The following is a 72,089-nucleotide window of genomic DNA, read 5'->3' on the forward strand; positions in this document are numbered from 1 at the left end:
TCAAACATTTAGAAAGAACAAGAACCAACTATTTCAGCCAAAATGAGGGCTACAAAGGAAGGACTGCACCTGAGCCTCTACTCTAGGGGCAGATTTACAAGCCCCTTGCAGCTCTTTTGCTCCGTTCTTGCGTCACTTTTGTGACGCAGCGCCACAACAAGAGAGGCGCCATGATGTGGCGTATATTAACAACGTGACGCATATGGGAGATGCATCCCATTCTAAAGCCCTGCGCCATAAGGGAGCGTTCCAGCGCAAGGGAGGGCGTTCCTGCGCAGGAACGCATGCTAAAAGTGGCTATGGGGAATATATAAAATTTCAATCAGTCATTTAGGACAATGATGCGTCACTGAAACCCTGCGCCTGCATGAAGCAGACTTACGGCTTGACGCAGCATTGCTGGAGCTGCGCCATCGTTGCAACGCAACTCCATCAATAAGCCACCTTTACGGCACCGATGCGTAACGCTTCGGTGACGTTTTGGGACCATGGTGTGCCGCATTGTAAATACGGCGCACCATGGGTAGTGCTGGCGTGCCGCACACTTTGCAGGGATGCACAGGTAATTGCTAATCTGACACTTAGGGGCATACTTACGATTTCTGAGCTGGACACCTCCAGATGTGCACCAGAACAAATGCGTAACGCAAAACTAACCTTGCGTCACGGCAGATGCGCCGCAATTACAATGCGGCAAACCCTGGCGCAAGGTTAGGCAGATGCGTGACGCATCTCGTGACAAAAGAGAGGCGCATCTCTAGAGTCGCGTCGCAGGCGCGATGCAACTATAGCAATGCTCAGGGCTGCCCAATACTCAACATACCGCATCAGTCCTTACGCCTGCTTCAAGCACGCAGGCATAAAGAATTAACGTAGCAGCGTCGCGTAAGTGCCTGCGTTAAATCTTGTAGATTTCACGCAGGCACTTTTGCGAGGCGCACAGCTGCCTGACCCCCCCCTGCGTGGGAACGCACCCATTGTGGCGCAGGCCCAGACCTTAACGTGGCGCATCTCCTTAGATGCATCACGTTGTACATGACTCGCAGGGATGCGCCACGTTTACGTCGCTGTGCGTCAGGTAAGGCAGCGTAAACGTGGCACAAGGGGCTTGTAAATCTGCCCCTTTGTGTCTAGCATTACGCAGTTCTGTAAAATACACTCATACATTACTCAGCCCAATTAAATGAACACAAAATAGAAAACAAATAAGCAGTGGCACCGCCACAGAGAAGGAGAACAGTGCACCTGAAATGCACAGAAGATTTTGAAATATTAATTTACCTCTCTTATCAATGTAATCAGCAGCATTATTGCTCTTTGTAAAAAAGTTAAAGCAAACATTTGCAATATAACACAGTCACACAGAGCAGGAGAAAAAACAGAGTAGTGAGTGATGAAAAAATTGCTACTACTACTCACCAAGCCCGGGGACCTCCACTCCCAGCACGTCTAGCAGGTCGCGCTCTCGGTCCAGGATATCGGTCCAGCGGTGGGTCACTTGATTGTAGGTGCGCTGGACCCCCGTGATGTTAAAAAGGGCCCGGCACACCTGCCCCCACCGCTTCCGTCGCTCCTGGCTGTTGGTATAACCAGCAGCGATCCTGCCGCCTGCCGCGATGGTCCTGGGGAGACGGCGCTGCACATAAGAAACGAGTGCGCCCACCTCCTCAGGGCTGAAGATCTCCCGGGGCACCACCATTTCCGCCCTCAAGCGGCCACACGGGAGCCGGGCACGGGCTGCGGTGCCCGTCTTGGGCAGCTTGACAGCTGTCTTCACCATGTTCTGGGCAGGTGTTATTAGTAAGGAGACAAAATGAAAAAGAATATGAGTAGGGAAGAAGGAAATAAAAGTTTAAAAAAATAGTTGAAAAGTAAACAAAAGTAGCCTAAAACACAAAAATATAGACCTAGAAAAATAGAGGGATAGAAAAAAAGTTAAATAGATCAAAAAAATATTAAAACAAGCAAAGGATGGCAGAGATATACAGAGGATAGAAACACCATGCCCAGACACATAGGAATGAATGAAAAACAAGATGGCGGCCCGAACACGTGCGTGTAAGTAAGTTCGCACGCGATTTCTCTCGCGAACTCGTGCGAACTTGCATTCGCAAGGTGCTCATTGCGCGAGATTACACATAGCGGGCGGAAACGGAAATACGTCACGCAAACAAAATGGCGGCGCCCATACTCAACCTTGGGGTAACTCGCACGAGTTCGCGGCTTCCACGGTCGATTTCGCACGACGCCGCGCCTCGCGAATAGGGCGAAATTACCGAAAAACGAGTTTTGCAAAAGCAAAACCAACGAGCAGGTGCAAAAGTTCGAGCTCATCATTTGTAACCATTTACCTGTAGTGCTTCCTGAAGGGGCCCTCCAGAATCCGGTTGCCTACTTGCAACTATTGTGTGACCCTGCTCTGACAGTCACAGAATAGTTACAAGTATGCCATTGCATCCTGTTATTGCAAGAAAAAGGAAAGGGAGCAGACAAGCAGGTGCCAGCCTTCATTAATGTCAGTTGGGGCATGGCAGGTGTTGTTGTTTGCAAAACTTAGTGCAGGTGTGCTTGGCTTTGCCACAATAATGTACACTCACTAGTCAATCAGAGGGTGCTGTGATGACACCGAGGGTGGCATGGGTGTGCCAGCCAGAGGGTGGCATGGGTGAACCAGAGTGCCAGTGTTGACAGAGGATGGCAGTGCTTTGCTTTGCCCCAATAATGTACACTGGTGAACCAGAGGGTGCTGTGATGACACAGAGGGTGACATGGGTGAGCCAGAGGGTGGCATGGGTGACCAAAGAGAGTGCCAGTGGTGACAGAGGGTGGCAGTGATGAAGAAAGCCTTGCAAACAGGCTGGGCACGTAGAAACAACAAGTTCGCAAAACTGGCGACCCGACAAGTAAGTTCGCAATTTGCGAAATTGTACAAAACCCTCACGAACTTGCAGAAACCCGTGCGAACACACACCCCAAAAACAAAATACGCAAATCCGCGAGAATTCGCGGATTTTGCGGATTTTCGCAATCCGCAAATACGCAGATCCGCAAATTCGCGGATTGCGAATCCGCAAAATCCGCCCATGCTTAATGTACTCTAAGTGAGACCTTTAAGAAGACTGACACACTCCACATGTCTGAGTTCAAACAATGTTCTCAATTTAACGTGTCTCAGGCTACGTAGGGTGAAGCAGGACAAAAATACAAAAGAAAAGACAGCCACCTTTGTCATCGAAAGGGTTAGAATTAGGATGCAGACAATCAATGACAAACATTTCTCTGTTGCATTGAACCGAGATCTATTTGCCAAGGTGTTTTATTGTGTTTTTCGCTATTCTTTATGCAGTGAGGTAGGTTTGCATCAGCATTAGTGTCACATTTTTTCTGTTTGAGCATTAACCACTTTGCTCGTTATGGAACCCTGCCCTGACAGAGCCCTCCAACGAGGTTATTGTATTGTAGGTGATTGCATTCCATTTGCTCAGATGTCAGAATCAAAGGTACAGTAGTGACGGCAATTTAGAGAAATGTTCCCTGGCAGCTGAGAGAGGTAAGCAGGCGTGTTTGGCTCTGCATTGATTTAATTGTGGTGTGGTACATGACATCTATTGTCTGTGCTACTTGGAGCAGAATCGCTGTCACGGAAACATTGTCGAATTTAAATAATGATCGGGCAATTCTCATGCAAGGCTCAGTTGTTGAAAAAACGAATGTATGAAAACTCATTTCCACAAAGGTTCATGGCAAGTAATGCAATTCGTACAACACATGCTGAGAGGGTGTTTTGGGTGTCAATCCAGGACAGTAGCTTAAGCAGACAGCCACTGTCGGATGGAAATGTGATACCAGGTGAACCTGGGACAGAAAATCTGCCAAGGCAGAAACAGCTTTGTTGTGAGATGCTTTACAAACTAGTGACCTTACTAGCATGGTCTGCAGGCGCAGATGTGAGGCTAAGTAATTGACAAATGTTTTTGTAAATCACTCCCCACTCTGCCCACCAAAAAGCTAGAAAACAGAGAAGAGAATAAGATGGCGAAATTCAAGGTTTACTGGGTGAATGGAAGTCCCGGCAGAATAGCCATTTAAATGCATGTTCATTCTAAAGAGTTTTCAGATAAATCAGAAAAAAACTATTGTAGTCTGGCGCAATGCATGTTTTAGCCCTGAAATTTAATGCTGTAGTATACATTTTTATATCAAATTTGTGCTCATAGCGGTTGGGAAGGAAGTTTCTATTTTAATTTCTTTTACTAGGGTATTTGTGCATTGAAAATACTGCCCTAATGTTTCTTTTGAAGCTTCCAGTAAAAGGTTATGCTAGGGGCAATTTACTCCTCCTTGCGAAACTTTAAGGCACGAGTTGTTAAAAACTTATGGTGTCTGCGGGCCTTAGTTGGTGGTGAAAATGAATCTTCAGTCTGCTAAATCCTGAAGTGAAAGGTCGTGTGTGTGTGTGTGGGTGTGTGCGTGCGTGCGTGCGTGTGTGTGCGCGCGCGCGCACTTGTAGATGCTGGTGCACGTGCATGCCTGGGTCTGTCTAAACCGCACATACTTTGAAGAATGAAACAGTGCTCAGAGTTATCAGACCAAACCACACAGTCTTAATAACAAAATCACAAAGATTGTAGTAGCACTCACACGAAGCAGAAAGAACATTTGCACAGGGTTGTTTGCCTACAATAAGCCCTCAAAGCATTATGTTAGATCTAATCTTTGTATCTCATTTAATTTTCGATTTTCATTTAACAATAAAATACTGACTGAATTTCAATTAGTAAAATGTATTTTCCTCCAAACAGTTCAGTTTTCTCCGAGGCACTTTTGATTCTATTACTCCTCTTTAGAGGAGCTGAACCTTGTTAGGTGTTGTGAGTGCTGCAGAACAATTGAAATGGTAAAATATCCAAATTCCTCTTCCTGCAAGAGTAGTCCCCACAGCGCAGACCACTAAATGAAAGTAGATTATCTATTTGCAAATGAGAACATATAGCAGATGTGGCTGCATTTCCATCTCCGGTAGAATTTATCGCAAGATGTCTTCATCCCATGATATGGTATGGAGCATCTCTGTATATTGTGAACTGAGCTAGGTACAACTAAACCTGAACTGCGTAGGCCTGGAAAGAGAAAGGGACAACCTTGAATCGGGCATAGGAGAGTCACAAGGCAAAATACACGGTCACCAGTGGTGTAACAAGTAGTGCACAAAGTAGCTTTTTCGCTGTGCAATGATTTTACGTTGGAGAAATCATTTATACACACCATGAGAGTTATGCTGCTTTTGGCAGACCTAGGTTTAGCTTGACAGCAGAATAGTGTATCACAAGTATTTTGCTGCCAAACTTCACTGATTCAAAGGGGTAGGACACAGTGAAGCAATGCATCAACAGCAGTCCAGAGAAAAACCACAGTAGACATATATCTCAAAGTAAATTCTACATGTCTTATAATGCAGTCTGAAAAACGGAATATAAAGGTGTTTGATTTAGGTGGCAAAGGTATGCCTATCGATAGATATACATGATATGGTCTGGCTTCACATAGCTGAGCTATCTCTTAGTCTACCTCTGAAGCTCAAGCTCTTCCTCGTGGCCTCCACCTACGCGAACAGAACTTTTTGTGCCGGACTTGAGAAGGAAACTTTGCAGCAGAACTAATCTGGTCCCTGTATCCTACCCAAACTCCAGCACGGTGAGCTGAACTTGTGACTTTGACCCAGTCTAGCATGACCAGACGATCACGATGGGTACTTTGTGCTTTTAAGGCCTAGTTTCACTTAAAGATTTAAATTTGAATATCTCTGATTCTATTGATTGGATTTTGTCATTCTGGTATTTTTTTATTCATTACAATATTCACTGTTTTTCTAAATTGGTTTTGAAATTTTCTTGTGCTGAGCTTTCACCTTATTACTGTTTCTGTGCTGCATAAATATTTTATATATTGCCTCGAAGTTAAGCCTGATTGCTTTTGTGCCAAGCTATGGGAGAGTTAAACATAGATTAATTTAGTGAGTGTTATGTTTACCCGGACACAGATTATGGTTGTTGTCGGAGTGGGGCTTCCATCCCCTCAACTAATAAATCAATTTCTCATAGAGTGCATTCGAAATAGTGGAAGCAACAAAAAAGAGAGAATATGCCCATTAAGCCCACTGCCCCAGAACCTTTTCAAATCGGGAAGAGCCAAAATGAAGGAATCGCTTAAACTTGGAAGCAAACACATAAGCAACATATGGGTTTCATTATAGCTCTGTGGGCAAAGCAGAGTACATTATATTAGATTCTTTAAGCAACAGTCTGCAAGTGCATCTTACAGCAAGCCTCAAAGAACCAATCACATTTCTTAAAATTCATGACAAGTCACATGCCATATTCTGAACACCTTAAAACTACAAACATGGTATCCTGTAGGGATCAATCATGTAATCAACTTTAGTCACAGTGAAATATTCACTTTTACACTGGGTTATTATAATTATTCAAACCAAGCAGTTTATTCACTTATAACTGATAGTCCTTGTAGTGTTTCCACCTCAAATGCAAATCCTTGAGAGCACAGTTAAAAATACACAAATATTTTATCAAACCATTCACCACTAAACAAACACACAATAAATGGAAGCTAAACATGCTTTTCAAAATTGTCACCTTTGTTCTCATAATCAATCAAGCACGTGGTTGCACATTTTACTCATTGTGCTGTAGAAAGAAAAAACCTTTTTAGGGGTTCACTGATGCACCTGGTCCTTAAACCAACACAGAAGAGATTGGCAGGGAATATGGAATATCAAAATAACAATTTTATTAACCTTACATGAGGGAGACTGCGTCAATACAGTTCCCTCAGGCCACTGTATGAGACAGTCCAAAGAGCACAGAAACCAAGGGCCATTTATGGCCAGTTTATTGCTGAGCTAGCATGAAGACTCAAAAAGAGGCAGTACAAATGTGCACACAAATAGCTATTACACATATAAGGACTAACAAAAAATACTTAGTCAACAAAGTAGGAGGAGTAACAGAGTTGCTGACATCAGTTAAAATAGCCTGACAGTTATACACTAAGAGCAGGTGCATTCTACCAGCTAGGCCTTTCTCAGCATGTGCAGTGCTCTGACTCAGTACTGAAGGAGTTAACTGTAACTGACGACTTAGCAGAAATCAAGGGCAGGCAATAGTAAAGAGGGAGTAAGCACATGGCGAGCACATGGCTAACTAAAATGGCTGCCAAAAACCAAAATGAAAACAGCCATTGCAGCTAGTTTCCACAGTGCAATCTACTTGGAGGTAGTCTTTACAACAAACACATTTATAATGCCCTCTCTTTGTTTTAGAGCCTGTTTAATTCCTTAGTTGTTTAGATTTTTCAAATGTCTCCGCACATGGATGTTGTAAATGTGTTTTGGCCGGACTTAATTCACGGGCCTCTTCAGGCCTAGGATGATCAAAGTCTTGAGCACCTTGAATATATGCTATCTAGCTAGGTCAGCAAACGATGTGCACAGGGCCAGGGAATTCTCTGGTGAGCAAAAATCAAGCATAGAGTCTGCAGGAACCTCTCTCCCTGTATTATACAAGGCCCAGGAATCATACAGGTCCGAGAAATAACTCTCCTCTTCGGATGGTCTTGGCTGCTGAGTATGTGCAGTCCATATTACGCGGATGTCCTGGTACTTGTTTCAATCAGAGGCAGTGTCGCTTTGCACAGCACATTTCCCGGCAAAGCAGAGCAGTCTCAGATTGAAGCAAGTCAAATCCAAAAGTTCAGGCTGACCGCGAAGGAGGGTGGGTCGGATATAGGACCAACTTTGTCCCACTGAAAAAGAACCTTGCTGCGCCATCGATGGGGCCCATTGCGTGGGGTAGATGAGGCTTTGCATTATCGCCGATCCCTCTGGATGTAGGTGATACGCCGGTTTCGAGCTGCACAAATGCAGATGCTTTGTCATTGACTCCTTCAGTTGTCGGTGATGCGTCATCATCAAACCACACAGCCGGTGATGTGATGTTTTCATCCTCGTGGCAGTGCCGATGCTTCTGTTTCGAGGGAAGATGCATTGGTTCCGACCTGCGCAATGCCGGCAATGAGTGGATTTTGATGAATACTGCACAGAAAACCCACTTCCAAGGGCCCAAGACTGGATTGGCATCACTTGGCAAGGCCAGAATTACTGTTGGCAGAGTCCAGGTGCTGTAGCAGGGTTGTTGGAAGTATTTGATACCCCAGAGACTTCAGAAAAGGAGGCAAGCCAGCAAGCCCTTGGAGTCACTTTTGTTCTGGGTTGTAGAGATGCAGGTCCTGTCCTTCTCACTCCCAGGCAAGGAGGGCAACAGTCAGTAGGGCAGACACAGCAGAGCAGAGCAGGAGTCCATCAAGGTCCAGAAGAGTCCAACAGAGTGACAATCCTTTCAGCAGCACAGCAGTTTTTCTTCCTGGCACAGTATTCTCAGGTCCTGAAGGGTACTGAGTTGGTGGTGTCAGAGGTCCAGTACTTATAACAAGTTGCGTCTTTGAAGGGGGAGACTTTAAAGAGAATCTTTGAAGTACACAGTGACCCTGCCCTTCCTGCCCTGGTTCCAGACTTACTACAGGGGGAATGAAGCCCTTTGTGTGGGGACAGACACAGACGTTTAAGGAGAAAGTGTACGATACTCCCTCAATCCATCCCAAGTTGGTCCATCAGGTTGTGGATGGCCCATCAGTCACACTTAAGCTTTGTGTGATGCTGTCTGGAAGTAATGCACAAAGCCCAGCTGTCACCACCCCAGATGTGTATTCAGAGACAGGCAGAAGGAAGAGAATGGTTAAAGTAAGAAAACACCAACTTTCTAAAAGTGGAATTTTCCGACTTGCAACTTAAAATCCAGCTTTACCACAAGTTGTGTTTTTAAATTAAGCCCAGGACAGTCTATCTTTTCCCAATTGGAAATTACACTTATAAAGTTCATAACGTAATTCCGATGTTAACCTATGGGAGAGATACGTCTTGCAGTAGTGAAAAACTAATTTAAGGGTTTTTCACCACCAGGAAATGTAAAACTTAAAAGTACATGCCCAACTTTTTAAATACAGTGCACCCTGACCTTAGGGGGTGTCTGGAACCCGACTTATATGTATTAACAAGGAAGGTTTGGGCCTGACAAGAGGGCTAACATGCCAGGATGGCATGGCAGTTTAAAACTGCACATGCAGGCTCTGCAGTGGCAGGTCTGAGACATGTTTAAAGGGTTACTTAAGTGGGTGGCACAATCAGTGCTGTTGACACGCTATTAGTATTTAATTTACAGGCCCTAGGTAGGTATGTCTTGCAGAGAAGTAAGGGAGAGGGTCTTCTATTCTGTGAAGCCGTCACAGATGCAGACAGCGAAAGAGAAAACAAGCCTTCTTGCCAGGATGTCTGCCAACTGAGAGAAATGTAAATGTGTGAAATTGGTTATTCAACAAATCTGAAGTGTGTTTGTGAGCCCAGTATAAGCATTAATTTAAATAGATCCCGTTGCTGAGGTCATCCAAAATCCATTACAGGTAGAAAAGGCATTCAGTGAGATTCATGAAAGAAAATTCGGCTCGCAAAGGGCCAGATTCTACGAATCTGGCCCTTTGCGAGCGCAATTTTTGCATTTGGGATTCATCATCCCAAATGCAAAAATCGCTATTTGCGAAATCGCATATTTGCGAGGAATTGCATTTAAGGAATCTCTATTTGAGATTAATTAAATGCAATTCATTAACCATTTTTAAATTGCGAATTCGCAATTTTTGGTCGCTATTTACAACAAAGTCTGACTTCGTGGTAAATAGCGAAAACATAGAATAAAGCACTTTAGTGTATTTTTCTCAATTGCATGTTACACACACACATGTCCTTTGGACATTTGTGTGCGCAACACCTGTGTAAATTTGCATTTCAGGGGTGCTACAGGGTGTCCTTTGGACACCCCTGGCACCCTTGAATTCGCATCCTTATTTGCGATTAGCTAATTGCTAATCGCAAATAAGGAATAACTCCCCATTCATTCCTATGGGCCTTTAGGCCCATGGGAATGAATGGGGAGTTATTCCTTATTTGCGATTAGCAATTAGCTAATCGCAAATAAGGAAGCTGTACGAATCGCAATAAATATTGCGATTCCTACATGAATCCCGTTTTGCGAGTCTGTAATAGCGATTCCTTATGATTCGCTATTAAAGACTCGCAAAACGGGTCTTTGATGAATCTAGCTGATTGTTTCTATTTTTCATTGATTCTCGTGCATATTGGTGTGCCATACTTCCCTTGCCTGATTAGCCCACTTACAAAGTGACCATACAAGACATGGGCCCGATTGGGAACTGTGTGGAGTTGAATTCCAATGTGGAATTCCGTTCTGCACAGTTATAAGATGTCACATGTTCCTGCATCCGGATTTACTTGGTGCACAAACAACATACCCTATTTTACCGGATGGAAAATCCAGCAGGTAAAATCACTGTGGGTAAAGTCTGCATTTAGCCCCGACCTCTTCCATGACCTCTGCTCAAACCTTACACAGGCCTCAGTGGAGGCATTGCATTACATGCTCCCACCTGCAGCCAGCCAACTTCCTCACCGCCTTCCCCGACCACACCTTACTGCGGGTGAGTAAAATGTTCCTTTTTTTTATAGGTAATGTGCTGGTATCAGTTGAGTTCTGGGTATATTCTTCGAAGGTAATCTTATGAAAAGAGGTTTGCACTAGGTACACTACCTTTGCCTATTACGAAACTGCATATGTTTAGCACACATTTTTATCTTAAACACTTTTGACTAGATGTTTGAAGCACTGATTGCAAAATTCCTGGTAGAAATTTGTGACCAGTAGTTTTGTGCCCACCGGAGTATTTTGTTAACCAACCTATCTACTAATAGGCCGGATCGCAAAATGCTGATTCCTAGTGGGTCGCAAATTGACCCACCTCATGAATAGTACTAAGGTAGGTTGCAATTTGCCACCCACTAGTAATCTCAGCCATTACAAGAATGGTGGCCTGCTGGGTTCAGCAGACCACTATGTCAGTGATTAATTTTTAAATAAATCTATTTTTTCTCCCTGTTTTCGAATAAAAATGTAGTTAACATTTTTAAGAGTAAGCAGTGGTCTATTGGGCTACTGCATATTTTTCTAACATTTTTTTTTTATCATTCTCAAAGAAGAATGGGTCTCCTGTAGACTCCTTCCCGTTGGCAAATGGCTTACCACTACATGTTTGTATTTGGTAAAGTGTTAATATTTAGATATTGTTTGCAAAACATTAATACATACCTTTTAGATTCAATATTTACTCTAAAAATGCCCTTTTCAAATACAGAATCAGTAATTTGTCATTCAGTAACATTTTACTGAATTGCAATTTGCGGTTTGTACAAATGAAAAGGCATGTTTGCGACGGCAAACGGCCCGATTCCGCTAATGACCACATAAACTCTTTGTGGGCATAAGTCTCATTGCACATTTTTCAGCAGGTTTCTTATACTGTGCATAATACAATTTTAAAGTAAGGTCGTGTTTATTCACAGTGATTTTGGTCGCAGGCTGGGGCCTTGTAGCACTATGGATGCATGTCACTCTTCCCCGGTGCACCAACCAGAGTCCAGTTCTGTGTCTGTCTGGTTACACACACAGACATAGGCAGTGATCGCATTAGCCAGTTGAGCTTTTATAACATTAAACAATGCATTCACACTAATTCCATTAACTTGCAATTATCTTTAATGTAAGGTGTGTACCTAATAATGTATCTGCATTCATCTGAAGGGGTATCACTAATAAAATAATTGTCAAATAAATATACTTTTTCAACAACTTGACTAGCACCGTCCTCATTGCATGCTGGATCACAATTCCCATGCTTTTTTTATGCACTGAAAACTTTGGATGACCTGCCAATTATTTTGTATGAGGCTGTTTTTGAGGCCTCATCTATTGCCCAGCACACATCAGTTAAAGAAGAGCGGGCTAAACGTATGAAACATTTTTTGCGTTTGCAAACAACGCTAAAATGCCTTTTCTGATGTACAAAACCCATAGTGCGAATCAGTAACCCATTACCGAATCACAATTTGGGATTGTGATTCGGTGTTTGGAAGTGGTGTGTTTGGAGCAACTCTTCCAAATACTGACTTGCATTAGTATGTTCAAATGCTGTGCAACCAAAATGCAGTCGCAAATCATTTGCCCTTTACCGCCAACTCAGAGTTGGTGGTAACCCATACGCAAATGGGAAGGGGTCCCCAAAGGACCCCTTCCCCTTTGGGAATGGTTGAATATATATTTTTTAAGAGCAGACAGCGGTGCAAGGGGCCAATTCCTAATCTTAAAAAATGAAAATTACACGTTTATTTTTTTTGTTTTTAAACACATCTCGTTTTCCTTTAAGGAAAACTGGCTGTTTAAAAAAAAAGCAATCACAGCCATGTGCTAGCTGTGATAGCAGTGGATTGTAGAGGGTCACACATTGCGGCCCACCTTATTAATTTTCATGAGGTAGGCCTATTTTTGAGCCACTACGAATCGCTAATGAGAGTGTCATACATTAGGAATAACGATTTCCTAATTGCAATTGGCGAAAAAACATAATTAGGAAATCCCTATTCCTAACTTTGGTACCTCTCGCCCAGTGTGTGGCCTGCTTGCTGCAGCAGCCTGGGCTACAATGGATGACAGGTACGGCTTAGGGGCGTGGGGGTAAACCCCTATTAGCCCAATGGGTGTTTTGCACCTGTGACTGCTGTGACTGCCCTGTCTGCTTTTTTGCTGTTTTGCTGGTGAATGTCTTTCACAGATTTCTATTGCTCTGTGATTATCTCCTATATGGATTACTATTCCGACAATGTGTAATGTGTTTAACTTCCATTCACTTGCATGCATTAGTGCTCAGAATTGATATCATTTATTTTCCTGACTTGAGCACCTACAGGCTAATCGTCTGACTGACATGGTCATTTGGACCCAGGTGGATTTTCCAAACCTAGCTGGTGTGATAGAAACAATTTCCACCAACCGCTTGGCCAAGGACACTCCACCTTTTTGTGAAATCCTTGAGGTGTTGCCATGGATTGTCTTGGCAACTGTGCCTACACCGACATGGTGGTGGAACCTTTGTAAAGCTGAATACTGGCATTTTTTTCCAGTTTCACACCAAAGCAACCATTTGTTTCTGAAAAAGAAAAAAACAACACAATTTCCTCGATGCAACAAGAAGTTTCCTCCATGTAGGTAGTGGCATTGAGCATTTTTCAGACAGGGGTCCATGGTATCTCGCATAGATACCTCGGGCAGGAAAAGTGTATATTGCAGGGCCTACTCAAAATAGGGGTGGGCTTGAGAAATGCGGATCCGTTTATCCGGAAGTGAATGGCCTACCGAGCTGAAACTCTACTTTTAAAACGAAGAATGATGCGCAATCATGTCTTGTAGTTACAGGTAGTAGTAGATTTATTCTTGTGGTAATCTTATAGGTTCTCATTTACAGGAAGATGTTCAGATCCATGGTAATGCCCCACCAGGAGCAGGCTCCTCTCTCTGCTCAGCCCTTCACACCAACTGATTCTCTCCTACATACAAACCTACCCAACATTCCATGTGACCTTATCACAGGCTGAGCAGAAAGGCAGAGAACCACAGTGGGGAGACAGCATTGGTAATAAGCACATTACAACACATCTCCCCCTTAATAATCAAAACATTCAAAAGAATTGAAGAAGATAAAATACACAAATCCCCTTTGATAACGATCATAAACACAAAAATGCATAGAGATGGTAAACACACTTTTGACAGGAAGAAGAAGGGGACGCACTAGCGAATGCATTAATAACAATACATACAACACATCCTTCCCTTTGATAACGATCATAAACACAAAAATGTATAGAGATGGTAAACACACTTTTGACAGGAAGAAGAAGGGGACGCACTAGAGAATGCATTAATAACAATACATACAACACATCCTTCCCCTTTGATAACGATCATAAACACAAAAATGCACAGATGGTAAACACACTTTTGACAGGGAGAAGAAGAGGACGCACCACCAAAACATTGTAATACATCCTTAAATCCTTCTCCTTTAAAATGATCAAAGACAAAAAAATTGCAAGACAAGAAAATACCTTCTCATACTTACCAATCAAAAACCGCAGCAATTTCCTACCTTCTTAAACTTACAAATCCAAACCGCACAAAATTCCTAATGTGCCAAATAGTAAACCAAGAGAAAACTGCGGCAGAAAAGATCTACCCCAATACTAAACCAGCATAAAACTGGGGCAAGACAGGGATGTACAACCCTAAACTGCACAAATCCCAAAAACTAAGGGTATTAGCAAAACTGATAGGGGAAGTTACACTACACAAGAAATAACCCCCCACGTGTGTACCCGTCACACACAGTCTAAGTAATGTGTATATATAACACAAGGCAAACCTGAAAATCTAGGGTAACCCTTAACCCAAAGCAAAACTAAGGTATCCTTTAAACCCAGAAGCACACTCGAAAATAGTAAGAGTATCTTCAAACCCAAAGCAGATACAGGGTATACTTAAAGCCAAACAAACCCAAGGTATCCTTAGACCCAAAACACTTTTGAATCATACTATGAGTATCAATAGACTCCAGAAATCCCAAAAACTAAGGGTATAAACAAAACTGATAGGAGAAGTTACACTACACTAGAGGTAACCCGTCACGTGTGTACCCGTCACACACAGTCTATGTAATGTGTATAAATAGCACTTGGCGAACCTAAATAAATCTAGGGTATCCCTTAACCCAAAACCAATCCAGAGTAACCTTTAACCCATGACCCACTCGCTAAACTATGGGTATCCTTAAACCCATGACAGTCTCACAAAAACTATGAGCATCATTAACCCAACACTCGCGAACACTCCAAACCCAAAACTGAAACAACCACCACCCTCCAAAATTATACATATGTGGCAATAAAATATAGGAAGACATATCAATGGCTCCGGTGAGCGATCTCTCACCCGAGGTTCTCGACACACTGAGTGCTCTTTGCGGAGTTAACAGACGATGCTTCTTCCACCGGGCAAAAGTGAGCGTCATCCACGGGGTTGAAAGAGTCATTAATCATCTGTTTCACCGCTCACAAAACTCCGCGGGGTTGAAAGAGTCATTCACCGGCGGGGTTGAAAGAGTCCTTCACCGTCTGTATAGCACCCCCATAACATTCCGACAACCATCAAAAGATCTGTATCCATCCGCAGTCCATAGATGATGAAACAAAACTGGCACATCAGTCAAAATGGCAGCACACATTACGCGCTGCACCGGGTGGCTCACGGCACGCCAGTGCTGGCAAACGCGTATATGCAGCAATACAAGCTTTGGCCAAAATGTCACAGAAGGCTGTTCAGCTGAATATCGTGAGCCGGTGAGTAGCGCGTGTTCACTTTTTAAAATTTTTTTTAATAAAAATATCCAAACGCCCGTTTACCAATCCTCATCACAACTTTAAAATTATGTTTGCCAAACCTCATTCCACTTTACAGAAAATGTGAGCTCACCTCCAGCTCTTCCGATGTGAGAACAACGAAGTCAGGCTGTCCAGGTCTAATGTCTCTGCGTAGTGTTAAGCTGTTGCAGTGTCAAACCGCAACAGAAACCCAGAATTTCTTGGTCGCACTGTACACTACTCCCTCTCTCTGTGGTATTAAACAGTACAATACCAAAAATGAGACACTTACATTGTAAAACCGCTGCAGAGCCAACTACACACTATCAACAGGTCGCATTGTGTGCTGCTCTCACTCACTCTGTTGTGTAATATAGTATAGTAGATTGGTGTCAGCTGGTCTTGCCGGTAAATGTTGTTGCTGCCAAATCAATTCACTAGCGCAATCCTTACAAAAGCTATTCTATTACCTTAGCACGGGTGATATGGGGATGCCTTTCGATTTCCCAATGCAGGGATAAAGTAGCAAAAAACTGGCAGTCAACTGACAGGCACTATCCCAAGGCATCAAGCAGACAAACAGAAATAGGCACCTTTCAGTTAAGGGCGACCGTTAACAGGGTCACTGGTGGGGAAAATAGGGAGCCAAGTTTCATCAAATCCATGAGTTTCAATTCACTTACTTGAGTCCTTTAAGTCCTATAATTTTCCAATCAGTAGGAAATTTTGTAAATCGTTGCTTCTTCAAAATGAGCTTCTTCTACTTCAGTCCATCCAAGGTGTTGGACTTGGGCCTTGTGGCAGGTTCACCGCTGAACTTTTTGCCTTGAAATATAGTGATTTCTGGTCTTTGCGCACTTTGACACTGTGGCGCAGTGTAAAGTGCGTGCGCACTTGGAGTGCGTGTGTAAGGTAGGCCTGCCCTCCCATAGGAATGCATGGGGAATGTATGTGTCCCTGGTAGTTCCTGATGCGTGGGGAGTGCAGGCTCGAGTTTGGTATGTGTGAACTCGTGGGAATGAATGCTGCGCAACGGTATGTGAGGCTTGTATGTGTCTAGTGGGGAAGTGTCATTCCTAGACATGGCTGTACGTGTGCAGTGAGGGTGCTGGAGTGTGATTGGCTGGAGCTGGCTGGCATGCCAGGCTCCAGGAGGTCTGGATGGGTCTGCCCGGTGGTCAGTGTGAGATTAGCATGAGTGATGTGTGGGAGGAGTGTACCTGTGTCCTGGATGGGCTGGGTTTTCCCCACACAATGCTGGCTCCGCCCCCCTGTGGTGCGTCTAATGACCCAAGCCCTGCCAGTGAATAGAGAGGGTGGTTGAGGTAAACAGAGTACTCAAGAACCAGCTGCGACTGGTTCTGCCCCCACCCTGCCCTCAGACAAAGGAAAATGGTGTATAAAAATGGGGCTGTGTCCCCACAGAAGCTCTCTCTTCCAGGATCCTGATAGGAGGGGGCTGCTGCTGGTGGGGCCCAGGAGGGACCGCCATGGGGACTGTCTCCTGCCCTGTGCACTGGCCCCTGGGCCCTACATGCTGCTCCTGATGCCAAGGACCTTCTACTGTGCTTTTGTCCTTGCTCCAGGGCTGTGGCTGCCCTCTAGCGCTTGGGAGCGCTGTGATCCTCTGCCCTAGCGCTTGAGAGCGCTGTAATCAGCTGCGTTTTCCCTCTGAGGGAAGCGCTCCTGCCCTTTATCTGCCAGAGTGCTTCGTGTGCACTCTCATCTTAAATACGGGTGCCACCCCGGTTATTTAATTATTTAGCGAGTGCCCACTTCGCTTCTATGTTTTAAATGCTTCTCGAGGGTGCCACCCCTCTGAAATGCCCCCGAGATTCATCGCCGCGGCCCGAGCACCGCAAAACAGGAAGTCAGGCACTATGGTGCCTGACGCGGGGCGGGACTTCCGGTTTGCCGGAGGAAGTCCCGCCTGCCGCCGCGCCCCGATTGGCTGCTGCCTCTGCCACCGGGGAAAAAGCAAGGAGAGAGCCCCGCTGCCAGCCGCCAGACCGCCAGAGCCGGTGAGTGCGAGAGAGAGGAGTGGCGTCGGGCCACATTGCCGGTGCCCGCCCCTCCCCTCCAGAGTGAGGCTTGTTATGTGCAGAGGCCCGTGGGGCCTCCCCTAATGCCGAGTCCCCCAGAGGGACTCCGCCTGTGTTCTGGGCCCGAGAGGCTCTTGGGCCATATGTCGTTTCGTGAGCCCTGAGAGGCTCGAGGCCAGTTCCGTGTTGGTGAGCCCAGAGTGTCTCTTCAAGTGTTCCTAGGTCCCCCGGAGGGGACCCCACTGCCCAGTTGGCCATATCGAGTTCCCAGAGGGGGGACTCCAGCGAAGGCCCCCCACCCTATTTACGAGCCCTGAGAGGCTCCAACGTTCTTTTGAGAGCCCGAGAGGCTCAGGGGGCATTCTTGTTTTACGAGCCCAGAGAGGCTCAAGTGCCAGTTATTTCGGAAGCCAGATGGCTCAATGTGGCACAGTGTTCCTGAGGGGTCAGTGAGGGCCCCTGGCGCAGATTTGTCTTCCAGCTGCCCAGCAATTAGTGGGCAGCTGCACCGTGTAGGTATTTCTTTCCCTAGGGACATGTACTGTGGACTTTAGGAGTGAGGCGCACTCCTTCATCCCTGGCCTTTCCCCAGCTGCGCAGCACTTAGTGCCAGCTGCAGCGTTTAGGCCCCCTGTTCTGTCCCTCAGCTGCCCAGCACTTTGTGGGCAGCTGCTACGTTTAGGTCTTGGCGCAGTGGCGCAACCTGGACCCTGGACTTTGATGTAAGTTCATGTTACTGTGATTTCTGCAAAGTGCTCTTTGCTGCACCTCTGAATGTGTTGTTGATACATTATGTGCCCTGTTCCTTACAGCGCTGAACGTGTGTTGATGCGTCATGGGTTCCTTACACCGCTGAATGTAGGTTCTGCATCATGTGTTTTGTCCCCAGGTCTATGCCCCTAATTGTATTGTGATACTGAGGTGGTTGTTCTTGCTAGTGCAGGTGGTGCTAGTAAGGTCCTGGTTCCCTGCGTGACCTGTTCCTAGGGTGGTTAGGATTGCGTAGGGGGTACTTACCAGTTACCAGTGGGTACTGGTTGTGTGCTTTATGTCCTATTTTGTGTTACAGTGATCTTCTGTTATAAGTGATCCCAAGGGCTTGATACTAAGCTTGCCCCCTGACCAGAGTCCCAGTACCAGTGGACTCTATGGTGCCTTCCCTGCCAAATTGCTGGGACTTGTCTGATCTCCCTGGGCCCCTGGGGCCTCGCTGAAGTGTGCCTCGCTCGTTCCCCTCGGCAGCTCGTGCCGGCAGCCCGTCCAAGCCTCGAGCAGTGCCGCTCTCCCCTGAGCCGTGCCGCTTCGCTGGGTCGCCCCCATCCTGCCTTCCCCTCCTCTTCTGAGCCGCACACATTGGTCGCCCCAGAGAAACGCTTGTACCTTGCCGGCCGCCCGTCCAAGCCTCGAGCCGCGCCGCTCTCCCCTGAGCCGCGCCGCTTCGCTGGGCCGCCCGCTCAAGTTTACTAAGGCGGTCACTCGCATTATCCCACGCAACCAGGATGGGAGGTACTGTCCGATAGGCTCTATGTTCTAAGTTCTAGGCCTACAAGTATTGTATTCTACGTTCAGAAAGTGCTATTCCTGACAGTGGTCCAGGTGGCCCTGTCTCGTAAATAATCCCTTGTAAATTCTGCCCGTGCCTCTGGCACATTGTAAAGTGTGTGTTTTATCTAATGTGTTTTGGTGTAATACAAAGGCTATTTTTATATAACCTTGTGTGGAGTTTCCTTTGTGGTGGGCCTTTGGGTGTTGTTGCTGGGGTGCGTGCGCAAGTACTTAACTTACATCGCCTCCAAGTTTAGCCTTGCTGCTCGCGCCACGTTACCTAGAGGGTGAGCAGGGGTTATCTTGGCGTGTAACTCCCTTGCCCTGACTTGGGAGTGGTGGTCTCTGACTGACTTTGGCGAAAGCCCTGGCCAGCCAGGGATCCCATTTCCAACACAAGGTAGCTCAGGTAGGTCAAGTCCATCCAAGGTAGCTCAGGTAGGTTCTTTTTAAATCGACGCCAGTGTTAAAACGAAGAATGATGCGCAGTCATGTCTTGTAGTTACAGGTAGTAGTAGATTTATTCTTGTGGTAATCTTATAGGTTCTCATTTACAGGAAGATGTTCAGATCCATGGTAATGCCCCACCAGGAGCAGGCTCCTCTCTCTGCTCAGCCCTTCACACCAACTGATTCTCTCCTACATACAAACCAACCCAACATTCCATGTGACTTCATCACAGGCTGAGCAGAAAGGCAGAGAACCACAGTGGGGAGACCACATTGGTAATAAGCACATTACAACATCTACCAATGGAACCCTATCAATTCCCCTGTTTCTAAATGAGGCGGGGAACTGAGGGTTTGCCTGTCCACGAGGCACGCCGATTGATGGGGGATGCCATATCACCAAACTATAAATGAACCGCTTAGTTTCCAGTTTTGTTGGGAGTTATTGTATACTGTGTAATCATCTATTCCTAATACTTTGACCGCTCGAGCCTGCCCAGGTGAGGTCGCCCCACCTACGCCGCTCCTGCCTGCTGCTGCCAGTACACTGCCCTGCTGCCCTGCTGACGGCTGCGCTCTTCCTGTTACCTCCGTTTTCGCCGCTGCCTGCCATCCACTGCGTGCCTGGTTCCCCTGTCGCCTGTTGTTACCCCGTTTTTTCCTGTACCCCTGCTGTGTGCATGTTGCCTCCCCTGCCCGCCACCTGTTCACCCTTTCCTTCTGCAACCCTCTCCCCCGCTTCGGCTGCCCTCCCCCTCCGGGGTGCTCTTGCCGCCTTCTTCCCGCCACTGCCCTCTGGCGCCTCCGCCCCCCCTCCTGCCCATTGGCCGCCCCGCTCCCGCTACCCAGCTGACCCGCCCTCCCGGCTCCTCACTTAAGGGGTCCCAACACAGGAGCTTGGAGTGACCGCTCAAGCCTGCCCAGGCGAGGTCGCCCCACCTACGCCGCTCCTGCCTGCTGCTGCCAGCACGCTGCCCTGCTGCCCTGCTGACGGCTGCGCTCTTCCTGTTACCTCCGTTTTCGCCGCTGCCTGCCATCCACTGCGTGCCTGGTTCCCCTGTCGCCTGTTGTTACCCCGTTTTTTCCTGTACCCCTGCTGTGTGCCTGTTGCCTCCCCTGCCCGCCGCCTGTTCACCCTTTCCTTCTGCAACCCTCTCCCCCGCTTCGGCTGCCCTCCCCCTCCGGGGTGCTCTTGCCGCCTTCTTCCCGCCACTGCCCTCTGGCGCCTCCGCCCCCCCTCCTGCCCATTGGCCGCCACGCTCCCGCCACCCAGCTGACCCGCCCTCCCGGCTCCTCACTTAAGGGGTCCCAACACAGGAGCTTGGAGTGACCGCTCGAGCCTGCCCAGGCGAGGTCGCCCCACCTACGCCGCTCCTGCCTGCTGCTAGCAGCACGCTGCCCTGCTGCCCTGCTGACGGCTGCCCTGCTGACGGCTACGCTCTTCCTGTTACCTCCGTTTTCGCCGCTGCCTGCCATCCACTGCGTGCCTGGTTCCCCTGTCGCCTGTTGTTACCCCGTTTTTTCCTGTACCCCTGCTGTGTGCCTGTTGCCTCCCCTGCCTGCTGCCTGTTCACCCTTTCCTTCTGCAACCCTCTCCCCCGCTTTGGCTGCCCTCCCCCTCCGGGGTGCTCTTGCCGCCTTCTTCCCGCCACTGCCCTCTGGCGCCTCCGCCCCCCCTCCTGCCATTGGCCGCCCCGCTCCCGCCACCCAGCTGACCCGCCCTCCCGGCTCCTCACTTAAGGGGTCCCAACACAGGAGCTTGGAGTGACCGCTCAAGCCTGCCCAGGCGAGGTCGCCCCACCTACGCCGCTCCTGCCTGCTGCTGCCAGCACGCTGCCCTGCTGCCCTGCTGACGGCTGCGCTCTTCCTGTTACCTCCGTTTTCGCCGCTGCCTGCCATCCACTGCGTGCCTGGTTCCCCTGTCGCCTGTTGTTACCCCGTTTTTTCCTGTACCCCTGCTGTGTGCCTGTTGCCTCCCCTGCCCGCCGCCTGTTCACCCTTTCCTTCTGCAACCCTCTCCCCCGCTTCGGCTGCCCTCCACCTCCGGGGTGCTCTTGCCGCCTTCTTCCCGCCACTGCCCTCTGGCGCCTCCGCCCCCCCTCCTGCCCATTGGCCGCCCCGCTCCCGCCACCCAGCTGACCCGCCCTCCCGGCTCCTCACTTGTGACGCCCCCAGAGCGACCGCGCACAGCGGGAGCGCCGATTGAGCGCCAAAGGTGCGCCAAAGGTAAGCCTGTCTGTGCCCGTCCGCGCCGGGCCCGCGCCCAGCGCCAGGCCCCTGGCCCCCACCGACGGAAGCCGACCCGACGGACCTACAACGCCACCGAACTCAACGCACTCAACACCGGCCGAACCCCGGCCTGCTACCTAGCCACACCGAGACGCACCCACGGACCCTTCAGCTGCCACTCCTGCAAGTTCACCTGCAACCTGACCCACGCCACACCAGCACCCACCAAGCCGAACTCCGGCAGCACCCACCTGAAGTGCATCCTGCTCAACACCCGCTCCGTCCACAGACACTCCGTCGAGCTCTGGAACCTGCTCGACACCACAGCCCCCGACGTCGCCTTCCTCACGGAAACCTGGATGAACGCCTCCTCAGCGTCCGACATCGCCATCGCCATCGCCATCCCGGACGGCCACAAGATCATCAGGAGGGACCGCGTCAACCAGATAGGAGGAGGCATCGCCATCGTCCACAGGAACACCATCCGCATCACGACCGACACCAACGATACCCTCCCACCCGCCGAACACCTGCACTTCCAGATCCACGTCAACCCCAGGACCACCCTCAGAGGCACCCTCATCTACAGACCCCCGAGACCACGCACACAATTCAGCGAAGACATCGCCGACTTCATCAGCCCGCACGCCCTCCCCTCCGCCAACTACATCCTCCTCGGGGACCTCAACTTCCACCTGGAGAACAACAGCGACCGCAACACCACCACCCTGGTGGACAACCTCGCCAACCTCGGACTCAAGCAACTGGTGACCACCCCCACCCACTACGCCGGACACACACTCGACCCGGTCTTCTCTTCCAGCAAGGACATCGCCTTCAGCCACGCCACGGGACTCCACTGGACGGACCACAGCTGCGTCCACTTCAGCTTCAGAAGGACCACGCTCCACCATCACCAGCAACAGGTTCCCCGCAGAAGCTGGAACAAGATCACTGCAGACCAGCTCGCTACTTCCCTGAGCAAGTACCCTCCCACCAGCACAACGAACCCCAGCCAAGCGGCCACGAACCTCACGAAATGGATCAGCGACTGCCCAGACGACCTCGCCCCGCTGAAGACCCCGCCGAGCAGACCCGGCAGCAAGAAAGCACCATGGTTTAACAACGAACTCAAGAGCTCCAAGAAGAACTGCAGAGCACTCGAGAAAACCTGGCGCAGAGACCCAACACCGGACAACATCACTGCCCTCAAGCTCGCCACCCGAAAACACCACCAACTGATCCACGCCACCAAGAAAACCGCATTCAAGGAACGACTGGACAACAACGCACACAACAGCAAAGAACTCTTCAACATCGTGAAAGAGCTCTCCAACCCCAACGCCGGAAACAACGACATCACCCCTTCGCAAGACCTCTGCAACTCCCTCGCCTCCTACTTCCACAACAAGATCGCGCACACCACGACCGAACCACCGCCCCCCACAACCACCCTCCGCACCTGGACCCCGATCAGCACCGAAGACACCGTCAACACGATGAACTCCATCCACTCCGGCTCTCCGACAGACCCCTGCCCTCACCACGTCTTCAACAAGGCCGACGCTGTCATCGCACCCCACCTGCGGGACATCATCAACACCTCCTTCGACACCGCTACCTTCCCGGAGAGCTGGAAGCACGCCGAACTCAGCGCCTTACTTAAGAAGCCATCAGCCGACCCCACCGACCTCAAGAACTACCGCCCCATCTCGCTGCTCCCGTTTCCGCCAAAAGTCATCGAGAAGACCGTCAGCAAGCAACTGGCCGCCTTCCTCGAGACGAACGGCTCCCTCGACCTCTCGCAGTCTGGCTTCCGGGCCAACCACAGCACCGAGACCGCCCTGATCGCAGCTACCGATGACATCCGAGCCCTGCTCGACAACGGAGAAACGGCGGCCCTCATCCTCCTGGACCTCTCCGCGTCCTTCGACACTGTCTGCCACCGTACCCTAGTACAGCGCCTCAGCAACGTCGGAATCCAGGAGAAGGCACTGAAGTGGATCATCTCCTTCCTCGCCGGAAGGACACAGAGAGTCCGCCTCCCCCCGTTCAGATCGGAGGCCACCGAAGTCATCTGCGGCGTTCCTCAAGGCTCCTCGCTCAGCCCAACACTCTTCAACGTCTACATGAGCCCCCTCGCAGCCATCGCACGCCAGCACAACCTCAACATCATCTCCTACGCCGACGACACCCAGCTGATCCTCTCCCTCACCAACGACCCCGCCACCGCCAGAGCCAACCTACACGAAGGGATGACAGACGTTGCCAAGTGGATGATGAGCAGTCGCCTGAAACTGAACTCGGACAAGACGGAAGTCCTCATCCTGGGATCTTCACCCTCCGCCTGGGACGACTCCTGGTGGCCCCCCGCCCTGGGCAGCGCACCCAAACCCACAGACCACGCACGCAACCTGGGCTTCATCCTGGACTCCTCCCTCTCCATGACCAGACAAGTCAACGCCGTCTCCTCGTCGTGCTTCAACATCCTGCGTATGCTACGTAAGATCTTCCGATGGATCCCCACCAAGACCAGGAAGACGGTCACCCAGGCCCTCGTCACCAGCCGTCTGGATCACGGCAACTCCCTCTACGCCGGAACCACCGCCAAACTCCAGAAGAGACTCCAGCGGATCCAGAACACCTCAGCCCGACTCATCCTGGACATCCCCCGCCGCAGCCACATCTCCGGACACCTGAGAGACCTGCACTGGCTCCCGGTCAACAAGAGAATCACCTTCCCGCTCCTCACCCATGCACACAAAGCCCTACACAACCAAGGCCCAGGATACCTCAACAGCCGCCTCAACTTCTACGCTCCCAAACGCCAGCTTCGATCGACCAGCCACGCCCTCGCCGCCGTCCCCCGCATCCGAAGAGCCACCACAGGAGGAAGGTCCTTCTCCTACCTGGCCGCCAAGACTTGGAACTCCCTTCCGACCCACCTCCGCCTGACCCAAGACCACCTCGCCTTCAGGAAGCAGCTCAAGACCTGGCTGTTCGAGCAGTAGCGGACCCCCTCCCCCCAGCGCCTTGAGACCCTCCGGGTGAGTAGTGCGCTATATAAATGCTTTGATTGATTGATTGATTGATACTTTTCCTCAATATGATCTCTGTGAAAAATCAGAACATTGGCTTTTCCTTGATCTGATACATTAAACACAGTTTGAACAGTAGTTAAAGACAGATGTTTATCATTTCCCTTGTTGAATGGTTCCTATGCCAACAAAAATAAGAACAGTTAAAGGCAAATGTGTGACTCGACAAGCAATCTTCTCATCCGCTGTACAGTATGTTTACAAATTTGGCAACCTCAATAAAGTCATACCATGCATAAGCTGCAATAAAAAACAATATTAAGTGTTGTACTTTACTGAAAAAATGTCAAAGTATCTATACGGATATAATGGAACAGCCAGAGCGAGAAAACTGCCAAACTGGCAATCTTACTTTCAAGAGCTATTTTAATTCCATATAGACGATGGTTTTTATCAGCAATCAGGCTGAAAAATCCCCTGGTAAAAGATTGAATGGAGGTGCGATCAGTGTTCAGCTCAGTGGAATCACTTTCCAGTTTTTAGGTGTTCATGAAAAGCCTTTTATGCCTTTGAGTGAATAACCTGCCGCTGTGGTTGAGGCGGTGAAACACTTCGAATGGCATTTGGGCTAATTTACAATTGCACCTGTGCAGAAATCCCTGCCGTTCTAGATATAGTGCACCCACTATCACAGTGTGTGAAAGCCAAACAGTGTCTACAAACTCATTATGCAATCTGTGGGAAATACATATAATTTGACAACATATTATTGTAATAATAATAGTGTTATTGTGGTTCAAAGAGCAGTCTGTGCAATTTTGTAACTGCATCATGCTTAAAATAATTCCAAGTATATCTACCTGCGTCCTTTCCTGTATTTAAATTGTATCAATGTGTCACTTCTATCCAATTACAATGGGTAATAATGTTACCAGTTTCAAGAAGTTTTGTGTAACCCTTTATGAGATATAGCAATATTTATAGCAAGTCGGTCATTATATAAGCATTTTATTATTGAAAACATGCTTTTGGAATTAAAGCATTAATCTGTTCCAAGAGCGAGTGAAGCACACACAAATGAAGAAAAGCTGATTGTACCACCACAGGCTAGCACAAAACGATGAGACTACCAACAAAAGTGAAGAATGAACCCCCACCCCCAAGACTTTTATATTTCATACATATTCATATGCTTTAGGCTCTATAAGGGCCACGCTGCAGCACAGGGGCCAGCATTATTCCCCAGTGTCCTGCTCTCTGTTGGATTAGGGGGCAGTGGGAATAATGGCACTATTATTTTTTGGGGCAGTTTTTACATAGTGTGAACTTTACAGGAGCACCAGATTATGATACACAATGTCAGATTTTTTTTTATAAGGCATGGGGAGAATAAGTAATTTTCCCAGCATCCTAGGATCCAGTGCTGATGATGGTATTCAAACCTGCTACCACAGTTCCAAAGCAGGCAGCTTTGGCTGTTAGGCCACATCGCCTCCTCAACCTGTCTTTCTATCGTGTGTAAATCAGTGGATAAGAAACTGCACGTGCATCCTTCACACACCTCACCATTACCATATCCTACTTCATCAAGCCTCTTTTTTTCTGTTTATGCCCATGAAAATTATTATGTGTCAAATAATATTTGCGAACTCTGAGGAAGCAGTTTTGGAGAAAAAACTGCACCATTTTCTAATGTTACATTATATTGGTGATGAAAGGCTTTCCCACAACTAATAATCTAGGACCTAAAACAAATACCACATTCAGACAGTAATTGACACATGAAATAATTGAACTAAAAGACATGGACTCAACAAAATACTGTTAGACTCCTTTGTGTACCAGTATAATCTTAATTAAGTCACTTTGTGAAACTTTCAGTAGTGATATGTTTGAAGATAATTAATCTTTTTATAATGATGCTGTTTTATTTTACCTTTGCTGGGCCTGCTTCTCCAGAGAAGGTCAGTCAGATACCCCAATCCTGCATTTCGGCATCAGTTGCTTTTGAAATTGCCCATTTGCACCAACACTGGTTTATCACCTGTGAACACTCCAAGGCAATTTGAAACTCCCACATGTGTTATTGTCACATTCAAGAGACTAAAAGGAACTCTAATGTGGGTCAATCGTGGGCAGACATATGCTCCGGTGGGAGGAATGCTGAAGAGAATTGTAGGAAAATATGACAAAACCTATGATGTGAACGACCTCCTGCCTACCCTCTAAGAGTGAGGCTGGTCTGTCACCAACCAACAGAATCATTGGTATGTAAATATGCTGAAAATATATCGTTTTGGTATATTTCCTTTTGATTTAGGAACTGATATTTGAAGGCTGATGACAGGTAGCACAAGCATTGTTTTTCTCTACTATGTTTAAAATTGCCTGCCGGGGCGTGGCTTCGGCGGCGATGTGAGCGGACGTACCCTCGAGGAGCTCCCGCTGCCGAGGGCCTAATTAGAAGCTATTATTGCGGGTTTGGGGGGCCTGACCTCTCCCCTCTGTGCCTCTGAGTGGGGGACGGCTGCTCCCGCGATCGCGAGCGGTGCTGGCACGGCGGAGCCCTGAATGACGCTTGGCGAGGAAGAGGGGCTTTGCGCAGACGGAGCCCGCCATTCCGCCATCTTGGTGCCCGGCAACGGCGGCTCCTTAGAGGCTGCGGGAGAGGAGCGCTGGGGACCGGAGGACGTCTGCCTACTCCCCTGACCCCGCTTGGTGAGGGGGATCCCTGGCCTTGCCTGCCTGTGGGCCAACGTGCGGTGAAGGGCGCCTGTCTGCGCTTGCCTGGTTGACCGAGCGCACCCGGTGAGAGCGGAGCACGTCGCTCGGCAGACCCGAGGCGGAGGACTGACGCTTGAGGACCGGGCGGGGGACAGAGAGCCGGGTGCTCCCGCCGCGGCTCCGCTGCCCGGGGCCGTGAGGAGGAGGACGCCGTGGGTGGAGGACCGACAGTGGCGGACTGCGTGTGGTGCCCCGGGGGCACTGACTGAGGCGGACGGCGCCCGCCATCTTGATTCCCTCGGCGGTTGGCATGCTGTGAGGGGGCGCAGGGTCCTGGTGCGCTCCCCCCTCTGAGGTCCATCGGCGGTGCCCTGGTCCTGGCGGGACTCTCCCGGCGGCGGATAGGGAGAACTGGCGGAGGAGGGTCGCTGAGGCCTGGCGGTGCGAGGCTCTGGTGAGGAGGAGCAGCGGCGACGCGTGGGGCCCCTGAGGTGAGCGCTGCTGCGGATCTGGAGTGGAAGGGACTGACCGGCACGCTTCGAGGTACTGTGGCTCAGTGGGAATAAGACTGCTTGGACTGCTCTGGAGGGGGAGGGGTGCGGGGCCCACTGCTGTCCTGTTGCTGCGGGTGCCGAGTGTTCTGGACTTTGGGCCCTCGGGCGTCCGGAGTGTGGATCTGCTCCCTGTACCCCGTACTCGAGTGCCATCCCAGTGGGCCTCTCCTAACCTTTACTACTGCTTTCGCCTGCTTGCTGGCGCTGGGAGCTCAGGAAAGTGCGGTGTACGCTGGCCTCCGGGGGTCCTCGCCGATCGCAGGGACCAATGACACGCACCAACAAAGGCGTCAGGGCCGACCCTGCGGCGGCCCCTAAAGATAACACTGTTGTAGCCATGTGGGGCAAGACGGGGGCGCCGGTGGCCGGGGAGGCCCCGTCCCGGGGGGCTGCGTCTCCCCGCCGGTTACTCAGGCGTTTATGGCCGCCTTCATGACCGACCTCAAGACGGAGATAGGATCCCTGAGAACTGAGGTACATTCCTGTGTCACTGAGCTTAAAAAGGAGGTCACAGAGTTGGGCGACCGAGTGGATGGCCTGGAGAGGACCATGGACACGCGCACAGAAGACCAGGAACATCTGTGGCAGCGCCTACTGGCCCTCGAAGAACAAAACATTGAGCTCCAGGTCAAGCAGGAAGATTTGGAAAACAGAGGCCGGCGCAACAACCTCCGTATCCGTGGTGTGCCACTCGGAGAAGAAGGGAAGGACGTGATGGGTTACGTGGCGCAGCTTCTCCACGAGGTCCGAGGGGACGACGATGTCTCACCTCCCACTTTGGATCGGGCGCACCGTGTTGCGGCCCCGGCGGGGAGATCGGGCCTACTCCCAGACATCCTAACCAGGGTGCACTTTTTTGTGGAAAAGGAGGAAATTTGGAGGTGCGCGAGAGACAAGCCTGATCTCCAATACTAGGGCCACAAGATCCAAATATTTCAGGACTTAGCACCTAACACGTTGAAGCGTAGACGTGCCTTCCGCCCGGTGACGGAGAAGCTGCGGAGTATGAACATTCCCTACCAATGGGGCCACCCCTTCGCACTTATTTTCCAGTGGGAGGGTAGGCGAAAGGCTTTGAGGTCCTACAATGAGGCGGCGAGGCTGCTCGGCATTTCTTCTTCTCCTCCGGAAAGCCCGTCTAGATCTTCGCCCCGTAAGAGGGCTCCGGCCGGACCTGATTGGACTACGGTGCCAAGGAGAAGTCGCACCCCGCCTGCTGCGGGGCCCGAACACAGTCAGGCCAGGCAAGACGTTATTGATCACATCCGCGCGCTTGAGGAGGCTGAGACTGCCTCCGGGGGCCACTCTCCCACACCGCGCCCCCCGACGCCCTGATGCTGGAGCTCGACATGCCGCGACCCTCTTGATGTCTTGCTCTTATGGCTCCTTCTGCGTACCTGAGACTGGGTGGCGGGGGGGTCTGAGGTGCCCCTGAATCCCGCACACTGGGCCTGGGGCGGTGGGGGCTCCATACCTTCTGGTGCGTCCTGATGACCATGTCCCCCTTAAACTGCCCCTTGGGGAGTGACATCCCGAAGAGCGTTCGAACCTTCGGGTGTAGAATGCCCTGTTCTGGGGACAGAAGACTCTGGCCCTGTTGGCCGCACTTTTATGGTTCATGCTACCAGCCGGTTAGGCTGACGACTGTTTGTTCTATATTCCCATCTGCCCTTCTCTTCCTCTCTCTCTCTTTTCTTCTTTCTCTTTCCCTTTGTGTGGGACCTGGGGGGGGGCCAGGGGTGGCAGGTGGGAGGCGGAGGGGGAGGACACATGGCTGGGGTGTGTGGCTGCTGTGTGGATTGCTGAGGATGGTTTGGAAGGCGTACTCTAGAGCTCCTTGTCATGGCTAGTAGTGTGAATGGCCCCCTAAAGATCCTGTCCCTTAATGTTAAGGGCCTTAATTCGCCCAATAAGCGCAAGCAGATCTGGCATTATCTCCTGCGGCATGACCCAGACATCGTTTTCCTACAGGAGACCCACCTTCTCCAGGCTGACACTGGGCGCATGGCGCACCCTAGATACCCTCTCCAGTACTGGCCGGCAGCAGATACGAAGACGGCGGGAGTGGTGATACTGTGCAAGGCTGGCATCAGGCGGGGGGAGAATAGGCTTTTCCGAAGTGGAGATGGTCGTTTCCTTAAGGTGGCGGTTGAGGTGGGTCTGCGTCGACTTACGCTGTGCAATGTGTATGCCCCCAATCTGGCGCAGGATCGTTTCCTTCAAGACCTCTTGCGGGAGCAGGTACTTCAGGGCAGTCCCTCTCTCATCCTTGGGGGAGATTTTAATATGGTTTGGTGTCCCTCGACTGACCGGAGCGCGGGCTCCTTTAATGGGGCTGGGGCGATGTCGTAAGCAGATTGGCGACCTAGGTTTGTTTGACGCGTGGCGCTACTTCTCCCCAGATAAGAAAGAATACTCCTTCTATTCGAGCGCCCACCGCTCCTATTCCCGCATCGACCATCTATTCCTGTCCCACGACCTCCTCAGGGATGTACTAGACGTGGGGATGTCGGACATATCCATCTCGGACCACGCGCATGTGGAACTGCTTCTTCGGGATCCGCGGAATTGTCCCCCCCGGGAACGGAGATGGTATCTGCCACCGCACATCCTTCGGGACGAGGCGTCTGTCAAGGACATTCGCGCAGCTATTACCTCCTATTTTGAAACTAATGACTTGCCCGAGACGCCTTTTTCGGTGGTCTGGGATGCCTTTAAGGCCACGATACGGGGCCACATTACATCCCTGGTGATTGCGAAGGCGCGTGAGGGGAGGGCGGTGGAGGATGGCCTGGTACGGGACCTGAGAGCTGCTGAGGTGCGGGATCAAGAGGGATCTACCTTGCAAACTAGACGCCGCCTGGCGAATCTGAGGGGACAACTGCGTTTGCAGCGTGCGAACAGGGCTGAGGGCTCCCTTTTGGCTCTGAAACAACTGCATTTTGACGGCGGGGATAAGGTCGGAAAACTCCTAGCGAGAAGGCTGAGAGTCAAGGCGGCCAGGTCCCATATAGCGAACGTGGCACTCCCTAACGGGGTGCGAGCAACGGCAGCGGGGGACAAGATGCGGGCGTTCCGGGATTATTACGCATCACTGTACACTGCTTAACCGCCAACCCCTGTCCTAACGGAGGAAGTCCTGGAGCATTATGGCAGGTCGACGTTGCACCCTCTCGTGGCTGAGCTGCTGGAGGAATCGATAACACCAGAAGAGGTGGCCTCGGCTATTAGAGAGGGTCCTGACGGCCTACCACTCTCCTTCTATCGCATGTTCCAGGCACAGCTGAGTCCCTACCTCCTTCGACTTTTCGCCTCTTTTGATGAGGGTCAGGGCCCATCTCCAGACATGGGGATGGCGGAAATAGCCTTAATCCCGAAACCTGGGAAAGACCCCGCACTTTGCTCTTCGTATCGCCCGATAGCATTACTCAATACCGACTTTAAAATATACACCAAGGTACTGGCTAAACGGCTGGACCCCCATATGCCCGATCTCGTCGACCCGGACCAGGTGGGCTTCATTCATGGACGCCAAGGGGCCGACAACGTGCGGAGAATCGCGCATTTAGTGGGGAAGGCCCAACATTGGCAGATCCCGGCCTGTCTCCTCTCATTGGACGCTGAGAAAGCGTTCGATCGGGTGGACTGGTCGTTCCTCCGGGCGGTCCTTTGCAAAATAGGGCTCGGTCCAAAGATGGTCGCCAGGATCATGGCACCCTATATTGCGCCACGGGCCCGGATCCGTGTGAATGGGCGGTTAACGGACCTGTTTAACATCGGTAGAGGGATTAGGCAGGGCTGTCCTCTCTCGCCCTTGCTGTTCGCCCTGGCGATAGAGCCTCTGGCGGATATGATCCGTCGCAACCCGGGCATCCACGGCATTCCGATGGGCGGGCAAACACATAAAGTTGCGCTTTACGCGGATGATCTCATCCTCACCCTTACGGAGCCCCGACAGTCCTTACCAGCGCTCCATGCGGTGCTCTGCACCTTCGAGGGCGCCTCCGGTCTTAAAATCAGTCATGAGAAGTCCTGGGTGCTTAACCTCACGATCCCTCCGTCGGACGTTCCCTCGTTGGAGCAGTTATGCCGATACCAATGGACAACTCGCCACATTCGATACTTTGGCATACTCCTGACACCCTCGCTAGACGGATGGTCGTCACTTAACTGGAACGAGTGTCGCAATTTCGCAAATCGGTCCTTGAGGACCTGAGACGGTGGAAGTCACTCATCCCCTCATGGCTGGGGAGACTCAACGCAATCAAAATGTCTATCCTGCCCAAACTCCTTTACCTATTCCAGTGCCTGCCCACACCTATCCCCTTGCCGCATATCCGCGCCTTGCAAAAAGACTGCACCAACTTCATATGGGGGGGTAGGAGGCCCCGCTTCTCCCAAGCGCTCCTTATGGCCCTGAGGGATCGTGGAGGGCTCGCATGCCCTAATCTAGCGGATTATTATTGGGCAGCTCACCTGCGTTTTGTGGTGGAGTGGGGCACCAGGAGGAGTGAGAAGGGATGGCTCCATATGGACAGGGCGGTCGCTGGGCGTACTATCTGGAATCTGGCTTGGACTCATAAAGCGGGGTGGTCCCCGAGCGCGTATCTGGCGGTGCCCACAAGGACAGTGCTGGACGTGTGGAATAGGATAGCGGTACGGAGGGGCCTCACGACTTTTCCCTCCCCACATACCCCTATCGAGGGCAACCCGTGGTTCCCGCCGGCTTATCGCACCAGAGCTTTTGATAAATGGACGCAGGGCGACTGCAGGGTCCTCACTGATCTCTTCGACGGGGGTACCATTAAACCTTTTGCCCACTGTAGAGAGGAGTTCCGGCTTCCTCCTGAAGCTGAGTTGCAATATCTCCAGCTGCGCCACTGGGTCTTGACGGACGCGATATACTCGGGGGCCTCCCGGGACTTTACTCCGTTCGAGCGCCTGGCCCGCTCCTGCACTGACACGAAGGGCCTAATTTCTCAGATTTACCAGATATTACAACACCCTCAGGCCCCGCCTTCACAACCGTACCAACAGAGATGGCACACGGCGCTAGGAGCCGTTGTCACGCCGACACAGTGGACTCGCTTATGGAGAGATATCCCCAAAGTGTATCGCAGCATCCCGCAACAAGAAAACGCATACAAGGTAATGACTCAGTGGTATTACACGCCTCAGCGCTTGCATAAAATGTTCTCCTCCTCCTCTCCCGGCTGCTGGAGGTGCCATCATGTGCCTGGGGATTTCTTGCACATCTGGTGGGCCTGCCCCCTGATTGCCATCTTTTGGAAAGAGGTCCTGAGCCACATAAGAGGGGTCTTGGGATTCCCTTTGCCTGATGCCGCTAGTACAGTGTTGTTGGGAATTAAACCTGCCGATCTGCTCGCCCTGACCCGATGTGAATGGATTATATCATTACAAATGCTAGGTGCTGCCAGACAACTCATTGCCCTGTACTGGAAGAAGGCGGAACCCCCCCCCCATAGCTGCATGGTTTGGGAGACTATGGCAAGTCATCACTATGGAATTACTCACCGCGAGATTGCAGTCTCGCACCACGCGCTTTGAGAAAGTGTGGCAGCCCTTGGTGGCCTATCTGTGCAAAACTGAACACGCAAGAAGCATGTCTCCTAGGCTGAGGGCGCTGCGTTTAGTGGATGATGCTGTGCTTCCCTTCACCCCACGTAGTCCCACGAGATGATGACCATGGAGACTGGACTATGTTCCCTGCGGTGTGCCATGAAGACAGCTCCCCCCCCGAGATCTCTGGTCTCTTCTTCCCTGGCTTTCTCTTTTCTGTCTTTCCCTCAACTCCCTCCTTACACTATTCTTATTATTCTGTTGCCTTCCTTTAGGCTTCTGGTTGTGTGTTGGATCGTCCTGGTCCGCTAATTGTTTTGGTTTGTCCTCGGGTGGATGCCCGCTCTTGCGGGCCTGCTCCTTTGAGTGGTGATACTATGGCACGGTGGGCGGCACACGCTACTCTTTAAACGCACCCGGCCTGCTAGGGGTTCTAGCGGACTGTTGTATATAGCCTGAAGTGCTTATTAACCACGCACACACAGTTTATTATTGCAAAAAATGTATTGTTTCTTTTTTGGACGCGGCCGGCCCACTGAGGGTTGTAGGCTTATCGCTGTGTAATTGTCACCTGCTTCTCCTGCGTGCCCCCCTCGGGGGGTAAAATAAAACAGACGTTGAAAAAAAATTGCCTGCCTAGTGTTCACGCCTTCAGCCTCCTGGTGTCAGACCACTTACCTTTCATTTCCAGGTCACAAATCACGACACAATTCGGTGTCTTCGTTGACGTCTCAGCCAGATTTTCTTGGCTCATTCTCGCCGTTTTCGACCTGTGGCATATCCCACTACTGCTTCAGTTCCCGAGATACCTACAAGGGCGATAAAGGAGAAAACAAGGACAATCAAAAAATCGAAGTCAACAGACATATTGGTGCTAACGCATGCTGCCCTTGTGTGATATATACTACTGGTTAAAAAAGCTGCACTTATCTGATTTTAGACCCGTGTGTTGAGAGTCCTCCTGTTTGATTCACGGTGGTGTTAAACCTATGTAAAACACTTGTTTCTGCAAAGTTAAGAATTGAGTTCATAGATGTTTTGAACCTTTTTGAATTTTGTTTTTTGACCTTAAAGACTCGACTGGAAGACATTTACAAATCAATATTTTATCTTTGTTTTCTTTTCCCACATATCTAGTTTGTAGTTGAGTCTTCTAGTTGTCATTCACAGCATAAAGTTACTAAATCTGTGTAACCTCACACAAATATACATAGTATCTGGCGAGTTTGAATTTCCTGTTGCCACAAAACTTTTTCACTCTCTAGTTACTTCCTTACAGTGTATACTACTCCAGTTTATGCAGTCCTTTACCTACATACACATAAGAAGGGATTTATTGAGGTATTCGTACACTAAGAATAAGTCATATAAAGACACTCTATAAGCTTCCTAACCATTAGTACCAGTCATTGATTCCCTCTTTTTTCCTGTTTTACTTAGGAACCGGATACACTTTAGATGGGTAATACTTAAATCTCTGCACTGTATATACAGTCTTTTACCTACATAAACGGAAGAGGGGATTTAGTTAGGTGTTCTTACACTATGAATAAGTCATATAAACAAACTCTATAAACTGCCTAACCATTATTAACGAGCAATTGATTCCCTCTTTCTTTTCTGTTTTACTCAGGAAGCAAATAGGCTATATCTTGGTAACATGTACATCATCTGTGGGACCTGTGTACTTTCTCTTCTCATCCCTTCTTCCCCCATTTCACCTGGATTTGCTTTGACCACTGTTGGGCTGTCTGGGTGGTGGATGAAGTTGGGAGCTTACCTCATGGAGCTTCTACCGCTTCTGTAGAAAATAGGGTGAGAATTGACAACACTCCTTAGCAGCTCATAGATTTCTTAGACCTTACAGAATGAGCAAAGATACTTTTTGCATTTATAACTTATACAAGTTTATTCGTTTTTACTAATCCATAAAAGTCACACATAAAAAAAAAATGCGTGAAAAACGTAAAACTAGCAAAAAGCCACGTAGCATACTTGAAATTTATAAGAGCACACATCAAGGCTGTCCAATCAAGTCAACAGAAGTTCGTTATCATTATCCAGACAAAATAAAACGATAATCATTCAGATGTATATAAATATGCGATTTTAAGAGAGGCATGTTAACATTTTTGGACACGACACAGAGCCATAAATCATTCTTTAAAATTCATAATGCTTTTTGACGAAAAATAAACATAGAATAAGAAGATAATCAATCCGGTAATTACAAGTTACTGTGGTAGGTCTTTCCTAAATAAGACATGTATTCAAACATAACACACAACTCTATAAATAAGACATGCTGAAAGTGTCTTTTCAAAGTGCCAAGCAGGTTCGTAACAAATGGGATCCATATCCTTATTTTTCAGATAGTTATAAGATTGTTCAAGTATTTCCTTGTTTTCTGGGATACAGGGCTGAATAAATCAGATTCAACTTAAGATTTTCAGATACAACATGCCATGTTATGAACAAACAATTTTAAAGTGCATGATGCTTTTTGAAAGTGCCAGAAAAATTTGAAATCCTCCAAAGGTTGCAGACGATGAGATTCGACAAACTAAGAGATTCCGACTCCATACAAATTTAAAAAGAAGCAGCCATTTCCCAACTAACCTCCTTAAGCGATTGCGACAGAAATAAATCCATATATCTTTTCGCACGAATATTCTGTTTGAAGTAGTAGAAGGTGAAGCTAAGCTGGCCTACATTTTCTAATGTTCAAAGCCCTTAAAAGTGGTAAAATTAATTCCCTGTGTGGTTTGTCATATAGCTGACAGAATAAGAGGAAATGCAGCATATTCTGACTTGAATTACAGTCACAGGGGCAGGGATCCAGAAGGGCAACGTGATATGTATTACTGGGGTACAACACCAATAAATACGCATTGCCAAGTCTGAATCTTATAAGACTAAAAGTTTTAGAATGGCTAAAAGGGTACAGAAGATGGGGCTCAATTGCTTCAGTAGTAACCATGTGTAGATTTTATTATTAATTTGTATTTATTTTTATTTTAGTGTTTCATAGAGCGCGAACTTGACCCGTTAGGGTGTCAGAGCGCTTTTCAGGAACAAAACACTATACAATAGGTTTGAAGTCACAAAAGTACACAATAGTATAGAAGGGGGCGGGATGCTGGGTACATAAGGGATAGAGGGTACGTATGTACATTTTACATTATACATATTACTCGTGGCGATAGTCTCAAAAGTGTACAATGGGTAGGAGGTGGTGGGGTGCTGGGTACATTAGGGATAGAGGATACGTATGTACATTTTGCATTATACATTTACTCGTAGGGATCGTCTCAGATGTCTTTGAGGGGTTGAGTCGAAAACTAAGTGAGGAATTTGCCCATAAGGAAGGCTTTGGCATACTTTTTGAAGCGTGCCAGTGAGAGGATTCTTCTGATGGCGTGCGGGAGAGAGTTTCACACTCTTGTTGCGGCCCCAGAGAAGGCCCAATTGTAGTTTTCTTTTGCGCAGGTTGGAGAAAGAGGTCTCTGGCGCACCTGGAGTTTCTGGTTCCTCCAGATACCCAGAGTTTCTGTGCAAGATATGCAGGGGAGTTTGAGTATAGTGCTTTGTGCGTGATGCATGCCGGTTTGAGTTGAATTCTGGCCTTGAGAGGAAGTCAACTCAGAGCTTTCAGATGAGGCGAAATGTGCTCAAATTTCCTTGTGCCAGTAAGAAGTCTGGCAGCCGCGTTGAAGCAGGCTTTTAAAGGGTGCCATGGAGATCTTGGGTAGCCCAGAGAGACTAGAACAGCCATATTTCAGTCTAGAGATGACTTGTGCCTGGACTGCCATTTTTAGATCGGGAGCGTCGAGGAAGGGTTTCAGTTTCCAGAGGTAGCTCAGGTGGAATCTGGCTGATTTAGCCATCGAGTTGATGTGGTCTTACGTGTTCAAGTTGCAGTCAAGGGTTATGCCAAAGATTTGGCCGAGTCCACAAATGTCAGTGGGCAGTTTAAGGCTGTGATAGCCTTAATCCACATCTGAATCACAGGGTTCGTTTTTGGTGGGGAAATTAGGAGAAACTCTGTTTTCTTTGCATTGAGTTTGATTTGATTGGAGGTGAGCCATTGGACAGTCATTTTCAAGGCCTCATTCAGGGATAGAATCTCCTCGAGGGATGAGGTTTTGATGTAGATCTGGGTGTCGTCAGCATATATGTGGTAAGAGATATTCGCAGAGCGTAGTACTTCGGCAAGCAGTTCCAGGTAAAGGTTGAAGAGGGTGGGGGACAGGGTTGAACCTTGAGGGACTCCAACCGTGACTGGGGAGGGGGCAGACAGGTTACCATTAATTAGGAATCATTGTGATTGATTTTGGAAGAAGGACCTAAACCAGTCTAGAACAGAACCATCCAATCCCATCCTAAATTTGAGGCGTTTTGCCTTGGTCGAAGGCTTGGATGGCATTGTCTACGATGTGGAGCATGGTGGTTTCAGTACTGTGCCCTGGTCTGAATCATGATTGGAAGTCGTCAAGAAGATGAAAGTTGTTGATGTGATGGCTTAGCTGCTGGTGCACACACTTCTCCAACACTTTGGGTAAGAGAGGGATATTGGAGATAGGTCTGAAGTTGTTAGGGGAAGCTGGATCCAGAGACAGCTTTTTCAAGATGGGGAGAACTTGGCCGCTTTCAAAGAGTCGGGTATCAATCCCAGGCTGAGAAAGTCATTGATTATTGTAGTCCAGCTAGGAATGATAGCTTTGGCAGCAGCAGCTAGTCAGTTGGAGGGGAGCGGGTCATTAAAGTGGTTGTTCCGGTTTAAGGTAGATAGGACTTTTGAAACAGAATCTTCATCATAGAACTTGATGTTACACCAGCGTGCTTGGTTTTTGGGTGAAGCCTGTGGGGGCAATGCGGAAGGAGGGGGCAGATCCGGAAAGGGTTGCGAGTTTGTGGCAGAGCAGAGTTTGTTTCCTAAGAATGTGATTTTGTCAGGCAAAAAGGAGGAGAAATCCTCAAATGATATTAGCGACTTGGGGTGTTCTTTCGATGTTTTGGACAGTTTATTAGATTGGTGTTTGACCAGTTCGAAGAGCTTGCATGGTCTGTTCTTGGCGTTCTCCAGCTCTGATTTGAAGAATTCTTTTTTTGCATTGAGAATGTGCCTGTTGTAGGCATTTCTAGCCTGGTGGAGAAGTTTTAAATGTACTGCTGAGGGGTGCTGTCGCCACGTTCTTTCGGATTGTCGAAGGGATCTCCTCTCGTTACTGAGGGAGCCAGAGAACCAGGGATTCTTGTCTTTAATTTGAGTTCTTTTTAGTTTTAGTGGAGCTAAGTCATCTAGAATGTTAATTATAGTTGCAGAGTGGTGGTCATTAAGGTCACTGGCCGGTGTGATATGCGAGGGGGGGAGGTCAGAATTTCAGCGAGCCTTCAGTTCCCTGAGGTCCAGGTTTTTGGTGGCTCTGACCCAGCGTTTTGGATTCACCGGTTGCAGTGCCCTTGTTTTGTAGGTGCCAGGTAATTGGAAGGAGATAGTATGGTGGTCCGACCAGTCACATGGATCTATAGAGATAAGTTTAACTGTTGACTCCTTGGAGATGATCAAGTCAAGGCTGGCCCCTTTCAAGTGTGTAGGGAGTGTGCAGGTTGAATCAGGGCTTGATCGGTCAGGAGGTCTTTGATGGCATTGACATGAGGATCCTTAGGATCGTTCCAGTGCAGGTTGAAATCACCAAGGAATATGTCATTAGCTCTGGAGGAAACCTTGCCTGTGATCATTTCCATGAAGTTGTCAGTGAAGGTGTCGTTCGTGCCTGGGGGGTGGTAAAAGATGTGCAGATTGCACAGTTGAGGGGAGTTGCTGCAAATGGAAAGGGTGTAGTATTCGTAGGAGTCTGAGGTGTCCGCTAGCAGTCCCGTGATAATGAGGGTAGAGCGATAGATGCAGGCAATGCCTCCTCCTTTCTTGCTGGATTCCCTATCCAGCCTAGCAATGTTGTAGTTGGGAGGGACTAGGAGGTCCAGGCATGGAGATGAGGATTCATTGAGCCATGATTTGGTCAGGATCGCTAAGTCAAGGTTTTTGTTCAGGATGAGATCAGCAATATCAGCAGCATGCCTGACAGCCGAACGGCAGTTGATTAAAAGGCCAGACAAAGGGGGGTCGGTGGGAGCGATGGGAGTCGGGGCTGACAGGGGTACGGGCTCTAGATTGCTATTAACCATGCTTCTGTTACAGAGGGTAGCTGATCTGTTGGGTTTGATGGTGACCGTGCAGATGGCAAGGTCGGCACTCACGCCCGGTGGACAGGGGGAAACTGGGGCAGGGTTGTAGTCAAGGGAATGGGTAGACTTTCTTCTTTAGTGAGGTCTGGTGGGCATGGGGTGGCCAGGGTAGAAGTGTTGTAGGAGACGATGAGAGCTAGGATTTCCTCCTCCAAGAGGGGGCATAGTTGCTTGCAGGGGTGAAGGTGTCTCAGGGGTAGCAGTTGAGGGTGCTTGTTGGTATAGGTGGGGGAGCAGTCCCGCGGGGGTTAAGCTTAGCGAAGGAGAGTTCAGCGGGGTGAAGGATGTTCTTTAGGTCCAGAATGGAGTTATAGATGCTCTGCGTTAATTTGGTTGCTCTGGAGTGCAGAGTTTCGATATGCAAATAGGAGGGAAGTGCTTGAGGGCAGGGGGGCAGTGGTTCAGGGACAGTTCTATCAGCATGTGTAGGAGAAGGGGTAGAGGGGCTAGCTCGATCTGTATCATAGGTCATTGGAGGAGTCTCAAGGACAGAGTGGGGAACTAGCGGGGAGGAGACCGGAGGACTAGCGGCGATTCTACTAGAAAGCCCGGGCTGTGTCCTAGAGGGGTTGGGATGATCTGTGTTGGAAACCCTTAGGGGTGGTTTGAGGGGGCCAGGCATGTTAGACTGGCTGGTTGGGGGGTCGACAGGGCCGGTTTTGGTTACCCTGCGAGAGTCATGCACATGGTTTCTGAGGAGGGTAAAGAGGTCCACAAATTTATTAAGGTTTTTAGTTGTAGCTTGGATCAGGACAATGCTGTTTTTCTTGAGGGTGATGGTGAGGTCAGCTTGCAGGAGTGTGGAGGGCGCTATAGCAAGCTTAGTGCAGTATGGAATGTTCCTGATTGCACGTACATGGAGGAGGTCACAAGGGTTGTGCACCAAAAAGAGGTAATGGGCTACTGCGTTTTACTGAGCTTGTTTAAAAAATCTCTTTTAGTTGAAGTTTCATAACTGAGGTAATAAGATGGGGATTAATAAAAACAGTTCTGCCTCCCCAAGAGGACCAGCTGGGTCTTAACATCGTTAAACCACTGAATTTTGTGTGCATGATCACAATTTAAATAATCTTGGATTATTGCAAGATTAGGAGCGGTTCTTCATTTTTTCCAAATCGAGCAACATAGCATGATTGGGGAACTTTGTATTATATCTGCCAGGGGGGTTAGTCCCAGTTCCTTATAACATATAATAGAAGGCAAGCTGGGAGGGGGGGGGGGCAGACATTAATCTTCTAAGAAAGACATTTTTGGTAGTTTGTAAAATTGATGCATTACAGAATCCCCACACCCCAGCCCCATACAAAATCACAGCACTACATTGAGGGTTATAGATGTTAATGAGGATCTTAAACAGTCTAGTGCCAAGTTTCCTAGAGAACCTGAATAGGGTCTTAAGCGTTCTGTCAAAGCTCCTTTTCCTGACTTCTAAGAGATGGACACATGAGCCTTTATGGTCGTATGGGATACCTAGGTAGGAATAATTTAAAACCTGGGATAATTTTTCATTGTTAATGAAACAAGGTATTTTTTTACAATGAACTTTCCCCACCACCATAACATGTGACTTGGCCGTGTTAGTCTTTAGGCCCAGCTCGCTCATGAATTCATTAAATCTATTGGCAACGGTTTGCAAACCCACACCTGTTCTTGAGATTAATACACAATCATCTACATATAATAGTGCGGGGGAGATTTTTCTGCCCCACCCTTGGCACATCAATCACCCCTTCATTCAAGAAACTCTCCACATCATTTATATCTAAACAGAACAGGAAAGGGGCTAACGCACACCCTTGTTGGATGCCTCCGTTCATGTTGACCGGGGATGATAGTTCTCCGGCTGCCCTATATCTCACTCTGCCTAACACATCACAATGTATCTGTGCTAAAAAGGGAACCAGGGGAGCATCTATGTCCATTCCTAACATCTTTTGACATAATTTCCCTCTCACCACGCAATCAAAGGCCAATGTGAGGTCCATGAAGCCCAACTATAGATTACTGTTTTTTGCCACAGTATATTTACTTATTACTGGGTGGAGATTGATGCATTGCTCCACAGGGCCCAGGCCTCTTCTAAAACCATGTTGGAATTCTGAAAAGGTGCTGTTTTCTGCTATCCATATTTCAAGACGGTCAAGTAAAACCCTGCCCATCAGCTAGCAATTAATGTCGATCATTGATATTGGGCGATAACATTTAGGGCTTGACCTATCACTCTTTTTTAAAAACATTTTTATATTTTTCCTGCTGCCCCAGGATTGATGTCTGGATACAAGGGCACATGCCCGCAAACCAGTATGTCAGCTATTGTGGCTTCTGAAATTGCCCACTGAATTAGGGTTAGTTGCCTGAGGCTGCCACCTCTTTAAAACCCACATATGCCCGGTATTCTCACTGTCAAGAGACTAAAGGAACACAGCAGGTGTTGGTTAATTCGGTGGTTTGACAAAATATTCAGTTGCAAAAATCAACAGACAGGAATATTGGGTTTAAAATATCGTGACATGGAAATATCCATGTCAAGAACATCAATGTCAGGAATATTGATCTGAAGGTAAGTAATATCGATTTTTAAAATAAAGAAGTCATTAATATCATTTACAAAAAATATAGTTTAAAATATCATTTTTATTAGTGTTATGTATTTTAGTATTTATTTTAAATGTATGTGATGTAATTTTTTTGTATGTTTTTTTATGTTTTATAATATATGTGTTACATTTTTAGTAGTTATTAAATGTAATTTAAATACATTTAGGGGTCCATTAGGATCACATAAGGGCGGGGGTCCCGTTTTACATATTAAGATGCGCCCGCCACAGTGGCGGGCGCTTCCCGCATTTTTAGCATTGCGGCGGGCGGTGCTGAAAGCACCGACCGCCGCAATGCTAAAAATGCACGTTGTGCATTTCAATGCACAACATGACAGGCACCGCGAGGTGCCTGTCATGTTGTTCATTGAAATGCAGGGGGGTACCATTGGTACCCCCCATGTGCACCCCCCACCCCCACGTAGTACCTGGGGGCCCGCAACGGGCCCCCGAAGGGGGACTCCGCATGCCTTCAATGCCGCCACGGAAAGGCATTCCCAAATGCCTATCCTAATATGGCTGGTGGTGTCTAATAGACACCGCCACCATATAAACCCTTTTCCGCCCCGGCCGTAAGGCGACCGGGGCGGAAAAGCGGCGGACGGTCTTTCCGTCCGCCGCGGCCAACCATGCCATGATAATATGGCGGGGGTGTTTTTAGTCAGGATGGCAGGCGGATTGCCCCCGCCAGGCCGGCGGTGGCTACCGCCGGCCTGGCGGGAGCAATCCGCCCGCCATCCTAATGGACCCCATAGTGTTTGTTAGTTCCGTAGTGGGCAGTGGGTTTATAGGGGAATATGTTGGGAAGTAATTTAATTCTAATAAATGAATGTTTAATTCTTATTTAATACTATTTATTTTATTGATATTTAATTGTGTTTTACATTTTTGGGGGATAAATTATATGTGTGGATTGTGGGATTATGGGGTAAAGGGGGGAAGTAATTTATTTTGTATTAATTAATAATTAGTTGTTAATTAATATTAATTAATTTTTCATAATTAATTATGTTAATTATGCAATTTCATATTAGGTGCAGGTTGTGGGGTTATGGGAGTGATGAGTGGAAAGTAATTTATTTTTAATTCATTACAAATTAACTGATAATTAATATTAATTAATTAATTGATAATGAATCATGTAATTGGGCAAATACATTTATGTTTTTAGATTTTAGATGTGGTTTGTAGGTTCTGTAGTGGAATGGGTTGGGGAGTAAATTCATTTTAAGCAATTAACAATTATTTATTTAATTAATATTTAATTATTAATTTAACAATACATTATGTTAATTGTGTTATGAGTGTGTTGTGTGCTTAGTGGGGATTTACGGTAGGAAGCATATCCATTATAATTAATTAATAATTAATACGTATTTATTGAAAATTCCAGTTGTTGATGAATATTATATTAATAATGTAAAGAATTCTGTAGGTGCAGGTTGTGAGTGTTGTGGTGTTATAAGATGGGAAGTAACTAAACTAAATGTATGTAATAATTAGTGTTTTTGTTAATGTATAATTTCTAAGTAAAATATTTATTTTTATATTTTATTTATAATATTATTTATAGGTATTTGTAATATGTATTTAAGATTGGGATAGGATTTTATTTTTAAAAACTTTAATATTAAATATATTTATATTTTATTTGTCAATATAATTATATTTTTTTATTAAATTATATTTTATTTATTTATAATAATATTTATAGGTATTTGTGATTTGCATTTAAGATAGTGATATATTTTCATTTTTTATTCACATTAAATATATTTTTATTTTATTTGTCAACATATTTATATATTTTGTATTAACTTTCTTTTTAAAATAATAATGTTGTTGAAGATATTTTCTTTGTTTTTAAACAGAGTAGGAATAGTAAAAGTTACCCCTCCAATATCAAACACTTTGCCTACTTTCGCACAGTTCATTGAAGAGAATGCCATACTTTCAGACGTCCAAACGGGATTCCATTCAGGAAGGGGGACATAATCTGTCCTCCTTGCCATCTGGGATGACCTGAATAACACAGTTGACTGCAACGAGGTTGCTGTGCTACTTCTCTTGGACCTCTCGGCTGCCTTTGACAGGGTTGACCATGACACTTTGATACAAAGACTCTATGAAGCCGCCATAGGGGGGACTGCTCTTGACTGGATTGTTTCCTACCTTTGCAACAGAACTAGTGTCATCCATACCCAACCTTTCTCGTCCAAACGGTACTTCACAAAAACAGGGGTCCTTCAAGGCTCTATTATCTCGCCCATGCTGTTCAACATCTACATAAGGTTGTTACCGGCACTGATCAATCAATTTCACCTCACGTGCTATAACTATGCAAATGAGAAGCAAATACTCCTTCAAGTGCAACGCTCCAAAGACATTGGAAACTCACAAATATTCAGTTGTCTCAGCGGCGTGTATGAATGGATGACGTGAGCCATCTCAAATTGAATGCTTCCAAATTGGAAATACTCTGGTGTGGTGATTGGAAACATTATGACCCTTTCGCCAAGTGGCCTGATGACCTGAGAACACTGCCTAAAATATCAAAGGAAGTAAGAAAACTCGGAATGACCATGGACTCCAAGCTATCATGGAATGCCCAAGTGGACAAACTAGCAAGAGTCTGCAGCAAATCTTTCCCCATTTGGGATTTCCACGCAAGGTCCAGGCTACCATCTCCTATGTTTTGTCCAAAATCTATTAAGCCAATGGCCTCTACTACGGATCACCTTTAACGACAATGAAATGACTACACCGGATTCAGAACTTGTCTGCCAGAACATTCTTACATATAAAACTGCAAGACCTCACCTACCCTCCTTGAAAGCCCTGCATTGGTTACCAGTTGCCAGAAGATCTACGTTCAAGCTGCTTTGTATCACCCACAAAGTGATACATGGAACGGGACTCCTCTTCATCAGGATTAAAATCACCAAACACATTCAAAATATGAACCTCTGCTCTAGAGTGGCACATCCTTCTCTGTTCAAGTAGCCAAACTATGGAACTCTTTACCCTCAACATAAGATCCACGGTTAAACACCTCATCGTCAGAAAACTACTCAAGAATTGGCTCTTTCCCACATAACCACTTTGAATATACGCATTTCTTTGTACGTTAGATATGCACCTATATATGTGTATTGCTTTGTATAAACGTGTAGAATGATTATGTTTAATTTTTTTATTATATATAGACATTCATTAGTTCTGCTTAACAAATGTACATATGATATTGATAGTTAGATAATTCTGTGTTTTTAACATGTATATAATTGACTGCATAAATAAGTAAATCTTTTTTATCATAACTATTTATCTACAATTGTGTGACTATTGATATAATATACATATATATAAATAAAACTAATTTAAAGTACAAGAACACTTGAAAGCCGGAGTTTATTTAATGCATCGTTAATCTATATATACTACCTTTCTTTATGCATCTATATACCTGCCATGTATTTATGGATCTATATCTTTATTACTTTTGTATCTATATATTTACTACTTTTTACTTATTTATTACTTTTTCTAATTCAGCATATCTAATGCACTACCCTATTTTTCACCCTATACCACTCTCAATATATCCTCTACCTCAACTTTCTGACTAATCCCAAACCCCTTTCTACTACTCTTTCCAATGCACTACCCTATTTCTCACCCTATACCTCTATCAATATATCCATTACCTACACTCTCTCATGCATCGCAAACCCCATACCACTACTGATCCCCAAAATAACCATCTCATACCTCTTTTTACTATTCCGATCTGCCAAAACAAGCCTTTTCTAAACCCTCCCTCTGACTCTTCCCCCCTCCAACTTCCTTTTTCTCATTCAAAGCCTCCTCCTACAGCTCCAAAACAAACAAAAAAATCTAAATCCCTCCACTATCCTTTTCAGTCCAAATAACAGACTAACATGTCCACCACTCAAATTAATTTCATATTTCACTCTAATAATTCACCACTAATCCTTATTTACCGAAAAAGCTATTCAACACTTCATATGGGGTAGCATGCGCTACATAAATGCAAACCTTTTTACTTCCTCTTACCCTTTGCTATCCTTCTCAATCCAAATACTTGACGAACATATCCACCACTCAAATGATTTCATATTTTCAGCATACTAATTCACCACTAATCCTGTATGGCTTCCAAAGTAGCGTGCTACTTGCCGAAAAAGCCCTTTGTTGCCCCGTCAGGGGTAGTAAGCGCTTTACAAATGCAATTACCTTTACTGTTGTACTGACTGAAGTGGGAATCATAACAGTTCCCCATCCGCTTTCCAACACTTTCCTTACTGTTGCACTCATTGGGGTGGGAATAGTACATTTTACCCCTCCGCAATCCAGCACTTTCTCTACTGTTGTACTGACTGGAGTGGGAATAGTACATTTTAAGCCTCCGCGATCCAACACTTTCCCTACTGTTACACTCATTAGGGTGGGAATAGTAAATTTTACCCCTCCGCAATCTAACACTTTCCCTACTGTTGTAGTGTTGTTGTGGGAATAGTAAATGTATCCCTTTGCACTCCAACAGTTTTGCTACTATCATGCTGGCTTGAATGTGTACAGTAAATATTACTTACCCGCAAACCAACGCTTTTACTACTGTTGCATTTATTGGAGGGCGATTTATAAATTGTAACCAGTTTTATTATTTTTGCGTTGTGTGATGTGGGAGTAGTTTTGCTTTTATATATTAATTTGAATAGTTTGCTTGGTTTGGTATAAATTGTAGTGGGAACAATATTTGTATTACATTTGATATTTCATAATTTATGTTATGCTGTTATAATGTATATATATTATTGTGTTTTTGTTAATTTCAAATTATATTTTTATGTATTAATATTTTTAATGGGTTAAATAATTTTTGCTACATTTAAAGCATTTTAAGTTGATTAATTTTTTATTTAATTATAACTGTTTTTTGAAAATCTTATGTTAATATACATATAAATATGTTTTTATATTATTTGTAAATTATAATATAAATTAAAGTTATTAGTTTAATAACTTTTTTTGTAAGTTGATATATGTAAACATATTTTAATTATTATACACCTTTTTAAATTAAGTGTATTTGGTATATTTATTAAGATATATATTAAAACATATTTTTAAAATTAATTGTACTATTTCATATATATAATATTTATTATTTTATGTATATGTATTTAAAAATCTATATTTTTTACAACATATTAATGACATCAATATGTATTTCTCAATATTTATGTACTTACCATTATATGTATAGAATGTTGATATTTTTGACATCTATATTTTGGTCACAATATTTTTGTATGGGGATATTTGGAGTTTGAAACGCCTGCTCCTGACTACTGTTGGTACTTTGATTCTCACTTGGGGGAAGCCACCACAAGCCACTGGGGGTATTACTACTGCCACAAGCCCCCGCAGGACTCACGAAAAAAAGCGTGCACTGTGACTACAACAGGGTAAACGCCTGCTCCTGACTCCTGTTGGTACCTGGATTCTCGCTTGGGGGAAGCCGCCACAATCCGCTGGGGAGACTTCTACTCCCACAAGCACCCACAGCACTCACACATAAAAGCACGCACCGCGACCACTAAAGGGTAAACGCCTGCTCCTGACTCCTATTGGTACTTGGATTCTCGCTTGGGGGAAGCCGCCACAAGCTGCTGGGGAGACTACTACTCCCACAAGCTCCGCAGCACTCATGCATAAAAGCGTGCACCGCGACCACAACAGGGTAAACGCCTGCTCCTGACTCCTGTTGGTACCTGGATTCTCTCTTGGGAGAAGCTGTCACAAGCCGCTGAGGAGACTGCTACTCCCACAAGCCCCTGCAGCACTCACCCATAAAAGCAGGCACCACACACAGGGATGCGCCTGTGCTAAGCCGGGCCACGGGCGGGCCTGCAAACGTCCAGAGGAGGCTGGGCTGGGTCACCCCCTAATGGTCACCTCACGGGGGAATCCATTTTTACGATATTCATGAGAAGGAGTGTTCCCTATAATGGGTAAGAGGAAGGCAACAAGTGAAGCTCAGGGGGAAATAATGAACACACTTGATGCATTTTTGATAAAGGCTGGTAATGCCTTGTCGCAGGAAATATAGCTCACTGAGCGCCAGCTCTCCTTGGAAGAAGGTAGAGGATGTACAGGCCCGACCTTATTACTATACAAGGCTGGCCCTGAAATGTGTAATATAGCCCCCTTTGAGTTTCAAGCCTGTGACGATGTGCACCTGGCCACGGAACCTGTAGACAAAACCAGTTCCCATTGAAGAGCCCAACACTAGACCACCTGGTAAGCAGAAAGATGTGGGGCAAAAGTAAAACCAAACCCAATAAAATTAAAAAGACTTCCGATAATAAGTAAAAGAGAACCAAGCATGTACCATCCACCTCCCACTAATCCATGATCGACGATGCAGGATGGAACAGACTTGCGAATATGGTGTCCCTTCTCTTGCAGCTGTTAATTTACAGACTCCTAAAGATAGGAGAGTGTATAGGCATGTTTGGGACAGTAGGGTGTCCCAGGGGGAGGGATGGTAGTAAGATTGGGAAATCTTAAAGGTCCAATAGTTGGGGGAGCACAAGGAGAGGGAAACATCGCCTTTGCGCCAGAACTGCCTTCACTAACAGCACCCCTTGCTCCTATTTCTCACCCTGCTGGTCTTGAGCAAGTTTTGTTGTGGGTCCATCAAGGGGCTAGCTGTAGGGGGCACCATTACTAGAAAGAACATCTTTTTATAAGAATGAGAGGGAGGGAATACATGAGGTGAGGGCCGTACTTTTGACTGAAGATAAGAGAAGGATTAATGGGCAGCAGCACCACCAGTCGTTAGAGCTCCCCCCTGCTGCCTTACCATTGGTGCTGGTCTTGGCAAATGACCCAGCACTGAGGGAGGGCAGAAAGAATCTACAGAGCAGCTGATGGATAAATTACTCTTTTGGCTGAGTAAGTATGGTGGTATGGGGACAGAAAGAAATGGTGGCCTAGCCCGCCATTTCATAATGGCTGGAAGAGAGGACTGGGTTGGTCCCTCACATAAAAATTTAAAAGGAGATTGTATAGTGATCAATTTTACCAATCGGCAAGAGGCGAGCCATTTGAAACACCAACCGTATGACGTAGCTCTCCCTGGCACTCAGATCTTTCCTCTTTCTCTGGACTTTTTTTATACCCCAGCTCCCTTGGGTAACTTAGGTCCTTACAGTTATGCATATGGAAGGCATAGATGCCAACAAATGACCATGAACGCTCTGGGCACTTTGGGGAGATCTTAGTGGGAAGTAGTAAACAGATTAGCTCCATTAGCAGGTCTTCATTCCTGCGACTGACTACCCACAGTGGACATACCCCAAGTAGGGTCGGAGCACCCCAAGGGAAAAACATGTGAGGAAGTATGTTCCCCAGGGGATTCAAAATTGGATGCTGGAAGCTGGATAAAACTAGCTTCCTGGAACATTGCAGGCATTAAGGGGAAGGTGGGTAACACGCTGGCTGGCTGTTTGGCAAAAACACGATATAATTTGCTTACAGGAGACCTGGGCAACTGATCAAATCGCTAAAGATGGGTATCGCTTCTTCCAGACAGAGGCAGTTCATGTACAATCAGGACGTGCTGAGGGGTCTATTAATGCTTATATCCAATACCCTGCCAATAAGACTAAAGACATTTTTGAAGGTATCCCTGTATTTCCATTTTTTGTTAATAGGAGGCTCAGGGGGCCAGGGGTGGTTACTGATAAGCTTCTACAACAACAACTATGGAGCTAATATGCATTCAGTGGTGGCACAAATGGAAAATGAGCTTGATAAAATTCGGGCTGGATCCCTGGAGAACTTTAATATCATCTGGGTGGGTGACTTTAATGCACATTTGTGTAAATACTCCACCGAGATGGTATGTGGTATTGTAGATGTGGAAGGGATCCCAGTAAACCATTTTACTCACCAAGAATATGGTCAGAGTCTGAACAGAATACTCACCATTAGAAATCTGGATATAAGAAACAGAATGGCTTTATCTTAAGGGGAGTTCTTAAAGACTTTTATACGCAATGATCACAAGTCAACTATTGACTTCGTATTGACTTTAGAAAACTGTGTGGGAAACTGACACAAGCGGAGTCAACATTTACTACCTTCAGTGACCACGCCATCCTCTCTTTTTCCATGGCAATGGGTCCCCCCAGGGATAGGCAATCAAAAGTCATAGAGATTACGGTTTTAGGAAGAAGCTACTAACTAAAATGGAATAGTATAGATGAGGAAAAAACAAACTAACAAATAGTAAATAAGAACATGGACTATATACAACATTGTTTGGATGTAAACTTCCCTGATGAAGATCTCATTCTAGACTTTGTGAAATTACTAGAGGCAGTAAAAATTCACTGAACTGCAATAGAACTACAAATAGGGCTCTAGTTAGGCGTTGGTTTCATCATTCCTTCTCTCCACGTTAAAAGATCTGGATGAAGCCCTAAAGGATGCACCCAGATATCAAGAGAAGATAAAGTTATTGCACAAGGCATATAAAGAAATTAGGAAACAAAGAGAAATGGCTCTGAAACAAGACGCCTGGGAACAACTAGAAAGGGCAACATTTACCAATAATAGGAGGGACTTCTGTAGGGTGGTAAATAATCCCTATTTTAAGGATGCCGGGATCCAATTTTGGAATCTCATGTGGGAGAAGATGCTTGGGTGCCTCATTTCGAGATGATTTTTTGTCAAGGAAAACTGTTTGATCAAGCAGCCTCCAGCCCTTTTGGTAAAATCAGACCCTCTTGTCTTCACTGTTGAAGAAATAATAAAGGGGTTGGAAAGGTGCAGCAAGGCTAAGGTTCCGGGCCCAGATGGGGTCCAATAGACTTTTTTTTGGCATTTCACGTCTTATTGGCCCCCTTATTATGGAACGTATTTAATGCTGTAGCTAAGGCTGGCCCCTTGATTTTATGGGGCATAAGTGTTATTATTACGATTTATCAAAAAGGAGCTAAAAATGACCCAGGCAACTATAGGTCAATGTCCTTGTTAGATAGCACCTCAAAATTAATTGGATGGTTACTATTACATAGGCTGAAAGAATGGGCCCTAGTGATAAATATATTGATTCTGGCCGAATATGGCTTCCAGAGGGGAAGGGGTACGAATGACCAATGCTTGAACCTGAGTCTCATTATAGAGAAATATACCATGGCTAAAGGGGAATGAATTTACATGTCCTTCATGGATCTCACTGCAGCATTTGATTGCATTTCCCATTGCAAACTATGGGAGATACTAGAGACCATGGGGGTTGAGCCACCAATTCTCACTTTCATTCGCCAGTTACATTTCCAGACCACCTCATCTGTTCAGTATGGCAAGGAAGGGGAACTCATGCGTTCATTTCGAATTTTAAGGGGGTTTTAGGCAAGTATGTGTCCTTGCCCCATTCCTGTTCTAATTATATACGAAAGGGGTTAAGGCAGCATTGGCAGGTACAATATTGGACGTTCCGAAATTTGGTTATCTTACCCTCCCACTGCTCCCCTATGCTGATACTCTCCTAGTTGCCAGAACAGGTAGGGCCTTGCAATGTATTGTAATGACCTGTGTCTCATTTATGACTTACCTGGATTTAAGGGCCAACAAATCTAAATCCTTTATATTAATAGCAGACCCTACAGGTTGCCAGAAAGCTCCATTTGTTCATTAGGGGCTCACAGATTAGAGGTAGTTGACTCTTTCTCCTATCTGGGTGTCAAGTTCAACAATGGTCACACCCATGCTAAAATGGTTAAAAATAGGGTGTTAGTGATGGAAAGTAGCATGGTAGCTATCACTAAATTTGCCAAGAAATTGGGCCAAAACCTATAAAAGTCATAAAGAGTATATATAATGCCAAGACAATCTCAGCTACTATTTGTGGAGCAGGGGTTCGGGGGATGTCTCGAATTAAGCAGGTACAGATCCTTGAGGATACATTTCTGAAGCGGCTGGTTAATCTCCCGTATCATGCTCCAATTTTAATTGTCACGTGTAATTGGATCTTCCCTATGTCGGCGACTTAGTAAGGTTAGCCCCAATAGCATTATGGCATTCAACTTGGAGGAGCGACATGGTATTTTTAACACAATTCATTATAAAGGATTGCCTTAAATTAGACAATGTGTACAAAATAGAATGGCTGCATCATGTAAGGTCAACTTTGAATTCTTTGGGCCTGGGGGACTTGTTTAGAAACCCTAGCGTATGCCTTCAATTATCCAAGAAGAATTTAAAGGAAGGATTTCTGTCAAAGGTGGTGCATGAAAGAATGGAGATAAATAAAGGCAAACCAACAGTAAGGATAAACCGTCACCCTCCAGCTTTAGCAGAGGGAGAATATTGTTACCTAGAGGAAATGCAGAATTTACAGCATCAATATATCTTAGTAAGGTTTTGCATGAATTTGTTCCCTCTGATGGTGGGTTATCCTGCGGGAAAATTTAAGCACTGTGACTTGACTGCTTGCCCTTGTGATGGTGTTTCAGAACAATCAGAACTTCATATCATCCTAATTTGAGATTTATACAAAGTGGAAGGAGCAAGATACCTTTTACCGACTCTAAGACATTAAAAGTAAGGCTCCCTGTTTTCTATTTTTAATGTGGATAAAAACGGAAATAGGGTGCTTTTTGAGTGATTCTTTGCCATGACTGCCAGGCCAATAACTGTGTGGATTGATAGATAAGGTGGTCAAAAAAAGGAACTTCAGTAAAGAGGCTTTAACAGCAGTGGATAGGCACAAGGCTGATACTGAAATGTGCATATTTTCATATAAGGGCATTGATTTATCTTCAGCGCTTGTTCATATCACTGAAACCTGATAGGCATTCAAGCATGACTGCATATGTATTGGTTAAATAAATGTGGAAATGTTCCACTTTCAATTTCTTTTTTTTCATAAAACCCATAATAAATATGGATAGATACAGATAAAGTTGACAAACTTAATACTCCAATCCATCTATTTAGCTTTGTAATAGCTAGTTTCCTTTCAGCTTGTATAAGGAAAAGGAAAATTACTTCCTAGTCGTTTTTAGTAAGATTATGATGAACTGGGATTTTTTGTATTTTAGACTGCAAATTTTATGCTTTGTAATACTGAAGTATTGTACTAATATGATCTTTAATTTTTAGGATCGAATAAAGTTTTGCGAACGAACAAGTGTTGATATTTTGTCAGTGTACCTATCAATTCTGGGGAAGAATAAGTCACTGCGCAATGGAGGCTTAATTGACATCTTATAGCTTGGAAATAGTTGCAGAAAATCAGATAAGTTTAATGTTCTACCCAGACCCCATGGACAGCCAATCAAAACACGTAAGGTCTGGCACCAAGCAATTGAACCCTTAGGAAATGCAGGTACTATAAATCTACAGTTGCAGTAATGTCCCAAAAAGATTCAGGGTTTGACATTTGTGGGTAAAATACAGGCATCACAAACCAAAATGCGTGCTTCAGTTACTTCCGGTTCCTGAAATTATGATCCTGCACTGCATCCAATGTATCACTTATATTCATGCCAAGCCCATTATTATCCAAAGAGGCTTGCTATCCCTATACTCAGAAGACCTAGGAAAGCATAAATGCTGCCTAAACAGTTGCAGGTATATATTCTTTTGCTAAGTAGGCTAAAGGTAAATCCCTTGGTTTGGTAACAATGACAGAAAATATGAAAGCTATGTTCTGTGTAGTCTCCTGCCCAGGCATGCAGGGAGAGAGAGGTTACTCAGTGACCGAAAATTCAGAAGTGCAAAGTTTAAAAATACATATCTGTTGTATGTATGCTCACTCTCGTTTTAAATTAATTCATACCTGGTACCCTAAGGTAGTGGGATAATGAAAATCATATGTAAACACTTTACTGAGAAGCAGGTTTCTATTTAAGGAGCTGGATGAGAAATGTCGGATTTTGTATGTCATAGAAAAAAGAAATATGAACATAGTAACAAAGTGCCACCTTCTTGACTGGCCCATTAACCACTAATAGATCTGTTTGATTTTACAGAATTACAAATTATATAACTTGTTTAGTTTTTGGGGTTAACATCTGTCATTATATGAACAAAACATCTTGAGCGGAAATTGTGCCACAATATACTGGTATATTTTATTGCATAGGTGAGTGTGACGACCACAGTCTCTTGAAAACCCCACAGAATGTTGATGTGCAACACCCAGAAAATGAATGGCTAAATATCTGTACCTAGCTGTTAGGAACCGGATTATTAATTGGTGTGAGCAACTGACAACCTTGTCAGGGTGAACCCTCTAGGTCACTAAATGAACCTGAGCTCACACCCAGGTAGCTATAGCAGGCTTAACTTAGGGAAATGTGAAAGAAGTTATGGAATACCGAAACTAAATTAAAGTCAGAATATCAAAAAATACAAATGGAATTAAAAAATAGAGTCAAATTTAATTTAAAGCATGCCAAAAACAACAAGGAAAACCAGAGATATGAATTGTGAGCTAAGTCGAAATGGAACCAATGATGGCTGATAAGACATATTTTGTTTGAGTGCACAGCAAAAAAATGATTTATGTGTTTGAACTAAGCAATCCATTTTTTTGAGAAAACAAATATGGCACAGGAATGGCCAAACATCCGCTCAAACAATGGGGTAAGGAGAAGGAAACATAGAAGGCAATGGATTAATGAAAAAAGGGTAGGACTGGAGAAAAAAAGACTTCACAGGAGCACCGAAGGGAAGGAGGGAGTGTGGGGTTAGAGGAAGCCCAGAGCCACAACATAAGAAGCATGGCCTGGCATACTGAACGTGTAGGAAGACATACAGAGAATTGACGTCATCCTGCGGTGACTGCTCAAACGGATAGACATTTGTACAATTATAGACACATATGAAGTCCATTTGTAGACTGCTCACTGTCAGCCCTGCACCATGAGTCCATTCTTGCATGTGTAGACAAGAGATGGTAGATGTAATGATGCTCCGTAGTCTGTAGTTAGAAGGACAGCTTTATTTGAAGCAATATAAAGCAAATACAGGTGAGTGCCGGGAAGCAGCTGAATCCAAGGACTGCTCCAGTGTAACTGACCCTCACATACGAATGATGCACTTACAATATTCTGAACTAGGACCTCGTGCATTCTAACAAGAATAACAGCACGAGTCTTAAAGGCATACTAAAGTGAAGCAACATAACACACCCCCCCCTTAACGAAAAGAAAACAGAGACACAAAAAAAACAATATAGAATAACGAAATAATCCCAACAACAATAGAACTCATTTAGTTACATAGTCCTTAAGCCATGAAGGTAAAACACTTGTTCTTTTCCCATGTTCCCTCTCCACAACAATGGAATCACAATTGTCACTGTTAGAGTCCAAATTAACATCTCCAACAGCAACCCTTCCTCCCTTCTCACAAAAAGACCAATTGACAATAGAAGAGTCATCAACGACCCCATTATTGTTTCTTTCAACATCAGCTAATTGAGATTGTAAACAACTATTTTCAAAAAGATCTTCAGTCCATTCATAATCATCTTGTCTATTACCCACCTCAGCACACTCAACATTGTCCTGTTTTGGAATAATAGCAATACTTTTCATGTTCCATACTTTCCCATCACTCAACCTTACAGAATTCCTCAAAACTTCAACTACTCGTTTAGGTGGATCAAAACAACTTTCCCCCTTTGGTACTTTCCAAGGTTTCCTCACACGCACCCAATCCCCAACTCCAATTTGCATATCTTTTGTGCCATAACGATCATCATAAAAGCTTTTACTTTTAACATGGAGCAGATCCAGATCCTTCTTGACCTTAGCAGAAGACCATTGTGTGACCTTCCCGTTTACTAACCAGCCAGGGTTAACTTTGCTTCTTGGTGATCTGCCTCTCATCATAATAAACGGAGACAGACCAGTACTAGCTTGTGATGTGATTCTGTTAGACCACACCGCTTTTTGCACCTGAACTTTCCAATCCATTCCTTTGTTGACAGCTGCCTGAATTACACCTTTGATCACTCTATTAAATCTTTCTACAGTGCCATTTCCGCTAGGATTGTATAGAGCAGTAGTTTTATGCTTAACACCACATTTTTGAAAATAATCCTTAGCCATGTGTGACAAAAATTGCACTCCATTGTCTGTAAGAATACAAAGAGTATCTGCTTTATCTACAAATCTTAAAATAGGCCATTTTGTAAATAGATCTATAGCTACTAATCCAAATTGTTTCATCACACCCATTAATCCTTCACTCATGCTTGGTTTCAAAGTTCTGTGAGTTTTATCTGCAGAACTACACACTTCACAATTTCTGACAAATTTTTCCATGTCTCTATCAACTCCTGGCCACCAAAACATGTTTTGGACCATTACTTTGTTCCTTCCAATACCAAAATGTCCTTCATGACACAACTCCAAAATCTTTGTCTTAAAGAGGTAGGGGGAATAATTCTATCACCCCTGAAAACTATGTTTTTCTCAAGAGACAATTCCATTCTAACTTCCCAAAAGGCTTTACAACCATCTTCAATGAAACATTTCTTAGGCCACCCTTTACAGATATATTCTAGAATCTTCTTAAGTTCCACATCTTTCTCTTGTTCCCAACCACTCCTGATTACTAATAGCAGGTGCCCCTGAATAATGCACCAGAGCCACACTAAAAGCACCCCACTGGTCATCCACACACTCCTCAAGTGGGGAAGGCAACCTAGACAAACAGTCTGCAACAAGATTGTCCCTTCCTGGTAAGTAAACCATTTTATATATATATTCTTTCATGCGCATGGACAACCTAGCCATTCTTGCTGAAGCCCCAGAAATTCCATCTGAAGGCAAAATCTTAAACAATGGTCGGTGATCTGTGCGAATGACTACAGGCTTGCCCCACACAAAAGCTCTGAGGTGTTCCAACGCCCACGCACACGCCAATGCTTCCCTTTTAATGATTGGGTACCTCTCTTCCGCAGGGGAAAGTGCTCTAGAAGCAAATAAAATTATCTTTTCTTTCCCATTCATACCCTTTTGGGATAACACTGCCCCCAGGCCCTTATCACTAGCATCCGTTGTCAACAAACACTCCGCATTAGGATCAAAACTTGCCAGAGCATAGACATTTTGCAAATCATCTTTGATCTTTTCAAATTCTTCTTGACAACTTTTTATCCAATCAAACTTCACATTCTTTTTGAGTAAATTCCTTATATTAAATGTCTTTGATGCAAAATTGCTCACAAACTTCGCACAATATTCAGCCATTCCAAGAAACGCTCTCACCTCTTCTTTAGTACAAGGTGCCCCTGAATTTAGAATATTTACAATCAATTCTGGTTTAGGTCTGACCCCTTCCTCACTAATGATATGACCTAAATATGATACACTACTTTAAATAAACTTGCATTTCGATAACTCAACCGTTAACCCAGCCTCCTCCAACACTTTTAAAACTTGTCTCAACTTACAATCATGCTCCGCCTGGTTCTTTGCAGCAATTAAAATGTCATCCTGGAAAAATGAGATCATATCCATGTTTCCTAATAACCTATACATCAGCCACTGAAAGACAGCCGCAGCTGACGCCAGCTCGAACGGCATTCGTCTAAACTGATAGCAACCCAACGGCGGGATGAAGGCCGTAAGACTCGTAGACTCTGGTTCTAACTCTACCTGGTGGTATGCGACCGAAAGGTCTATAGTTGAGAACCATGCAGCACCCTTTAACGAAGACACCATTTCATTAATCTTAGGTAACGGAAACTTTTCTATAATTATGTTATTATTTAGATGGCATAAGTCTATGCATAGACGGATCTTGCCATTAGGTTTCCGTGCAACGACAATAGGACTAATCCACTCAGAAGCCTCTACTTCTTCTATGATCCCCTTTGCTAACAGTCCCTGCAACTCCTTTTTCACTTCTTCCCTAATTAACATGGGAATGGGTCTTACCTTGTGTACCTTAGGTTCTGCACCAGCTTTAAGTTGTATTTTATGTTTGAAACCCTGCAATTTCCCTAAAACTACACCAAACACTCCTGGAAACTCTTTGCACAAAACACCACACAACCTTCTCTGATCATCCACAACCAACAATTTTTCCTCGCTATTAGGGTCTAAGATGATGTTTAAATTTTTCTGATCAAACCACCCCAATACCGATGGTCCCACTTTAGACACATATAATTTGCCTCTTGTACTTCCCTTGAATAAGAAAGTAAGCCACCTATAACCTAGCATCTCAATTCTCTTACCTATATACCAGACAGGATTAATATCTGATGCATACAATTGATTTCCAATTTTTCCTACGAAACTCTTCTTCCAAACTTCCTCATTGACTATAGTGTAGGGAGATCCCGAGTCTGCATACACCTCCACTACAACACCACCCAAGGAAATATTACATAAGGGTTTGCCCTTTAATGACTCTTCTGATATATTAATTACGTAATTGCCACTCACATTCTTAATACATTCGGTTCCTTCTTCATCTTGCTCATCTTCCTCCTCATCCCAAATATACTTTACATTAATTCTCTTGCGACACATTTTACTAAAGTGTCCCATCATCCCACATATCGTACATTTCTTTCTAAAGGCAGGACAATTCCTACTGAAAGCTAAGTGCTCTTTACTATCACAGCAATAGCATCTTCGTTCCTCCATTTTCGTATCATTTTTTTGATACCTAGTAGGCTGACCCATCCATTTCCACTGTGAACTTTGCTGAAATCTGGTCTGCGACCTACTTGCGGTTTGTATCTTACAAACCACACCTATGCTCTTATCTTACTCTGTTTCTTTTACTACTGAGGAACATCTACCTGACATCTCTGCCTTACTCATAATTGCTAATACATCATCTAATGGCGCATCACCATTTACCCATAAACGATCCTGTAAGGTAGAATTATTGTTATGCATAACCAACTGGTCTCTTATCAATTCATCGTGCAAATCTCTGAAATTGCAGTCAATAGCTAACTTCTTCAAGTCGTCCACCCAGTCATCTACAGTCTCTTGTTTCGTCTGCTTCCTTTGGAAAAATGTATGTCTCGTCACACCAATACACACTTTGGGCGCAAAATATCTGTCCATATCCTTAATGCAATTCTCAAAAATATCCAAATACGACTCCTCAATTTTGCTCATACGTGAATGAGTTTTTAAACCAATTGGGCCTAATGAATGTAATAAAATTATTTTCTTTTCTTTCGGCTTCATCTTTTTTCCTTCACCAATCGCTTCTATATAGTTTATAAAATATTCTTTCCATTCAATCCATTTAATACCGGGCTTGGTACCTGTAGCACAAAATGGTTCTGGAGCATTTATTGTAAAATTTTGTTGAGCCATCTCTCCTTTCGTTTTTTCACTTGTGTCACCTTTGTCCATAATACTATATTCTACGTTCAATACGAGAATATTATTCCCTTTCCACTCCTCCCCGACTATCTCACCTGTATTTTTTTAAACCACAAATAAAAATTGCTTCATATTCTGTTACTCCATAAATTATTTTCCGTTCCTTTTAAATATCGATTAACCAAATCCACGTTTAAAACGTAAATTATATAGAATAATACTTAATGTTCCCGAAGGCTTCTCCTCAAGTACCCGTTGCTCCGGTGAAAATACTGAAGTAAACACAAAATCTCCTCCGCGTAAGGTCACGTTGCGTGACCTTGCGTAACCACGTCCTTTAATCACTGGATCTTCCGGTGTTCTGAAGGAGACTTCCGTCCCTCGCGCAACTGCTTGCGCACAGTCCGTGCTGAATCTCCGCCACTGCTCGAAAGATGCAGCCGACGGAACCCAACGGACACAGTGCAGCAATACAATTATTTTACCGAGAGGTATGTCAATCCTTTACTTGCGAATCCGAGGTGCCGGTGTTCAGATAACACTTTTCCTTCTTCCACCGCACAGCACAACGTTCCAACGATGATCCAGTATTTCGTCAAAAGTCATGAAATTGACAAAATAAACACTTTTTCCAAAACTATATGGGTCCAAATCCGGTTTCCATCGTCGCCAATTGTAATGATGCTCCGTAGTCTGTAGTTAGAAGGACAGCTTTATTTGAAGCAATATAAAGCAAATACAGGTGAGTGCCAGGAAGCAGCTGAATCCAAGGACTGCTCCAGTGTGACTGACCCTCACATACGAATGATGCACTTACAACATTCTGAACTAGGACCTCGTGCATTCTAACAAGAATAACAGCACGAGTCTTAAAGGCATACTAAAGTGAAGCAACATAACAGTCAAATTAACTTGAGAGCTGTTCCCTTAGAAATACAAGCACAATTATGATACTGCTGTCCCCTCGCGTGATGCGTAGAACCTTACATTTATTTCAACACAAGGTTTACATTCTCAGACTGACACCAGAGAATATCTGTGAACACCTGATCCGAACATTAATTCCTCCAACAGCGCTTTGTAAGCCTGAGAAGCCCTTGCTAATATGGATGGGCCAATGTTAGGCAGGGCCTGCAGACAGCAGATCCAAAGTAATGTGGCCTTCTGCTCACGTGCCGGCTTTCTTTTCGTCACATGCAAGAACCTAGTAGAACATTTCAGTATGTGCTGGTTAATGTACACATTTTACATACTTTATGCAAGGACCGTAAGTTGTATTAAAACACTGCATTGGTGAGCCTTCCATCACTAGGTTGCAGCATGTACTGCATTGGTGCAATTCGAGACATTACTGGAAGTTGTGTGAGTAAGTGGAATCTAGGATAATTGTTTAAAACTTCCAGTCTAAAATACATTAACCCCTTAACGGCTGCCCCCTCCCTCGAAGTGCTGAGCCCTTTTTGGGCTATTTTATCGTGGTTCAAGCTTAGGGCTCCATAACTTGTTTCCACATAAGGAATCCACACCAAATGTTTGCCCTTTTTTCCAACATCCTGGGGATTCTAAAAGTACTCAGTGTTTGTGGAGTTCCCTGGAAGTGATTGAGAAAATAGGCAAAATATGTCTACAGTTTGAGGGCCAGATTCATAAAACTTTCACACAGTGCAACACAACAAGCCACCTTGCTGTGCAGCTCTGCGTGAAAGGGAAAGGGCAGAAATACACCGTATTGTCCATTATACAACACATTCCTGTCCTTTCTTAGAACTAGCGCACTTTTGGCTGCCTAATGCCAACTTAGGCACCCTTGGTTTATGGTGCAAGGATGCCTGGTTTGTAGGCAGGATTGTTTTTGTGCAGGAGGGGACACCTTCCTTCACAAAAGGAATCCTGAGAGGCATTATCCTCTTTCTGGCTCTCTGCCACAGAGTAATGCACTTCAGCAGCTCCGTTGACCATGGTTTGTTCAGTTCCTGTTGCAGGTACTAGTCTCAGTCACCAAGTGACACATTGTTTTTATTGGCACAAGGGGGATAACGCTGGGTGGTAGGACTTTTGTGTATTCCTGCGGATTCCAGAGGTTTCCATCAAGAAATGTATGGAAATTGTGTGATTTCTGGCATATTTTGAGGTTTGTAGGGAATTGTGGTTAAGAAAACATCATGGGATCCATGCATAACACACCACCCTGCAATCCCCTACTTGTCTAGTTTAAAATAAAATCTTTGATTCTTAGATTTCCATGGTTGGCGGTGGAGCATGGCCCTAAATCCGTTAGCCACCCCTATCACTGATCTCTCCACGTAGCGCTTTAGGGCCTTCTGTGTCGAGAACTCTTGGCCTACGCACACAAGTGAGGAACCATTGTTAACCAAAGACTCAGGGTAATGCTGGGTGATAGGAAATTTGTGGCTCCCCACAGACTCCAGAATATTTCCTTACAGACATGTAAGGAAAGTGTGTATTTTTAGTCAAAGTTTTCAGTTTTCATGGCATTGTGGTCAAGAAATGGTTGTGGGATCCACATGAAGCACACCACCCGGACTCCCCTGGATGTCTAATTCATAGAACTGTCTGAGTCTGCACGGTTTTCCCAAGTGACAGCCTACCCAAGCTCAACAAGTGCAGCCATTCACCGTTGCAGGTGGAATGATATAGAAAGTTTGCCATTCTCTACTGCCCCATATGTAAAAACTACCCCCAAAGGAATCAAATGTCCTCTTGTTTGCCATTGAATGGGATATCTCAGTCAGCAGGGGAACAGAAAGACTGTTGAGGCTTTAGGGGTGAGGTTGGGATGTATGTTAGGATAGGCAAGATTCACCCAATCATTTTATTACAAAAACTAGCAGCCCGTCCCGACGTTGTCCGGGAGCAATTAGGCTTCAGGGCCCCCGCCCGGCCCGACATTGTCCGTGGGTCCCCCGGAGCCTTCCTCCATATATTGCAGTATTATACCTCTATGTTTACTTTGTACGCTTTTGTAACCTGCACACGTCACTTTTTCCTCCTGTAATGCAGTATTATACCTCGGTTTACTTTGTACGCTTTTGTAACCTGCACACGTCACTTTTTCCTCCTGTAATGCACCGTTTGGCTCACTTTTGTAATGCACCGTTTGCTTCCTCTTGTATTTTGTTGGCTCACCATTGTCATTTTTGCTTAATTTAATGTAACATTTGCTTTTGTATTTTGCTGCCGCTCACCTCTCCTAAATAAATAAATAAATAACCTGCCTCATCTGCCGCTCACCGCTCCTCCCCGCCTGTCTGCCGCTCTTTACCGCCTGTCCACCGCTCCTCACCGCCTGTCCGCTGCTCCTCACCGCCTGTCCACCGCTCCTCACCGCCTGTCCGCCGCTCCTCACCGCTCCTCCCCGCCTGTGCGCCGCTCCTCCCCGCGCTCATGTCCACCAGTCCTCTTCGCGCTCCTGTACGCGGCTCCTCCCCGCGCTCCTAACGTCAGCACACACGTCGCGGCCGGCGCTTCTTCCAAGGGACTACTTTTTTTTGGGTAAATTTTTGAAATTACGTATACTTATTAAGTTTATATAGCCTATGTCCATCTGCACACCCTGACGATTACAACGATGTATCGGGTGTGTGGATTGGCGCTGTGGTTCCCGAGTTTACCCGCCTCAAAGGTTCAAAGTTCTTCCTTGATAATAGTAGTATAGATATATTCCTGCTATACATTGGACTTTCTGCCCCCCAGGGGCAAATTGGGGCAAACCTCCTGTCTGCCCTAGCGGGAGGGTGGGAGGCAAAAAGACTGGTTTGTTCTGTTTTTGGGGGTAAGGATGTGGCCAATGCCAGAGTGAAACAGCTCCACCACACGTTGCAACAAAGGAAAATTCCCCGGTATCAGGTGGACTTTTCATTCACTACAGTGACAGTCTTTCTGTCCCCCAGGAGGGCAGATAGAAGTGAATACCTCCTATCTGCCCACCCCAGTGACAGAGAGCCCACTAGACACCAGGGATTTCTTTTTTTAAATATAGGGGTGGGGACTGGCCACCATGCCCCCGTCCCAACAAGAAGAGAGATGGTCTTTCTGCCCAGTCAGGGACGGATGGGTTAATTCCCTCCGATTCACCCTCCCGGGGGAGCAGAAGGCCCACTAGACATCCGGGTCAATTTTTACAAGAAATACCTGGTGTCTAGTATATGGATCCCAGGTTGGGGATCGCTCTCCTATGGCGATCCCCAAGCAGGGATTCACTAGGCAGAGATAATATTGGAATGGGAAGATTCTCCCCTTTCAACCAATATCTCCCCTCTCTCACTCCAATCAGTGCTCAGAGGTCCTAGATATACCCCTGAGCACCAATGCAGTAAAAGTGAAACAAGCCCTTCAGCTCCTTTTACTTTCACTTTAGTTTGATGACACCCTGCACACTGATCGTCATTACAATAAAGACAAAGAAGGCTCAGGCTGCTAGGGCAGCTGTTCCCAAGCAGCCCAAGGTAAAAAGATTATAAAGGAATCACTCTGGTGCTGTTCACCAGAGGGGCCTTTTTTACCTCCCCAGTTTTAGCGAATGGCCGACAGACACACTGGAGAGATAGTGCGGGTATTGGCCATGGCCGGGCACCCGAACTAATGGGGTTAAGGTTGAAAATGTACTGAAATAATTAGTCTGATATTAACTGTCTATGTATTTTATGTTTTATTTTTTTTAATTGTCAAACTAATTCTTAAAAGCTTAGCCCTTGTCATTACTTTAACATGGACCTTGACTTGACATTTCTTCATTGCACAGATTCATTATTATACCCCCATTATACCTCCAATCTTAGTTATTTTGGGTGAAAGAGTTAATGTTTTGTAATGGTAAGTTGAAATAACAGTCAAAGGACAACTGTTAGAGTTTATCCGTCAGGGTCTTGTGACTCAAACATGGCAAAGTACATTGTCTGCTGAACTGATGGTCAGCCCTCTCTATTTAAAGTTGGGAGAATTGTCATGTTTTTGCCATCAGAGCCCTACAGCGAACAGCATTAGAAGCCTTACACAGACAGCCGACGGACTTGTGGTCTTCAGTGAGCGCACCAAAGACAGTATGCCCTATTTAGAGTAGCAGTTCTGATAACTTTTTTTACTGTTCTGGATTGCCAAGAAAAGGTTGTTGGTCCTTACACGGACTGGAGTGGAGAGCCGTAGCGGTGTGGAGGACATAACCGACAGGGGAATATTACAGCCTAGAGTCCACATACGCTACACCAAGATTTGGAACTTAAAGGGCATACTAAAGCCCATTGACAGCAGATTGCTTGTGCCTCCACTTTGCGGATACAGACCTTCAATGAGGATTAGTCCACAGCACACAACTACTGCTGTCTGTGACCCAGGGCTTACAGCTTACAGGACGTAATCTTCTGCACAGGAAGAGATTTTGCAGTACTTGGCAAGCCGAGTTTTTGAATCTGACAATTTCGTACTTATTTATCACGCTACTTTTGCCAAGAACTACATACTCAAGAGACCTCGACTATATGCTCTACCAATACATACCATTCCTGGGACAAGTACAATGCGTCTGAAGGTTATTGACAGACTTTCTACGATACTACCAGCACATACAAGAACTTTTTGTTGTTACTGATTCACGGCACGGCGACAACACCACACTTGTCGAGTCTCCACGATTCTCAAAACAACCTTAAGGATCCGTTTCTTCACTTATTTAAGCCTTGAAAAAGTACAGATGTAACGAAACACGTGTCGGCTGTTATATTTCTCCAGCACCAGGCTGTTTTGTTTTTCCATAAACAAGAATTGGACCATCACTAGCTGAAAAACATCTTATTGTTTAATATTACAACAAATATATGAGGACTATTCTCTGAATTTATATCAAGCCCATGCATATATAAGTGCCAATTCAGAAACATTGTATATACAAAATACTGTGTATTGAATAGATAACGCACAAACTATTAACACCTTCAATGCTCATGACGAGCTGAGCTCGTCATGAGGCACGGTGCTCCGGTGCTCATGACAAGCTCAGCCCGTCATGAGCCGTGGAACGCTCACACGCGTGGATAATTCCCCTGCTGTGCTGAGCGTTCCACGGGAACGGGTGCAGCTGTGATGAGCTCAGCTCGTCATGAGCACCGGAGCGCCGTGCCTCATGACGAGCTGAGCTCGTCATGAGCATGGGGGCGCTGTGCGCGCCCTTCGCCCCCCAGCACAGCGGGGGAATTACCCCCCGCAGCGAAGGGGTTAAATCCAAGACAATCCCAGTACAACTTCACCATTGTTGTTTCCTGTGATTTGAGCACCCTATAAAATATGTAGAATTTATGCTTTACACTGAATCAAAAATGCAGAAGTAAATATTAGGAGTGCCGGGGTACAATTGTTGTTTTACATTTTAGAATCTGTAGCAATTTGTTTTTCAAAGAAAACTCCAGATCCCACCTGTCACACTGTGGTCCACCAGCTAAATCTCTAAATAAGGCCTAATGTATGAATGGAAAACTTTTTTTCAAATTTTGGCCCTCAATACACCATTACCAGGAAAATCAGCAGTGTATTTCATAGCCAGGATAATACCAATATTAGGGGAATAGGTACTTTCTTGGAGCAAAATTCCAGAGGTATGGTGGATTTTCACAGTTTAGCTTCCAGAGAGCATACTCCTGGGGTCTTCTGTCACTGTTTCAAGTTAATAGATAGGTAATTAGTGGTTCATTACCAACATATTTTCATTTTGTGGAGAATTACCGAGAAATAATAAAGTTTATGGTAGGCTAGAGCTCAAACGTTTTAAGATTTTAGGGAGGATATATATGACACAAAGCCATTTCTAGGAAACCCCTCCTTCGTCTTTGTGTGAGAGATTAGGTAGGGAACAGAGAACAAGGCAGCAACACCAGCATGGATTTTGAAATTCATGCAAAGATTTAGATGTAGTTAGGAACACAATTAGAAACAAATTTAACCTGACCTCGGATAACGTTTAAGATCCGCTGGACTAGATCAAACAGCGACATCAGGGTTTTTTCTTTTTTTTATCCCGTGCTGCTCTACAAGTCCTTTATTTATATTTAATTGTAAACGTTCACCCTGTCAACGGGAATAACCCCAGGTGTAGGTGCTTTACCCAGTAACTCCCTCAAGATTGTCCACTGTTTTCTCCACGCATATTTAGGCAGGTTTTACCAGCCAAAATGTGTACGCTGAAGGAAAACCGGTAGTGCGTTTTAAAGGTTCATATTATAACCCAAATGCAAATGGCAAAAAAGTTTTGAAACTAACAGCTTAATTTAAACTTGAGCGGCCCGCTGGGGTAGTGGAAGCGTCTAACACCCCCTGCTGGAATGGCAAGCTTTCTCCCCAGAATTAGTGACTCCTGTCGACCAGTTGGGTCATTTGTATCCTGAATGCAAAGACATCTGATGAAGAAAACGGGGGCGGTAGGTAATTTACTGTCACAGGAAAAGAGAGAATTACTTTGGCTGCAGCATACGGAGCTGTATAAATATGGCATTCAACAGTGGATTAAAAAATGTTCAGTTGTGCCCTTTCAAAACACGTTTTCATGTTCTTTCCATTGCAGATTCATATTATATGTTGCCTGTGTAATATTAGCCTCTGCACATTAGGGAATATAAGGTACAGTACACATTTTCAGACTGACATGGAAATCTTTCAGAAAGCTCCAATTTCCTTGTACTTTTTTGTACCACACAGATTCTAAAGATGTGCGGCTGGGGAAAACACCATTAATTGTAAGGGACCAATACACCATCTCACAGAAATATAATTGAATAGCAAAACACTTCACGGAAAGCATTCTACACAGCTTACGTTATTCCGAAGCAAATCCAATTATACCATGCTCTCAGTAAATAGCTTGTTCTTTGAATACATCTCGAGAAACCGCGAGTGCTTTGCCCATAAAATGGTTCAACACATTCTAAAGCCAGTGGTTTATGTTGTTCGAAATATATTCTTAAACATAACCTTGTGGTTTTTTTTCCGTTTGCCAACAAGTATTATCTGAGCCAACGGCTCTTTAGACTGTAAGGTGTGAATTGAAATCCGGGAACCAAAATTCGCTCAGACTGGCCCATTCAATGTGTCTGCTGAACTTAAATTCCCAGATGTAGTGAATGAACCGGAGATGAGATGAATCCTAAAACTCCAACTAAACGCCCAAGGCTGGACTGAGATACAAGCAGTCCTGGGAAGTGTTTTAATACCAGCCCAATATTATCACTATGCGTATTAATATGTAAAAAAAAAAAAATGTAAAATAAATAAATAATAATAATTAGTGCCAAGCCCCAATATTTTTCTCAGGAGGGTGTCGCATCAATCAGTGTCAGCTTGATTATCACAACCTACTGCTAGTACCATATCTACCTGCAAGAGGTTCGTTACTGTTGCTCCGGGTATTTGCGGGGATCTGAAAACGAAAATATCATTTGTGGCTGACGCAAGCTGTGCCAACCTTTCTCGTCCTTACACATCTAACTGTATTCTTCAAACCTGCACAGGAACCTCACTTCCATCACGAAATCACACCTCATTCTCCTCTCGCCACTTGCGCAGCTAATACTCTCCGTGCATGCAACTATTTCCTCTCTCCACCTGTCTTACTGGCTCTACTCATTTCTTACCTGCACAACTAACCTGACTTTCCTCCTTCTAGGTTATGTGGTTCATGCAAGACAGCTTCTCATTATGCACCCCATTCACTATTTCAACATCGTAACTCCTCTGGGTTTATCTAGCCCCATTCACCAGACGCCATTCGACCCCAAATATTTCCCTCTCCCCTACTCCAGGTGTCTCCCCGAACCTACATCCTTATTGATATTGCTTGGATCTGGGTCCTACAGAATGTATTAAGGCATATAAGAAACTGGGACTTGGCTTTCGCGCCGCTGAGAGATGGCGGGTCGCGCTTGAGCTCTGCGGCATCGGAGGCTACCAGGAGGATTTCTGCTTCCTATTGATGGCGTCTGGGCACTGAAATAGACATTTCCGATTTGGGAATATGCTGTGCCTATTTCCAAGCGCTTCTTTTCCTCCTTTGGTGGCTGAAACCTGATTTTTGGACATTTGAGGCTTTGCTCACTGGATTTCACGTTGCGGCCGCCATTTTGTTTTTTGTTTTTTGGCGCCGATAGCGTTTCTCCTCAGCAAACCTGTGACAGCTCCTCCGAATTAGCTGCTAACGCTGGATTTCAGGTACTCTGGCCACAATTGCCCCTTTCTTGTTCCTAAACGGCCTTTTCCTATGTTTTTGGGCAACAATATGGAACATTTTCTTCTTTTGGACTTTAGGGTTGTGGTCTTTGCCTTCTATTGATATTCGCCCATAAGTGATGGCCCATTTTTACGTCAGAGTTGCTTACTCTGCCACATCTGCTATTTGGGGCCTGTGCACTCCCTTTTTCTTCGCTTTTTCACTCTTTAAATATAGTTTTCCCTATCTTTTTGCTGACGACCACCATTTTGTCTACTGATGACGCTTCCTCTGGACATTGCTCTTTTTTATTGACTCTCTGAAGATATTACTGAGTCTTTTTGTGTCAGTATTATATTTACTTTGTGGTCCTCCACATTTTTTCTATCAGTGCACAATATTTTTGGTGTGACCATTGCGGCTTTTTTTGCCTCTTGTACCCTATGGCAGCCAATATGGGTCTATCTCCGAATGCTAAGGATTCCAAGGACTCCAAGGGTTCTCTGAAGAGATCAAAACAAAATTCTCCTACTCCTGAGGCCAATCAAAAAGACAAGAATTCTACGTTGGATACCATTCTGTCACGCCTGAATGCTGTTCACAATATTGCGCAATCTACCAAGACCAATACTGACTTATTACAAGTTGAAGTGGCGACTATTAGGAATGATTTTAAAGCCTTATTCCTTCATGTTTCGACTGCGGAGACACGTATAAGTGGTGTTGAGGATAATGTGCAACAGCACTCTAGGTCCTTATTACAAAGGGAACGCTCAATGGCGGCATTACGAAGAGACCTCACGGAGCAGGAAGATCGGAATCGTAGAAGTAACTTGTGAATTTTTGGCCTACCGGAGGATGCGGAAAAGTCAGCCCCCTCTATGATAGACTTCCTGTACCAATGGCTTCCTTCTACTTTGCAGATTACGTTTCAGAAAGATTTTGAGATTGAACGGGCCCATCGTGTTCCTTCCTTTCGTTCCAAGTCCTCGCCTGACCCTAGGGCGATAATTTTTAAAACCATTACGTCATCAACAATCCGAACAAATTTTGGCTCACATGAGGAAGGTCAAGGTAGTTCATTGGGAAGGTCATCGTATTTCAATATCACAAGACTTTGCCAGAGATACGGTCATTAGAAGGAAGGGTTTTCTTAACTTACGGAAACGTCTGACGGACATGAACATCCCCTTTTCCTTTGCTGGTCCTTCGAAATTCCGGATCACTTTTAAGGGCCGGTCTAGAATCTTCGACGAGCCTGCTGACCTATCTTCCTTCGTGGATAATCAGATGGAGTCTCAGATGGATTCCGCTCCTGTTCCTGGTCCTTCTGGATCCTGACTCATTTTTGTTTTTTCTATGATGTTCTACTGCATTCTATTTGTGGTTTGCTATGTTCCTGTGATCCATGCTTGGTTTATCTTCTTAACTTTCCCTTGTATACACATGGGGCAGATTTATGAAGGCCTTGCGCCGCTGGTGCGTCATTTTTAACATGGGAAAAAGTAACGCACCGGCGGCGCAAGGCCTTTATAAATCTGCCCCATGGTTTCTGTCACTCTTTATAGTTAATATGTTGTAAATTGTTATACTATAGCCTTTGGTTTGTTTGTCTTTTCTCTTATATATTGTTGTTTCTGTCTTCTCTCCATTTCCTTTTACGTCACTCTCGTGTTGATCCTTATTATCTTGGCTGAAATTTTTCATGTTGTTCCATGTTTCATGTTTGGCTGTCTTTTAGATGTCTCATTTCTCCTTTTCTATCCTTTTGTCCAGTCCTTTCCTGTCGAGTGTTGTGTTTGTTTTCGTTTTGACGGATTTGTGTTGTTCATTGGTAATTAGTACTCTATTGTTTTATATTTTTCTGGTTTCTTTTTTCTTTTTGTTTCTTGTCTTATGCGGCATGATCTATATGTTACAATGCATTTTAAATTTGTTATGCTCTGTATACATCTGCATTTCATTATAGCACTCAAGTTATTTTACACTTCATCTTCCTCTTATAAATGATAGATACATAGTTCATAAGTATATTCTACATGTTTTGCTGTTCATCTTACTATATGTGATGATTTTGTATTTATTGCATATTTATTGCTCCGGTTGATTCTTGTTATACTTCTTATATTGCATTCCATGTCTTAGTTTTTTCACCTTTAACTAAGATTTTTATAACAGGTGCTTGGCCTGGTTGGCTTGTATTTATTTTTATAATATGCTTAAATTGATTTACTTATGCTATTTTTTCGAGTTGCTCTCAGTCAGCCCTTTACACCTTGTCTTTCTATCGACATTCGTTATGGGTTTTTTCATGAATTGTTTATCTTCCTCCACTGGTGGTTCCCTCCTGTGCCTCTCCATGTCCCCCCTGATATGAACTTGGTCCTTTTTAGACCTCCCCTATTCGATTTTTTTCTTCTCGCCTCTCTATTCTCCTTCTTGCATTTCTGTTCTTCCTTTTCTTTCTCTACTTTTTCTTCTCTCTCTTTTTCTCTCTTTTCTTGGATCTTCTGTTGTCACTCCCCTTGTCTGTTGTGGATGGTGGATCTTTCGTTGTTTGATTTTGTATTTTTCTTTCTCCCTTTATTATCGGTGTACTATGAGTGTTTTGCTTTTGCAGCAGTATGCCTGGTTTGAATGTTTTGTCCCTTAACGTTAAGGGCTTAAACCATCCGGTAAAAAGATCGAAAATTCTGGATTACTGTAAATCTTTATCTTCTGATTTGGGTTTATTACAGGAAACGAAAGTTTCTTACAAGGAGGCTTTATGTTTGAGGAAAGACTGGGTTCTTGATGTTGTATGCTCTGATGCCTTAGGCAAAAAGAATGGTGTAATTACATTAATTAAAAAAAATTCTGGTTTATCAGTGGTCTCTGCTGAACATGACTCAGAGGGCCGTTGGTTATTGTCCAGGCTTTCTGATGGTACTAATGATCTCTATGTTTTAAATATTTATGCTCCAAATGATGATGACCCCTCGTTCTGGCGAGCGATTACTAAAAAGTTGGTTGATA

This window comes from Lissotriton helveticus, chromosome 6 (assembly GCF_964261635.1).
Source record: "Lissotriton helveticus chromosome 6, aLisHel1.1, whole genome shotgun sequence".
Lineage (NCBI taxonomy): Eukaryota > Metazoa > Chordata > Amphibia > Caudata > Salamandridae > Lissotriton > Lissotriton helveticus.